Source organism: Prunus avium, chromosome 1, assembly GCF_965620075.1.
Source record: "Prunus avium chromosome 1, drPruAviu1.hap1.1, whole genome shotgun sequence".
Taxonomy (NCBI): Eukaryota; Viridiplantae; Streptophyta; class Magnoliopsida; order Rosales; family Rosaceae; genus Prunus; species Prunus avium.
Window position 1 is genome coordinate 18,604,568 of NC_142284.1, and position 72,089 is coordinate 18,676,656.

General features: G+C 35.5%; 4 protein-coding genes, 1 long non-coding RNA gene and 1 pseudogene across 8 annotated transcripts in view; 3 read left to right on the forward strand and 3 right to left on the reverse strand.

Annotated features, from left to right (window-relative positions):
- The first annotated feature begins 6,135 nt into the window (after positions 1-6,135).
- Positions 6,136-7,466, forward strand: LOC110760065 (mitogen-activated protein kinase kinase 9 pseudogene; annotated as a pseudogene).
- Positions 7,467-7,521: 55 nt separating this feature from the next.
- Positions 7,522-22,939, reverse strand: LOC110760052 (ARM repeat superfamily protein). 4 transcript variants are annotated; one of them, XM_088255901.1, is made up of 21 exons: positions 22,801-22,939; positions 22,609-22,666; positions 22,110-22,275; positions 21,586-21,660; positions 21,121-21,236; positions 20,567-20,681; positions 20,033-20,161; positions 18,738-18,785; positions 18,336-18,538; positions 18,045-18,241; positions 17,672-17,961; positions 14,948-15,097; positions 14,517-14,858; positions 14,255-14,404; positions 12,972-13,047; positions 12,012-12,139; positions 11,686-11,889; positions 10,873-11,013; positions 10,672-10,800; positions 8,675-8,881; positions 7,522-8,059 (listed from the first exon to the last, which is right to left on the reverse strand). In XM_088255901.1, exons 3-21 carry the CDS (start codon positions 22,242-22,244, stop codon positions 7,901-7,903), a joined length of 2,994 nt encoding a protein of 997 aa, XP_088112027.1. In that variant the 5' UTR covers positions 22,245-22,275; positions 22,609-22,666; positions 22,801-22,939; the 3' UTR covers positions 7,522-7,900. The 4 variants fall into 4 exon arrangements, with proteins under 4 accessions (XP_088112027.1, XP_088112030.1, XP_088112032.1 ...); XM_088255904.1 differs by lacking the exon at positions 22,609-22,666 and having other exon boundaries at positions 22,801-22,937; XM_088255906.1 differs by lacking the exons at positions 22,609-22,666; positions 22,801-22,939 and adding an exon at positions 22,387-22,587.
- A 3,958-nt stretch (positions 22,940-26,897) lies between these two features.
- Positions 26,898-29,637, reverse strand: LOC110760042 (protein STRICTOSIDINE SYNTHASE-LIKE 13-like). Its single transcript, XM_088247233.1, has 4 exons — positions 29,082-29,637; positions 28,226-28,529; positions 27,877-28,044; positions 26,898-27,443 (listed from the first exon to the last, which is right to left on the reverse strand). Exons 1-4 carry the CDS (start codon positions 29,635-29,637, stop codon positions 27,044-27,046), a joined length of 1,428 nt encoding a protein of 475 aa, XP_088103359.1. The 3' UTR covers positions 26,898-27,043.
- A 23,290-nt stretch (positions 29,638-52,927) lies between these two features.
- On the forward strand, positions 52,928-55,679 carry LOC148297484 (uncharacterized). The gene is made up of 3 exons (XR_015833098.1): positions 52,928-53,567; positions 54,622-54,683; positions 55,493-55,679. It is a non-coding gene; the product is annotated as an uncharacterized LOC148297484 (long non-coding RNA).
- Positions 55,680-58,696: 3,017 nt separating this feature from the next.
- On the reverse strand, positions 58,697-59,077 carry LOC110749534 (Ribosomal L18p/L5e family protein). Its single transcript, XM_021949645.2, has one exon. The coding sequence runs from the start codon at positions 59,075-59,077 to the stop codon at positions 58,697-58,699; it is 381 nt and encodes a 126-aa protein (XP_021805337.1).
- A 6,793-nt stretch (positions 59,078-65,870) lies between these two features.
- The window catches only part of LOC110749538 (glycosyltransferase family protein), a 9,102-nt gene continuing 2,883 nt past the window's right edge, over positions 65,871-72,089 (forward strand). Inside the window, exons 1-9 of the mRNA XM_021949647.2 lie at positions 65,871-66,201; positions 66,792-66,868; positions 67,034-67,109; positions 67,197-67,269; positions 67,393-67,444; positions 67,807-67,868; positions 69,599-69,662; positions 71,042-71,099; positions 71,211-71,297. Coding sequence (XP_021805339.1) covers positions 66,113-66,201; positions 66,792-66,868; positions 67,034-67,109; positions 67,197-67,269; positions 67,393-67,444; positions 67,807-67,868; positions 69,599-69,662; positions 71,042-71,099; positions 71,211-71,297 — 638 coding nt within the window. The 5' untranslated portion in view covers positions 65,871-66,112. The remainder of the gene's footprint in view (positions 66,202-66,791; positions 66,869-67,033; positions 67,110-67,196; positions 67,270-67,392; positions 67,445-67,806; positions 67,869-69,598; positions 69,663-71,041; positions 71,100-71,210; positions 71,298-72,089) is intronic.

Genomic DNA, 72,089 nt, shown 5'->3' on the forward strand with positions numbered 1-72,089 from the left:
TATAGGCCTAAGGAAGCTGAAAATCTGAATTAAGTATGGCTAATGCATACAACACTTGTTTTATAAAATCTGAAATGGTTGATGCACTTCACTAATGCATACAACACTTCCATTATAAAATCTGAAATGGTTGATGCACTTCACTAATAAATCCCACCAGCAGCCCTAGCTCATCTTCATGTCACCATGACCAAGCTTCCAACCAGAAATAATAGCTCATCCTGAGGTCAGCATGACCAGCAACTTCAAGGGCTTACGAATTGGGCTTCCCTTAAGCAAATTAAGACTTTAAGCACTCAAACTTGAAGTTCAGAATGTCTTCTTTCCAGCCATATATCATTTGGGCCAATCCAAGGTCGGAGGAGGAAGTTAAGGCCAAAACAAATTGCTAACTCATTTTGCGCGCTGATAAAATCCATCCTGAGCATGGCTCTGTGTTTGCTAGGTAACAGACTCCATAATTATCCAATGGGGCTGAAATTTGGATATGTTATATTACACACCCATTGGAACAACTTTCATGAAGAATGTGGCCTCATCCGAGCTATGTAGGTTGCTGAAACAAAGCTTGCAATATGACCTACGAAACTGGGCTGGCAGGGGACTGTAGCCAAAATTGAGTTTGTCTTTAAGCTCTTCATCCATTCATCCAAATTAGGCCCTAACATGCATGGATTGCATCATTTACTATCCAAAGCCCTCATTATTACCTAAAGCTCAATGAACTGAAAGATAAACACAAAAAGGATTAAAAGCACAAGTTTAACTTAAAAACATAACCAAATCATAAGCTAGAAGGGTACAAAATGATATGTAAATATGCACCGATCAGATAGCATCTTTTTTGAATATGAACAAAACTTTAGAACCCAAATTCACATATGACCTACTTGATGGCGTACAAAAACTTAGCTTTTTTGTAAACACTTTTGAGTTTTAACCTTCCACTTTTATTTCCTCATCATTCATGGTCTGTTTGAGGATTTTGGTTTTCCTAACAACCAACAGAAGCAGCTACACGTGGCAAACCCCTCATCCTCGTGATCCTTACCATATTAGACCAATCCACTATGTTGTTGCCAAGTTTGGTTAAACAATGTATCAGATAAGCTCATCTGACTGTAAGTCCCAAACCTATGCCGTGTTGTAGTCGTGTAGGAGGAAGGAATAAGGAGTGACGCTAGGGTAACTTTGTTTATTATATTATATTAATATATATTAATTATAAATAAATTTATTACTTAGCGGGCCGGGTTTGGGGACAGGGATAACAATACCATCCCTAACCAGGGATTTTGCAAATTCAGGGATCCCTGTATCCGACCCCGATTTCCCCCCGAAACTTCCCCTGTCAGGGTTGGGGACCCAACGGGTATTATTACCATCCCTAAGCGCTGGGCACCTGAACCAAACCACGTCATTGGCCGGAAATCGTATGTTGAACAGAGTCTTACGATGTGCCATTTTGGAACACCAACACCGAACCATAAGAAGCTTTCACCAATTGACTCGGTTCGAAGAAAAACTGCTTCGGCATGGCCGGTTTCTCTGTGAGATCCGACAAGTGGCGGCGAAAAAGAAAGAATAGAAGTCAATGAGTTGTGCAACAGCGAGACAGTTCCAAATATGGCCATGCAGTGACAAAATAAAAAGGAGTATATTGAAAAAGATGAAGAGACGAGTGAGAGAGACTAAGAAGGGGAGGGTATGGAAGAGAGGAGTTGGAGATAGAGAAGAGAGGAAGATTCAATGAAAATGAGCGAGAAGGAGATAAAGAGTCGAAGAAACTAAGAGCATCTCCAACCGATCTGTCAAATTGCCACATGGACATGAAATGGCAAAAATTAAAGGTTAAAGTTGCTCCAACCGAGTAGTCAAATCCTACATGGATTTGAAGGTTGGAAGAGATATGTCAAAAATAACATATCAAAAGGCTTGATGTCAAATATTATTTTAATATTTTGTTAGTCATAGACCCCACTATCATTTACTCTCTTTTAAAACTTTATGCATCATATGGACCCCATTTGCTTTTAAAAATTGTTCACCTGTTTTGATTTAGTCCTGTGACGACATGGTAAAATTCCCCATTGACTTGAAAACCATAAGTGGTCAACAAGTTAATTTTCTTTTGTGTATGAGCGTGCCACTGTTAGCAGTTAATAACCCTAAGAGCACTTCCAGCAGTTTGCCCCTTGCCATGGCAAGAGGGGGGCTAGGGCGGCTACTATTCACATGAATAGTGGCTGCCCTTGCCATATTAAGCTACGTGTGTTTCCAGCAGTTGCCCTTTGCCATGGCAACTACTATTCATTTTTTTGTTTTTTTCACAACTTTTTTTACTTAAATAATTATTTTTGATAATATTTTCGTGTAAGATTTTTGGGTTCCTACGTGCACTGGCGGATCCAGAAATTTTTTAGCGGAGGTGCAATATTGACTAAGTATGAAAAATGATTTTTCGGAATAATCATTTTCTCAAGATAATTTTTGGCGGCTTTTGTTCCTTACACATCAAATAAGAAAACTTGATTTTATGGGATTTTATTATGAAGTATATATTGACTTAATGAGCCATCATTTTTAGCCTAAATCGTATTTTGCATTAAAACCGATTTTTCATATTTTGATTTGGTGGGAATTTGATTTTCTAGTATTTTTATTTGAATCCAAATGGGGGGTACTTCCTTATTTACATTGTAAACTTAAGTAAATGGAGTAATATAAAAATAAATAAAAGTAAAAGGACAAAGACATTTACTTAAATGTTGAAAATGAAAATAAGGTAATATGTACACCTTAATAGGTCCGCCCCTGCCTACGTGTATGAGGATTTGGTGTTGAAAATGAAGAGTATTGGTAGTTATTTATAGAAAAAAATTCCAGTATTTTTTGGTATTTTTTAGAATTTTTTTTGGATTTTTTTTCATATTTTTATTGCCAAAATATTGTCTGCCGTTGGATTGGAGGGAAAATACGATCAGAGCACCCAGGTTTTGACACATGGCACATTACAGTTGGCGCGCGCTGACGTCAGCCTTGCCCTCGTTTTGGACCTGGGGCTAGCCTTGCCCGAGGGCCAGCCCAGTTCGGTAGGCCCCACTGCTTGCCCGGGCCAAAGTTTGTTGCTGGAAACACGATTTTGGGCTTGCCCCCCTCCCCCTCCCCCCCCCCCCCTAGCCCTCCCCTTGGCTGCACTACTGGAAATGCTCTATCAGACTTCTAAAAAATAGATAACTTGCGTGCCAAGTTACTAACTTTTAAACAAATGATTGTGAATTTGGGTGAGGAATATCTCTCAAGTAAGTTCTTTTCTTGCCTCAAACTAGTGAGGACTTCACAATTTTTCACAGTAAACATTTGTAGTTATGGCCATAATGAATATTAGAAAGAAATCAAACTCTTTAAGAAGAACTGCCTATTAGACAACTTTTTTTTAATTTTATAAAAACAATAAAAAAAAACCGCCACGTCCGAAAGGACTACAGAGCGTTGGGCTTCAATTTTTGCTTGGGTGGTTGCCTTTAACTTCAGGCTGGATTGGATGTATCTATGCTAGATTCGAACGTCAGCACCTTCAACTGCTGATTTTCAGCTGGAAATCGATACCAATGCTTGAGATTGGTAGAGCTTTAATCTGTTTAAGCCATAAAGAGGCTTGTTGGATAGGCATAATTGAGACTTCTTCAATCTGGACGGGGCCGGAAGTGGCTGGATTGATGATTGATGACTTGGAGCTACACTACAGTACATATTCTGCTTGATTATGAATCATCCAAGAGCTATTCTGGCAATTCTGAGAGATCAAGGCATCTCTGTAAATTTGTTGAGGTTTTCATATTATGAAAAACCAGAGTTTTGCTTGATTTGGCTTATGCTGAACCAAATTTGTAACGAGAGAAGTCTCGTTTCCTTTGTGAATTGCTTCCCTGAACTGAACTGGAGTCAGAAGTTGGAGTTCTACCTGTTTTGTTTAGGTGCTGGGTGAATTTTCGACCCAAATGACTTGATTGCTTAAGAGTCTAAAGGCTTTTGAGATCGAATGATCTTGTTTTGAGTTTGTCAATACAACTTGAGAGTTTTGTTTTTGATTGATTTTTTGGATGTCCTTAACCCTATTCACCTCCTCTCATATTTATAGAGACTCTGAATGAGGGTTTATTTTTTTAATATCTGGGGGCAGATCTTTTAAAATGATTTTCCTTTTCCAATGCCATAAAAAGGGAGAGTTATTATTCTGGCAAAAAGAACCATCAACAGTCAGTCTCTATGATGGTCTGTTTACTTTTTCTGGCGAACAACTCTCATGTCTCTTGTTTATTTCTTAAAAAACACATCATGCTCTGATGTAGAGCCTTTTATGAGTATAGAAAGGAAACTTGGCCGCCCTTCTTTTCTGGCATTTTAAATGGTCATGGAGAGTGTTCTTCTAGTTAACTTGTTTTTATTAACTCCCCATTACTTCCTTTGCCTCAGTTGAAAACTTTGACTTTCAGAGTCACATGGGCTTTCTTCTGAGAAAAAGATCTTCCACAATATCTATTGATTTGAATTGAGATCAACGGTGATGATCAAATTTTTGGGCCTTTGGAGATATTTGAAACTGGGCCTTATCTTAAAATCAATTAGCAACTGACTTGTCCAAATTAAATCACCATTTAATGGTAATTAATCTTTAATATGTGATTTAAATCCTTGCAAATTGGTTTACAAGGATCTGGGCCTTCAAGCCCACCTAAGCGGGTTTTTGATTTCAACAAAATGAAGCCCACACCTCTGTTCCTGATATGGGCCAATAATCAGTTGGGCTTGCCGTGGAATTTAAGCCCAAACAAAAATATAATAAAATAATATAATATTTAGCATTTCGGGTGGAGTTAAATTTTTTCTAAGGTGTCAAATGGTCACATAAGCCATCAAATTCAAATTTAACATCTCCCTTGGAGATGCTCTAAGAGAAGAGGGAGAGGAGGCGGCGCAACAAATAATGATAAGGGATCTTTCTTTGTTGCCTTATCCGTATGAGTTAGAGTTTCACTCTTAGTTTAAAGATGAGTGATGCTAATACCCATTAAATACATTTAGTGTATGCTTTTAACACAACGAAGCTTGTTAGCATGGTGGTGTAACGTGCAAGAGTTCAAAGTTGGCAGCAGGTAAACTGGCAGTCTTGGGAAAGACAAATCGCAGACCGGATAGAAGAGACTGGTTCGGTCTGATTCACCATCGAAAATTGAAAAATAACAAATAAAAAACTGGACCAAACCAGCCGGTTTACGATTTGAAGGCTTTTCTGTTAGGAAGACTACAATGATGAATCATTCTCTTATTTTAACTATTCCATGGTTCGAATAGACATTATTAATTTCTTGAAGATGAAAACCCATATGTTACCATAGGCTCATTTCGTCGTCCAAATAACCAAGTTTTTAAAGGATTTTTCTCAAGCCATGGTGGAGGAGGGTGAAGAGGTGGGGGAGGGGCTGATGGCTAGGGTTGATGAAGGGTGGGGCTGCGGGGAGGGAGGGGATTGAGAAGAGAGTTTTTTTTTTTTTTTTTCTTTAATTTTTAAAAAATGTTATTTTATTATTATTTTACTTTAATAATTAAATGGTGTTTTAGTAATAATGGTGGATGGAAAGATATAGAAAATTGTGTTTTTACAAATTTTAATGGTGAGTGGGGAAATAGAACGGGGTAAAAATAGCAGCACTGAAGATAAATTGAGTTTTATGTTGAAATCTTTATCCTGCACTGTTTTTTTTTTCTTTTTGCGAGTGTTTTAAAGTGATAAAATATTTAATTATAAAAAGCAGATTACTCCCAAAGGTGGTCAATTTTATTGCAAAAGATACAAGATGTACGCACCAAAGCAAATGAAATTGGCAGATAACTATTAAGTGTTTATGGGTATGGATTTAACAAGATTATGAACAAATCATAGCTGCAGTAAATGCTTTGAAGTTCAAATGTAAATAATTATGTTTACATTAGTTAATAAAACAAAATTATCCTAAACCGAAAAAATTGGGCTCCATTTGGATAATGCCTGCTGCTTGGCCCGCAAGTTCTTTTCTCACTCCTACTTCAATTTGGAAAAAGGAAACCCTATAAATATACTCCACTCCACACCCACACCACCAACACATTCCCAATCAAATTAGAAACAAATGGCTCTCATTCGACAACGACGCCAGCTTAATCTCCGGCTCCCCTTGCCCGAATCCTCCGAGTGCCGCCCATGTTTCTCCGTTCCCCTCCCTCCCACCGCCACTGTTACGGCAGCCGTCACAAACAACTCTTCCTTCGGTGCTATCTCGGCCGCCGATCTTGAGAAACTCCAAGTCCTCGGCCACGGTAACAGCGGCACCGTCTACAAGGTAAATCACAAGCGGACTTCCGACATCTACGCTCTCAAACTCGTTCATGGCCACTCCAACGACCCCACTGTCCGCCGTCAGCTCTTCCGCGAGATGGAGATCCTCCGCCGCACTGACTCCCCCAACGTCGTTCGCTGCCACGCTATCTTTGAGAAGCCGTCGGGAGATATCGGGATCCTCATGGAGTACATGGACTCCGGCACCCTCGAGACCATGCTTAAAGCCCAAGGCACCTTCTCCGAGCCCAATCTTGCCCACGTCGCCCGCCAAGTTCTTAACGGCCTCAACTACCTCCACACCAACAAGATCATCCACCGCGACATCAAACCCGCCAATGTTTTGGTGAACAGCAACATGGAAGTGAAAATCGCCGACTTTGGCGTGAGCAAGATCCTGTGCCTGACCTCGGACGCCTGCAATTCCTACGTGGGTACTTGTGCTTACATGAGCCCGGAAAGATTCGACCCGGATACTTACGGCGGAGATTACAACGGCTACGCCGGTGACATATGGAGCCTAGGGCTGACCCTGATGGAGCTTTACATGGGTCACTTCCCATTGTTGCCTCCGGGTCAGAAACCCGATTGGGCCACGCTCATGTGCGCCATATGTTTCGGAGAGCCGCCGAGCTTGCCCGAGGGGGTGTCGGAGGAGTTTCGGAGTTTCATGGAGTGTTGCTTGCAGAAGGAGTCCGAAAAGCGGTGGACAGCCGCTCAGCTTTTGACCCACCCATTCGTCTCTATAGATCCGAGCATATCCATTTCCTAATGGGGTCGCCGGATTTGGCATGAATTCAAATTTTTTTTGTTTTCTGTAGAGAGTTACCGTTTCTAGAGTTCCGAGTTTTGTGTACATACTGGGCCTGATTCGGATTCGGATTCTTTAAATTCCTTTCAATCTTTTCAAGTTGATGATGTGCATCTTACTGTTTAACTTTAACTAAACTTGATTAAGAGAATGGAAATCAAATTTCCTCTGATTCTTTCAATTGAATAACCATTTTTCACATTCTGCATTTTCTTATATCAGCACTGCCACTAATTTGAACCAACTCTAATCGTGCACTTCCGAAGAAGGCATGGTAATAGAAAATACATTAATAGAATTGAAAGAAAAAAGGACGCATACCACAAAAGGAAGCAAAATACAAAGCTGTATATGCTAGATTTTCTCGTGGATAAATTTTTGAACAATATTATACAAACAATTTACAAAGAAGAATTTCCAGTACTATATATATCAAACTGGACGAAGATCTACATATATTTATATATTAACAAATACAGTCTAAAATACTCAACATAATACTCTCGTGTGGTAAGACGACGCCTTTTCCACCAACACCTCTCGTCGCTCATTTCTTACATTTGCGCATGAAATGTAGAGAGCTGAACAAACTTAAAATTAATTTAAATAATGCTAAAGAATGAAAAAATAGCCAACTTTTTACTAGGAATAGATAGAGAATAAAGGAAAATGAACTAAAGTTACATACAAACATAAGATACATCTAGTGCCATTTAGCATCCAGCAGCTTTCAAGAATTTGTCGTAAGGACTTGAAGGTGGTAATTTGAAAGAATGCTGCCCAATCTCACGTGAGCAGAGGACAAGTTGATTCTGTAGTCGAACTTGCTCCTTGTCTTTCAACTTTAGATCCACTTTTGAAAGTTCCATTGCCTGAAAGAAACACAAACATTTGAAACCGACTACACGTGGAGGCACACAATCAAAACAAAACCAGACCCCAAAAAGAAAATCAATATTATGTTCTTCACCATGTATATTGATAACAAAATCACCCAGCCTTCATTCTATTACATATTTGCATTCTCTATCATTTATAAACCACCATATCTATCAAGCTCTCCAATTTAAGCCAAATATTACTATTCCAATAAGGGTACAAGTTACAATTCAACTAGTGGTATATACTCCATGCCTTGTGACCTTGTGAAATAAATTTTTCCATAACACAACTCACAGCTCAAGTTACATAAACATTAGGATGAAGGGTACAACTACGTTTGGATAGGGGAAGAGTCATTTTGATACTGAGAGCTACTATTTTTACACATCAAAATCTCTGATGCGGAGATTATAACCTTGACATCACCACCATCATCATCACCACAATCATCAATACAATAATGAACTCTCTCTTAATCCTTACGAAATTATTTTATTTTATTTTTTCATTTTAAAGGAAAGGTGAATAAAGGGGCTTAAACCTGATATAAATTAGCTGGTTAAGAAGTCCACAAACATAGATTCCAAAATTATAAATTTACGAACCGTGGTTGGTAAAGTGGGACATGTGTTATCAAATTCACTGGAGAGGACTATCGCCTTGGCATCCACTTGATGTTTGAAACTATGAAGAACTGCCATCTTTTGCTGTTTACCCGTTACAAGGGCTTCACACTGGCTCTTCATTTGGTCATAAGGTATGGGTGTTGTGGAAACTGGGAAGCTTGCAACTTGTCGGGCTGTTTCGAGGACCTGGTGGTAAGACAAGGCCAACATTGTTATATCCAAGCTAATAAGAAAATTCTACTGAATCTACTGATACTTTACTTTAGAAGAATGCAAATCTGCATAACATGAATTAAAGAAAAAACCAAGCTCATTTACACAACGTAATCATTAGACATTAGGCAGGAGACACAAGGGTTTTTTTCTTAGAACCATCTTAGGATACTGATGCAGAATGCATTCTACATCAGATACATAGGGTACAACCTCTTGAAATGCCATTCATCTGCCTTAACAAATAAACACCAGAATGTTGGTGGTAGAGACCAGCAGTCCACAACAGATAGAACCCTCAAACTATATTAAAACAGAACACCAAGAACACGAAAGGCAATAAACACATAAAACAACACCCATCCTAACCTAACATAAAACAGAGAAAACAGCCAACCAGAATGCTCACAGAAAGGAACAGCAGCTTGGCAATCCATATTTAAAAGAAAGGACAGTCACGAAAAGTGCTCGAAACCAAAATCTAAAACAAAGCCCAAAATCTAGCCATATCCCATAAACAGTCCCACTATAACGCTTCATGTCCTTGAAACTCTTGTCTTCTCTCCACCTCCAAAACACACAAAAACTTCATACAAATAAAAAGTTGTAAGAGGAAAGCAGCACCTAACTAAACCTTGCAGCCTGTATCAGCGAACACTAAACTATTTTACTTCACAACCCACTATTCTCACAACAGAGAAGAAGCAGCCTTGTTTTGAAAAATCACAGCAATACCAAACTGACCCTTAGATAACTATAACCATCTTCCTCAATTAAAAACTTAAAATTCCAAATCTGTCCCACACCCTTTATGCCCAAAAATACCTTCAAAAGCTTTTAAAAAAATTCCTTTTTATTTTGGTATAAAAAGTCCCACAAATCAACCTTAAACAATTGAAATAACGTGCTGCCAAAATTTCCAGCAAGCACCTTTCCAAGGTTCCTTTTAATTTCAGCCATCGAGTAACAATCTTTTGATCATGATCCTTAACTTTGTCTCAATCACATAGGATTGACCACACGGATTCTCATAATTTGTTCTTTTCTATTATATGCAGTAGTTTCTATTATATCTTATTTTTATAGATCTTTATGTTTTAATCTAGCCCATGTTAGTCTTGGGCAGCCTGTTGGTGTTCTGCATTTTATTTTAACTAATGCGCATCTGATAATCAGCTTGCAAACACTTCAAGTTCTTATTCAACAACCCAACCCTTTAAACCTCAAATTTACAACAACCGCATAAGTTAATAACCATATGCAGGCGAAATTTCCTAAGCTAATAGACCACAAAGAATCCTAATTGATCTACCTGCCAAATTATGTGAAGAGGATCTACTTGTCACATTGGATCTCCTCCTCTGAGATGGTTACAGTTATGTACCTAAATGTATCCCTCCTTAAGTGTTTATAAAGGCCATACTGTTAATTCTACCTAACTTTCAAAACTTTAGCATGTCCTACACTCAAGAAGATTTTGGAAAGAGATCACTTTTTGTTACTCTTGTCCCCAGAACTTTTCAATTAATAGACAATAGCACACAAAATGCACCTTGTATCCATCTTCCCAAACTCTTTACTTTCATATGCTTATCAAGGGCCACAACTGAAATATAAAATTGATGTACCAGCAGGTAAAATGGAATTACTGGTCCACCAACTTAATGTCAATGCTGTTCCTCTATGCCACTAAGCATGCAGCATAGGGCATCCTGAAAGTAATTCAGAATAAGTTGAAGATTATAAAAGAGAGCTTGTCTTACTGAATCCAGGAGCTGATTAACACTTAAAATGTCAAGTGTATTGATGGAGAGTGATGTTTTGCGGTCTGACTGGCTTCCACTTGGTTCAGGGAAGGCTTCTTCGTCTGTCAAGGAACCTGGAGGCATCACCTGAGAGAAAAGCCCGTCATGCAACATAGTTGAAAGCCATGAAGATAGAGACACAAATAGAAGAAATCAAACCTCATCAAAATCAGGGAAGTCTATCTGGGCAAGAGGAGAACATGGTCGTGGTGTCTCCATAAATAGTGGAGCTCCTAATGGAAATGCATCATCAGGTGAAAATCCCTGTGAGAGTTCCTTCTTGATGCTAGACAATTCATCCTTTAGAGAAGAGAACAAAAAGGAAAAAGTTAAATGCTGTGTGTGTACATGTGAGTGTAAACATCATGTGTGAATATATTACAGATAGATAGCCAAAGCTCAAATACCTCCTAGAAAGTTAGAACTTTTTCTTCAAATTATAAACAACTTAACATTTAAGGTCTAATTACAAATATCTGGTCAAGCCTTGTACACGTTATCCTACCAAATTCATGAAGATTAAACCATGCTTATTAGTTGATAAAACTAAGAAGCAGTTTCAAGCTAGGGGTGTTTATTTATATCTAATCAATGTAACTGGAATGTGGGATATAATATAACATTAAGTGGTGTCTTTGCATGTGTACGTTTGTGCACCCAATATCTTCCACCTTCCTAGGTCAACTACAGTGCAGTTTGCAGCTTTTGAACAAGGATTCTTCTTGTAAAAGGAGTCTCTTTTAGTTTTGTCTCTGTTGCCATGGACTGCTAGTCCAGAGATTGTCATTACTTCTATCATTTAAAAGAAAAACGAAAACACGATATTGATCACGTTAAAAAATTTATGTGGGCTCTGACGCAGTTATCATAATTTCTATTACTTTGTTAAACATCTGATGGATCCACCAAATCAAGGTTAGTTGCACTAAAACCATTAGCTTCAGAGATTATATCAGAGAACATGAATATCACCTCTGACAATTTTGCAAATTTAGTCATGAAGTGGGATATCACAGTTTCTTTTAATAGTTGGTCATCTAATTCAACTGCTGACAGAGAATTAAATGTAGCAACTTCATCCTCCTGCAACGATCCATATGATATCTTCTCCTTATAAGACTCAATAGAAACTGCCTGCAGCCAGGTATCGTCGACCAACTGAAGACAGGGATCAACCTGTTAATTTTGAAAATTCACAAAATTGACAAAAAGTCAAGCGCGACATATAAACATTCAAACAAAAAATTATGAAAAAAATGAAAGGGCCTTATTCTGAATGTTATGATAAGGAAATTAACCATTTTATCTTCCAAAGATGCTTTAAAAATGGGAATAAGCTCTGGGAGGTCACCAGCCCGGGCTGAAAATACAAGCATGTACGATGCCAAGGTAAAGAGAGACCTTCTACGAGATGGATGCAAACCTCCTTCAATCAGCATGTACAAAGAACATATCAGAATATTTTCACCACAAAAAAGTTTGAACGATTTGTTCAACAAGACAAAGTTCACCACAACCTAATAGCTTAGGCTTTTGGAAAAGGAGATCCCATGTTTGAATTCCAAAACCTCAGACCAGGTTCACATGTTAGGCTCAAAGATATAGTACAGGAGCCTACATGTGAAGGGGTGTATCGAAATGATTGCATTCACCATGTCCTGATAGCTTCACTTTTTAGAAAAATAAAATATTTATTGGATTTCCATTTACAAAAGCTAAGGTTTTCTCATTGATGGATATTCATTGAAATCATGAACGGATAACGTTAGGCAAACTGATAAGTGATGCACTATTTTCTTTTTTTCTTTTTTTTCGTTATACATAAGTAATGATTTGTAAATATTTTTTAAAAAAAGGACCAAGAGGGCAATAAACAAAGTTCAAGGAATACATAGAGAGGCCACCCATTACTACTTTCAAGAATACAACCTGCCTAGAATCATTATCTATCATTGTACCACTTAAGCAGATAGATTACAAGGGTAAACACTGAAATAATGCTTTATACTGAATGATCCTTACCCTCATTTGTTCTTATAATAAAACAAGAAATTAAAGCTAATAAATAACAAAAGGAAGGCTGCCCTCCAGCACAAAATCAATCAGGCTAGTCAGGACCAGGAAAAGGACATAGAATTATTCAAGTATCTGCACGTTAAACCTACTTGCATTTTATAGTGCTACCATTCTGATCCATTTTCTGCACCTGATAAGTAGTTACCTATCAAAAGTATCATATGATGATATATCCGACTTACCATCTAGATCCAACGAAATAGCCCTAATGGAGAATGCCAGCTGGAAACATCTTGCTAAAGCCATGTGACTGGAGGCCTGTCAAGAGTCAAGAGCAATAGAAACATTAGCGAGTTCAAAAAGGCCACTGAGCACAACAAATGTATAATTTTCACACCGCAAGAAAGCCATCAAATTAAAATGAGCTGAAAACCCAATTTTATCCCCTTTCTATGACAACTGCACTCTAGAACTCTCTTCAAAATCCAATTCATGGTACTTTCTAACTGTAAAGTTCATTGCTAACTGCAGCTTAAATCATAGGTAACCACAGCCTAACATAAAAATCCACTTTACCAGCTGAAAGGAATGCCCAGTTTTTGTTGTTAGTATCACCCAGCTGCAATAGGGTTAACCCAAGTCACCAATTTGCACCCCCAAGTGTTGCTCTGCCACTTGGGGAAATGAATTTCTATTTCAGCACAGCTTTCAAAATTTTATCCTTTAAACCTCATAAAGCCCTCTCTAGTCATCTGACACCACAAATCTTCTAAAGTTGTTTTTATTTATTTTTATTTTAGCTCTTCATTCTGATATCTAGGTTTGCAGATAAGAAGAAAGATGATGGCAATCAAGGTAGTTAGGCGACACGACAATGGCAGATCTGGAGGAGCCATGTCCTTTATACGGTATAGAGGAGCAGATGAGACTGAAGTGCGATGGTACTTTTTTTTTTTTTTTTTTGGTCAAGGAAGTGTAGTGGTGCTATGTCCTCCAGTTTTGGGTCCTTTCTATGCATATGTTCAGATCGGTCCATTTCCATGGAGCCTTTGTACATGACCAAAGAAAATGGACTTTCAACCTTATAAAATCTTCTTTTGAAGGTCTTTACTTGATGTAGGTTATACCAAGAACCTCTTATGATAGTTTGAACTTGGAAAATGAACAAAATTATACAGAATGTCATTAAGCGGATTCTAACGCTGCAGATTCCATAGAGAAACTGATAGCCATTGACAAGTGAGCCCAAATGTACATAGGCATGCACACATATATCATCACTACATCTGACAATTACACTTATTTTCATAAGTGATCATTTGTTCATTCAAAGAAGCCAGGATAAACCCGGGAAGCAGATTACAAATACAACGCAATATGAACTATTAGAGACTTTATTTTCACTAAGAATTTTTTGACAAAAATACAAGGAAGCAAGGTTAGGAGTATCCAAAAGTGCACCATTTAAAAGATAAGAAACGGTGTTAGGAAATAATCATAAAATATAATATACCCAAGATCTGACCTTTGATCGTGTGAACAGTAAAGCAACATTATAAGTGTGGGCCATTGCCTCAAAATTTTCAGGAGTATTCGTTGCAGATGTTGCCTGAATCCAAATCGATGAAAGCAGAAGACTCACTTGGTGACTACTTAACCGAAGGGAAGTTAGTTCCTGGAGGTTTTCAGATAAGATATTTAATTAGATTTGAATTAAATACTTACCCTTAACAAAAACAGAGAATTTGGACTTATTAAATTGATAGACTGAGTTTAAGATCACATACTGTTCTTCCACAAGTCAAAGCACTCTTGAAGCTGTAAGATTGACCAAATCGTTTCTCATAGACATCTGATAATTCACATCCCTCTTTCTCCAGTTCTCCATTCAACGATGCTCCCGTGTCTTTCCCTTCATCCTGAATAGAGAAACTTCCATCCTTTACCTTCTGCAATGTAGAAACAGATGCTGAAACAGCTTGCAAAGGGTTCATTTTCTGCTTTAACCAAGGAGCAACCACAGACGGCATAAGCACCATAGAGAAAATGCAGTGTGCTCCAACTCGTGTTTCATGGTCTGGGTGGCCCATTGCAAGGAGTAATTGGTGAAATAGAGCATCAGGAAAAGCCTGAACAGGTTATGAGTACAAAACACTTAGACGGTTTAACATGATTAGAAAATGAAGTAGTATAGTGCAACAAAAGAAAGTGGCCTTGCCTTCTTGTGATATGATACATTAGGAACAGAAGATATCATCTTTGCAGTTAGATAAACAGCAGAGATTGTCGCCCTAGCTACAACTGTATTTGTTGGAATATTTTCTAGCACCACAGCCATCTTATCAAGTATGGGTCCCACATCTCCAACCTGTGAATCAGAAACAGTATTACTGAGCGTACCAACACAGAAAAAGTGGTTCATTCCTACCCAAAAGCAAAACAAATACAATAATAAATGCAACACATAAAAATCGATAACGTGCTTGTTCATGACCAGTATCCACTGAAGTCTGTTTGATTTCCAAGTTCATTTTGTATTTTGTATTTTCAATGCAAAATTGACCTTTGGGCCAAAACTTTCTGAAACTAAAACAAGAAAAAAAAAAACAGTGAAAGCAAACCAACGAAAAAAAATTACAAGGCAACAGTATTCCAATCCAAATAAATAGCATGAAAAGACCAGTCCCTAAACTCCGGAAACCAAAGCCCACAAGATGACCAAAAAAAACAAACTCTGTCCAACTAAAGGTCCACATCTCCCCCTCTCTCCTCTTACACTTTCAAAAAAATCTTCTATCTGCATCCAAACCACGCAATAAATTGCAAATATAGCACATATATCACTAAACCCCTCTCCTCCCTTCAACAACCAAAAAAAAACCTTAAACTTCTCACACAAATTATCACAAGATCCTGGAATTGTCCAACTCAAACTGGTCTTTCTCATTAATCTCATCCACAAGGACTGTGCAACTGGGCAGTGGAGCAACAAATGGTTCAAACTTTCTGCATCATTTTTGCACATCACATACTAATAAGGAGACAGACACAGATTGGGTCCCCTCCTTTCACCATGTCTCAGGTACTCACCTTTCCATGAGCAATAATCCAAGCTAAAACCCGTGCCTTAGGCCCTTAGGTGGCACTTTAGCTTTCCAACTGCTTGAGAGGGCTCGGAAAGAAAGAGAACAAGATTTGCGAGAGAAAACTCATGAAGAACCCACCCTCCATATTTTTTTTCATGCCTAAATGGACCAGCCGCATTTTCTTAGACAGATAACTCCCCTACTTTTTTATCATTCAAGTTTCGCCATCTGAAAATAAAGGAATAGTAGAAGAAGATGGACTCAAGCATAAACTAGGAATGGAATTGTGACGTGATGTTACTCATTTTGGGACAAAACTAGTTAAACATCTTTTACACAAGGCCTGCCTTGTGAAAACTTCGTATTTTTTGTTCCTGGTTAAGAGCAACTACCTTTGATAGCAAAGGAGATGGCAAAGGATATTCAGGTGCAGGTCATTATCATGCAACCAAGGATGACTAAGATTATGAATACAGAGAACGGCAGGACGAGTAAATACGCAGAAACTTTTGAAGGGGAAAAATAAGTTGATAGAATAACTAAGAATCTGAGTACACTACAAGGAGTAGAAATGAATGGGAAACTTGACCCTAGCAATAGAATGACTAAACACATGGGAAAATGGGAGACAGAGACCAATTAAATAAATTGAGAACGAAAAAACAGGGTCAAAATATAAACAAATATGAGATACGAACAAAACTCATGCACATATCTGAATGTGACCACGTATGTGTCCAATCAGATTAGAGTAGACGAACTCAAGTGACACCATACCTCTGATGATCATTTGATCAAGGCCAATCATCCCCTTTAGAAATGAAGAGATCAACATCCCTAAAATTCGGGATGCACGAATTTGCGTGTAGGCATGCATGACCAAATTATCGGGAATGTGATCCACGAGCTTAGAAATGGGATCACAGTGGCGTGGAGGCCAAGACCTATCTTCAAGCCTACGCATAGGGATTGATTGCAGAAATCCAGGTATGCAACATAGAACCTTAGAATCACTCAAATCCCACTTGACACTGACATGAGCATTGGAGTGTCATGTGTTGGTGCCCATCCTCTTTCAAATAAAAGCTACAAAAGTTGAACGTCTGCAAAGACCATCGATTCCACAAAAAGTTTGATAAATCCAACTCTTTAGTTAACTTTTTCTGAACCAACACTAGATTTGATAATTCCACTTCCTTACCAAAAAAGTTAAACCTGCAAAGATGAATCATGAACCTTTGGTTTTAACCCTCCTTGAAACTAGTGGTCCTCCTGAGATTCAAGAAGATTGACTGTGTTCCTAAATCCCTCAGCTTGTGTGTGTGTGGGCGGGGGTCAGATTCCAAAACCTAAAAGATTGCTCATCTCATGAACCTTTCCAAACCAAACAATGAAAGGGAAGGATTATCACATCCCTTCCTTCCAAATCACCTAAACTAAAGAAAGTGCAGGTTAAACAACAAATAACTAACACTCATAGGACCAAAAGACGCTTCATGAAAATGAGATGCTTAGTCCAGGGCTTCTTCACCAAAGGACAATTCTTCTCTAGCCAAGTTTTGGCTATTGCATCATATAGTCAAAATAACAAGTGCTTATACAATTCTAGAACGGGCTCACTAATTGAACCGACAAAAACACCAGGGTATTTTAGGGTGCAGAAGCTACGCCCTCATTGTGTAATCTATATCGCCAATTGATTACCAAGAGAGAGAGAGAGTAAAACAACATACTTGAACAAACAAAAATACCCCATGAAATTTCCCCTAAACTTTCATTTCTGCATCCACGAAGATTCTTACAAAATATTCACAGAATTCTTAAGTTCTTTTACCCTATATTTGAAAGTGACAAACCTTATTCGATAGCTGTGAGGTACATCTTTCTAGTGCTGACAGAAGATCTGGGTTCCATTTATCTGTACTCCCAGGGCTCGAGACCTCAGCTTGATTTTGCAGGCATTTTCGTAAATGTTTAATCAGGTCAGATATTGCACCAGTAATCGCAACTGATGCCTGCTGCTTAGCACCTTGTGCTATTTGTGTGGTGACATTAACAATATCAGCTTGTAGGCGAGGTTGTTTGACAACATTCTTGTGATCCAAATGCTTGACCAATATATGTAATAACAAATGGGAATTATCTCCTGATGTTCAAGTAAACCGCATATATCAATTATATCCACACATAATGTTTAAAAGATAAAAAAAGAAAGCACAAAATCCAAACCTGATTCCTCCAAAAGTGACTGCAGATACATCAAAACATGATAGGCAAGTGGTTTATCTGGGGACCAATGGTTCTCAGCATCAAAACTTTGAAAAAGCGGTTCAAGCACTCGACGCACTGTTGTAGCTTCCTTTGCCAATCTGGCTATATTACGCAAGCAAACCCTAGACCAGTAAGAGGGACTCTTGTTGGCATCGCTGAGAAAATGGCACAAGAATCAAATAATGTTATGGCAACAGAAACTGTTTCCTAGTGACACATGAAAGAGATTATAGGAAAAGCAGAACTAACATTGTGGGATCCAATTCAGGGTTTTTCAGGTTTGGAAGTGAAGGAACCTTCTGACTAATAACTGGAAAAGATGAATCATGAACTTCTGCTTTAAGCACTCCTTGAACCCATTGGTCCTGAGACTCAGAATATTGTCTGTCTTCCATTGCACTCCCAGGTTTAGTATGGATATCCGCGTAGTTATCCAAAGTCACTGATATGATCTATTCCAGAACAGAGAAAAAGTTTCAAATTGATAGCAAAGTCAACTGCACTCATTTGGCCATGTTTCAAAGACTGAACTATACTTCGTAGAACACATCCAAAAGAGAATATTACTTTTCATGATAGCCAAACTATCACATTCCTTGCTTAAATCAAAATTGGAAATAACAGGTGCGACATGTGGTTCAGATTACTCACAGTGTCAAAGTCCATTGAAATATGAGAGTGCTCACCCATGAACCACACCTAAAAAGAAATAGTGAAGTACAAAGAAAAGGAGAAATCATAATGTGCGAGATAACATAATCAGATTTTCTAAGTCAACTGACCAAAGATGACAGTAAAACGAAGAAAAAGAAAACATGGTCTATGAAAGGATGATGATAACTAGCAAATCAAAATATCAAATAATAAGTCAGAAAAGTGCACAATAAATATACATCTCTGTACAGAAGCAATTAGTAAAACAAATGAAAACTCTGTAAGCAGTCAACTCTCATCAAAGTCAGAGTTAACAGTATTGCATGTAAACACCGTTATCGACATTCTCAGTTTCTTAGTTCATCAGTTTATTATGCCAGCATTAATGATGCATAGGGAAGAGTTTTATCATTAAATGAAGGGCCATAAAGTCAGTCATTCAAAACCAAACAGTCATCACTCAATCCACCAATTTGGGTCGCAATCCAGATCGGGGTTCAGATGAGGAACCTGCGACCCCGGTAACTCTGGGTAAGACGGAGAGTGGGAAGAGAATTTTGCTGGTGGGTGGTGCGGATAGAGGGAGAGAGAGTAAGCGAAGGAAGGTGAAAGGTTGAGTAACTAGCTGCTAACATTAATTGCCGTGGCATTTACACATCAGTTGGTACCAAAACGGTGGTCTCCCTCAGTTGAAGTCATGTAAACCATGCCACATATAATTTCATTATTTCTTCCCTTTAGTAATGATTTTAAATTTTCCAATCTTAAATGTTTTCCTAAGACTGGTGGAGAGAGAGAGAGAGAGAGAGAGAGAGAGAGAGAGAGAGAGGGAGAATAAGCCAACTCTAAAAGGTTTTTAATATAGTACAACTCTAATTATAATAGGAAACTTAATAACAACCAAATCACTTAATTTAAGAAACCAAATTACTTAACATAAAGAAACCAAATCAGCCACCTACCAAAAAAAGGAAACCAAACATTCTAACTATGTTAAAATCCTAATTATAACATACTTTAACAATAACAACTGTTAAGTATGGGAATAGTGAACATCACAAGAGATTAATGTACTTCTTAAAACAAAAATAATCTAAAGAGAGAATGCAAAAATAATTACTAATGACATGAAACATAGATATATGATACATGTACATATGGTTATGACCATTAATACATATGTTTGGGTACTTTTACAAAGATCGAGTCTGAACGTAAACATAAAAGCCAGAGATTGCATGTATCCCCAAATCCATATGAGAATAAAGCTAAGCTAGAAAAAGGGAATGTACCATAAAAGCCAGAGATTGCAGTCCGGCTGAACGAAGACGTAGAGCTCTTTCATTATCTCCCACTTCTTGAGCCATTTGACAAAGTTTAGGAATGAGGCCCTCTAGGCTGAACATATGTGTACTATCAATCTACACATTTATTTGAAAGTGTCAGTTTCAATCAACAAATGGAAAAAGTAAAGCATAGGATCTATGACATCATGACATGACATATATACAGTAAACCTAGAGACAATACAACTCGTCACACAATGGTCTAAAGTAATCCAAGCAATATGCAACAGGTCCTTGTACATCATATACAATTTCAGAATTGAGTAATCTGATGTGTAGACATTCCCTTCAACCACTCACATTTCTTTCATTGTCAACATTGAGAACATCATCTAGACTGCTATCTCCTTTCAATAACTACAAACTCCATTCATGAGATGGTGAATTTTCTATGGGACCCATTTTAAAGCCCTTACATGCAAACCTACCAAGTATAATATACCCCAAAGTCTAAACTTCTCCTCTGTATTTATCATTTACCTGGCTATTTATAAAGTCAACGAGAGTATTACAACCTAGAATCCGCATTTCATCATGTCGACTTTGTTCCAAAAGAATCCGAACAATTCCTAGTAAACTACTGGCAAATAGTGGCCTGCAACCATTGAAGAGCACAAATGAATTAACAAAACAACATAGTGAACTAAGCATATTAGAGCACCTAATGTTAAGATATGAACTTTTTATATGGGATAAACATATAAATATCAGAACAAGCCTAAGAAGGGTTGGTTATGAACTTATGAACTGTCTCAGTCTCACCCTTTTCGCATGAATGATGCTTTCCTCCTTGATGCATAAGTTAAATCATAAACATGATCAAAATACTGAAGCGAATGTAGACTTTTGGAAAATTAATAATAGTTTAATTTTTGGGGCAAGTGTTTCTGGGTGTCTGCACATGATCCAATGGTATCCATGTTGTAGTCAACTAGATAATACACTTTCCCTGGTATAAGGTTATCTTTTATGACTTTGAAGCTTCGCTTACTGAAATCCCAATCCATTATAAGATTAAGCTACTTCAGACTTACATTTGCTCCTTACATGATGATAGCAACTTCCTATAAATGCATAGCACCACTTTAACAGACCCGAAGTGCTCATTTCGCAAATCCTTGTAACATCTTTGCTCTAGGTTATCAGTGATCTGTGGGGAGAAAGATTGAAAGACATAAGATGGAATAGAAGATGCTTCTTCTTATAAGTAGGCACTTAAACCAAAAGTTTACAATCAGGCATGAATCATGATTTTTGCATCATTCAACAGAATTTGAAAACCAACAAATTTTCTTGATATCTGAGTCTAGTGCCATTTCAAACAGTTTACAAACCAAAATTGGAACTTGTTTCAAATACAACTAGCCATAGAAAATCAAATAGAATCTTTGTGAAATGGATGGAATGAAGTATTGAATTAGAAAACATTATGTGGTAGTTTTGAACTTCAAACTCTACACCAGAACTCGTCAAAGAGACTACAAGAAATCCAAAAGCACCTTGGGAATTCGCAGTGGGTTCTTCAAAGCATACTCACAAAGTTTCCCAATTTTCCTGTCATTTGGTTCAGCATCCTGCCAGGTATATATTTCAGAATAAGCAATAAATCAGGTGTGAAAACCATCAAAACGGCATGGATTTAAAGAAGCATGAAGCTAACATCTCTCAACAAAGCTTCAACTTATTTTTCAGTCTCAACTAAGACCTACAAAATAACTTATCAAAGAAGTCGCCGTTGCAGTAGTAGCAACAGAAATGAAGCTTACAGTGATTATCGTTTGCATGGTTTGACAACACACTCTCCATTCCTATTAAATTTATATACAAGACTAGAGATCTAACTCATAAGCACCAAAGTATCACCTTGTCAAAAATCATAGAACCAACACTGAGCAACTAAGTAGTCACTTCATACATAAGTTGTTCTAAAACTGCTAATTCAACCCAAACTTCTTCTGCAAGAGAAAGTATCCATCTTTTTGTAGCGTAAAATGAGATTGCATAACATAAGCTGAGAATTAACCTGATTACGAGGGAAGATATCAGTGAGCAACTTCTTGTAGCGTTTCACGGGCTGTCTTGACCTTGCACGCATTGAAGGACAGAAGAAGCAGAGGTTCCCGCAGGCGGGCACAATCCGCCTCGACATAACCCCCATTGTTTAACGAAAATAAATTCAAACCCCCTCTCTACACCAAAAAAAATCAAACTCAAAATCAAAACTTCATATATACAATTTTGCGGAAAACTCAACAACCCGTATGATCAAATACATCTAAAATTCATCAGAACTTTCAAACCAATGTGTTCTCATAGTCTTGTCAATAAAGTCCAAAGCAAAAGCTCAAAACCCAGTTAAGCTTAGCAGCATTGGAGACGTTTGTAAGTTCCCAAATGCGTTTTGAACGTCTTAAGAATTAAAACGACCGACAAATTGAAGGCTCGAGATAGTTCAGAATTCAGAAAAAAATAGTAACTCCAACAAATTGAAGCCAAATTCCCAAAGACAAACCGATACATACCAATTCTAAACGCAGATAATTCCACTTTTTGGCACAATTAATGGCTTGCGATCGCGATCTAGAGTACCGAGGACGCCAAAAGTTGACAAAAACAACGTTTCAAATTTAATTGTAATATCAATTTATTTCCAGAACATTGACGTGAAAAATAATTGGAATTATTAATTGGAAAAAACAAATTGGTGAATTTACCTTAGAATATAGCCAAGGGGGAGGCAGAGGCGTCAAATCCCCCCAGGCTTTGTCTTTTCTCTTTCTCGGGCATTAATATGGAAAAAATGTCTGTTAAATTGGATTTTGGTTCCTTGTGCAATAATTACAAAATAAATCAAACAAATTATTATAAAACTGCTATTTCTTATTCTTTATTGACAAACTTTTTTATATTTCTCTTTTAATGTTTTTTTTTATACAAGCGATATTGGGTATGGAAAAATCAAACCTAAGATCTCAGTGCTAAGGGTAAATGCTATTAAGCTACAAGTCCCTTGTGTTTCTATATGATATCAAAACTTGAAATCCTATTTAGTAAATTTGTGTATTATATATGGGTGTAATTTCAAATAAATTATAATTTTTCATATATTCTTTAGTAGTACAATAAAAAGAAAATTAAAGGAATTTGACAGAAATTGAAAAGTATCTGTATATTTCTTAATTGAAAACTACAATAATAAAATTTATAAAATTAAAACTACAGGAACTAAAGTGATAAAATCAACAAGGACCAAAGTTACTTTTGGTCTTCACATTTCGATCATTCACATCGTGCACTCGGATGATTTTAAAACTTAAAAAGTACTATAATTTAATAATAATGCCCAACTTTTCCGTTCTTTTTTTCCCCAAAAATTTTTTTTGAAAAAAAGAAGGATATATAAATACCCAAATACACACATATAAAGTATTACTGACTGTCATACCTAATAGTCGTTTTGGCAACCTAACTGTCTACCTACATATTTTTGCAAAGTATTTATAGTCTCCATACACTTTTTTTTTTGGGTTACAATTGAATCTCTATAAAAATATTTTTGGTTAGAATACGGGAATGAGTAAGGATTCTATCCGTTCTAATGTAACAAAAATACAATTAAACTATGTGGAATTTTTTTAATTTATCCACTAGTGAAAACAGTTGATGCACAAAAAAAAATAAATAAGCAAATAAAAGGCAAAAGTCCCGAGAATTAAGGGTGTACTTTCTCTGATTGCATGATGGAAACGTCCCTCAAATATTTCTTTTTGACTTTCTTGCCACTTTGTTTTGTACAAGACTTTAAATTAAAGCTTTTAGTCATATTTTGACAACTATAGAGCAAAAGCATCCTCTAATGCGACGGCTCCATTAGTGGCTTTTGCTTTTGGTCACAATTTGGACCGTTTTTTAATAATAAAAAGCATAAAGTGACTATGTTTTTCACTTCTAATGGTAAATGATATTTACAACGTGAGTTAGGCTAGTTGTTCATATCACTTATGTTTGATTTTTCCTTCGTGTAATATAAATTAATTTAGAGTAGTTTCAACTATCACTTGTATAAAATATAAAATAAAAAAGTAAGTATTATTATGTATTTATGGCAAAGTTATTTTTCAACCCAAATTTAAATCGTACTTCAGGTGATGGTGATAGGGTTCATCTAGGCTCATGAGTTGTGAGCTTTGTTTGAGCTTATGGTTAATTGTGGTAATGTGGACTAGTAGTTTTATTGAAGCTTTTGTCCGTGTTAGTTTTGCCTGTAGCATGTTAGTTTGTTGCCCTTTTAGGATTGGTATTTTAGATGTCTTGTTAATGTCTTTGATTGTATCGTTGAAATTTATCTAATGAAGTTTCTATTTAATCATAAAAAAAGAAGAAAAAAAACAGAAAAAGAAAAAGAGAGCTACTCTTGTATCTCACTGGGACTTGGGATGCCAATTGACGGTATCTCAAATCAATCACATATCAATATGCGATTAGTTTGGTATCCCTGATATAAGTAAGTTTTTCTCATCAACCTGACATCCAGCCACACATGGAAGTTTTTGTCCTTGACAAGCGGCACTTACATGTGAATCCCACCTACTGTCAGGAGTTGCCGCATATCGCAGGCGGACCCCCATACAAGAACTTCTCCCCTTGGAGTTGTTCCAAGTGACGTGAGTTGTTTCTTCTATTGTTTTCTTGTGTTTCTTTTTTTTTTTTCTCTAGATTTTTGAAAGTTACGCATAGATGCTAAATTCCTTTCTTATGAGCATAATAATCTGACAAACAAAATTTTTATTTAAAACAAAAAAGTGTATATGCTAGTATTTTTTTATTTTTTGGTCTGAATTTAACTTTAGTTTCTGTTGTTCGAGATCTTCTATGGCAGGCTTTGTCTTGTTCAAAGAAAGCAAAAGGCAATCAGATCAGTCTTGTTAATATATAATTTTTTTTTTCTCTTACTTTTTTTATTGTGAAAATGATTGGTAAAGGCTTTTCGGTGCCTTAAAGAAGCTGACATGCTGGCCTACATTAACAAAGCAAAATTGGTTGGTTCATCCACTTTCGCAATAACTATTACACGGAGATGGAGGTTGTTTAACAAAAGCATATCCTAATCCCATGACCTGGCTTCTAGGTTCTAACTACACATTATATAATTGTGTGAGTTCCCTTGGAGAAAATACCCTTTTGCTAGCTTTTAAGGAAATCCAAACAAATTTAATCGAAATATCCTTACCAACTTTTAAAATTTTGTTATCTGCCCATGTATTTTGTTAATAGGAATGCTTCTGCATGCGGTCCTGCGGAATCTCACAATTAGGTCTAGGCTCAGTTTGATTTAGTTTGGTTTTGGCTCTAAAATATCGTACGCCGAACCATATTCTAAGGTTTGGATATGCTGTACCGAACCATACTCAATCTAGATTAAGTTGCATGACTAAGGGCTAGGATATGTTGTGCAAAGGTGTACATAACATTAAAACAAACCAATAGAAATAAGCCACGTATAAATTAATTATTAAATTAAATATGATTTAATGTATCCAGTTCGGTAAAATTAACTGGAGGTTTTTAAAATCAGGAATTGAGCGCTAAACCATGAACACCAGTTTGGTCCGATTCATGCACTGTGCACAAAAAAAAAAACCAAGCCAAATCGGACCAACTAGTTCGATTCAACCTATTTGGCAAGTTTTTGGTCCAACCGGTTTGGCCGATTTTTAGTCCTCTATGCCCAGCTCTACTCACAATGCATCGATGGATGTGAGTCACTTGCAAAGGTAAACACATATATGAAAATATTTATTTTTCAGTGTTTAGTGTATAGTGAAAGCCAAAAAAATAAATGATTTTTCTATTTAAACTCTGCACTTCTCTTTATTCACCAATTATTCTAAGTTCATCCCAACTTCTAAATCAAATTTTCACAATTTTTAAGAAAAACCCACTATCTTCCCAAACTACCTCTAAATACACACCCAACAAAAAAATAAAAAATAAAAAAACTCATCAACCTCATACCCCACACCGAACACCCAATCACGACTCCAATTAAGCAATACATCTCAACAATTCAATATATATATATTAGTCAATGATTGAATATAATATTATGACATATGCATCTCATCAACTATTCATAAAAACATATTACGATCAAACAATATAATATTAGTCAATGATGTCATATGCAATGTTTTGCCTTTTTTTTTTTTTTTTTAAAGAGAAACATGTATTGATAACAAACAGAATTACAATAAGTCTTTGATCACAACATCTTCAATAATTATGGGAGGAATTCCAAACCAAGAAATAATCTCATATTATATACCTCAATTGATGACCTACAAGCCATTATTTGCATACAGTATTTAGGGTTTGTGAAGAGAAGATGAGAGTGTAGTAGGTTTCTTGGATTGAAAAAGAAGAATAATCTAGCAATAGGGTGTAAAGGAGTTTGTGTTTTTCTAAAACTTAATATGAAGAGTGGTCGGGTGTGTGGGGTGTGTGTATAGATGTAGTAGGGTTAAGTATTAAGTTGGATGACCTTTTTTGTCTTTTTACACAATAATAAAACTTAAGAGCTTAATGATTTAAGTATTGGGATAAACAAAGAAAAGTGTGAGGTTTAAATAGAAAAACTAAATAAATAAAAAGCTCCAAATATGAATGCAATCCTATCCAATACTCCAATGTCTCTTTCCATGTATATTTTGATTATTGAGTTATAATCTAATTTGTACCCTTTATATCATGATTTCCAATCACACGACATAATTAGTTATAATCTAATTTGTACCCTTTATAACATTAAATATAATAATAATAAAAAGCCACAAACCTCAAATCATCTAATTATCAATACTGTTACACAAATCATAAATCAAGCCACCCATTTAAGATACTGTTGCTAAAAGGCTTGTATGAACAACAAAGATATTCATCTACAGACCCAAATGATTCTTAAGGGTAAGGAATGGTGGCAATGTGGTTATGAGCCACAGTTCCAATCCACAGCTTGCCCTTTGCTTCCCTAACTTCACTCACAAGTTTCATAACGGCACCCTTTTGATCCTCGAGAACTTCCAAAATTTCCCCCTTCTCATTGAAGAGGGAGATCAATGTGTACATCTTCATCCCCATAAATCGCGCTAAGTAGGTCATTCGGATCGGCAAGCGAAAGTAGACACTTCGTATCCATGGATTGTGAGAGAGGACTTCTTGTGCTGGGGTCCTGCAACAATCTATGGCAACCCAGAATTGGCCTTTCTCATTTATTCTTATGTTGTCTGGAAAACCTGGAAGGTCAGCAACAAGTTCGACTGTCCCATTTTTAGGACCCTCTAGCCAATATTTCATTAGCCTGCAAAAATTCAATCAACCAGTAGAAATATTGGTTGGAATTAAATTGTACCCAAGGTACTAGCTCAAATTGGAATATATACTCAAGCTGATTTTCATAAATGGGGCATCTTACACACACACATATATATATATATATATATAATTATTATTCACTACAAGAAAAAAGCCCTTTTCGACTATTAAAAAAAAAGTGTGTTGTTAAAAGATATATATTGAGTTGAAACCGATATGGTGGTCAAAGACATTTTGTCACAAGGTATTTTTCTTGTAAGGATTTTGCTTTGAGTTTGGCAGGAATTCCTTAACTTTTACAACACTAGTTGAATATAGAAATTAAACTTGGGACATGTTCAAGCTGATTTTGATAACTTAAGATTCCTAGCTTTGTCCTCCACGAAAAAATCCAAGGCCTCAGGTTTTATTATTATTACCTGCAGTTGGTGGTCTCAGTAAAGAGAAGGAAGGTTTGGTCCTTAGAAAGCTGCAACCCATTTGGAAAAGCCAAACCTTCCAAGACAATATGAGTTGTTTGGGTGGGAGGATCATATCTCAGAAGCCTGCCAGTGGATTCTCCTTCCAATAGTATAAAGAAATGGTTCCTGCAATTTGATTAATTTCCACTAATTAATTAGGATCAGTAAATCAAATATATATGTATTTTTTAATACAAGTCTATTGGGAGGGGAATTCAAAATTGGGTGTAAAGGACGGGTTTACTATCCTAACCAACCGGCCTACCCACGTCTGCCCCAAATATATGTAGTTTTTATATATACTTACACTCTGTTGTATCTCTTGCTGGTATCAGTGAAGAAGATTGAGCCATTCTTGTGGATATCAAGGTCATATGCAAAAAGAATAGGCTTCCCTTCCACTTGGGTTGACAGAGGAGTGGCAAGGCCTCCTTGAGGGCCAACAACCAAAAGACCATAATAGGCATCAGCAATGTAAAAATCTCCACTCTCTTTGTCAAATCTCAGGCCAAGTGGACGGCCACACTTCTTCTCATGCTTCCATTGCTTGTGTGTGGTTGAGTCAATGCCTTTAGCACAAACCTGCTTTGACCTTTTAAAGCCCGCATCCACTATAATTAATTAGCATTTTATTATATTATAATTAAGAGAAATAAACACAATGACAATATGACACATAAATGAAATAAACCACACACACCAATTTGTTGTTACAAGCGCGAACGTTTCCCAGCCCAAATCGTTGCTCATCCATCTAACAATGCGTCCTCAAATCATATCTTCAAATTCAAACACAAACCGTACATGAATTTGCACTCATGAGCAATTTAGTAGTGGTATGGAGAGAAAAAACAACAATAGACGAGTTCATTAACTACATGAATTTGCTTCTTTACAAGACACAAACCAGTACACCTTCATGGTTAATCAACTCCATGGGAACTTAACTTTGACAACAAAATTAAGAGCCAATAATCAATCAGAGTAGCTACAAGATAGATCAAAATAAATCATCATATTAATTTAGAAAAATCCATAAACAGAGTGCCTCAAATTAACTAACTCCAAAAACATGAACAACTGAACAATTAATTAATTAGGTGTTTAACGTCAACATCTACACGGAGTTTGTGAAGGGAAACTTTCGCATTCCCCTCCTTGACCTGTGCCGTTATAATGTGGGGGGAAAAGGCTGCAGAGTTTTCGCGTAGTTCTGACAGGTTGTTGGCTCCAAAGATCTCTACTAAAACTGCCTTGCGGCGGCACCATAAACATAAGCTCACCAAATAGCTTCACCCCTAATCTCGCCGCCCCATAACAACCGCCGTTGCCGCCTCCCATTAGTAATTCATTTGCCATGTCCTCGCCCACATATGACCTCACCATTGCCAGGCTGAAGTTGATGGTGGTCTGGCTCATCTTGGTTAAAGGTGGAAGAGGCAATGGCGTCATTGCGAGAATGAGTTTGTCCTTCTTCTCCTCGTCCCCGTACAAGAGTCCCGCCCGGAAGTTGTTGTAAGACACACCCAATATGTGGTTAGGGTTAATAAACACCAGGCTCAGGTCCCATGTGGCGGTTAAGTACCAGTTGTTGTTGGAGGAGCCACCAGCAGCAGTAGCAACAGCAAGACTCGGGGTGAGTGGGCACGGGGACACAACTACCGAGTCAAGCCGGAACTCCGGGGACCTAACGTCTAGCAAGCGGTGCTGCAACGCCATTAAGTAGAAAAGTATCGACATACACGAGAAAACGCTCACCAGTAAGAGGATGGGGCAGACGTTGCGAAGTCTACAACATTCGGGAAACTCCTCTCTCTTTTTGGAGAGGAGGCGCTTAGCAGCTTCTTCCATTTGATTATTAATATCAATAGGAAGAAATATTTGAGAGATTTGAGAATCAGTTTCTCATTGAACTCCTATTTATAGAGAATCAGTTTCTCTAATCTCCTAGTTGTACATGGAATAGGAATCTTGGAGAGATTATCTAAGATTTTTTTTTTTGGGCCAAAACAATAATGGTTTCTTTACTTTCTATTTTTTATTCCACAGGTTTCTGATTCCAAAGGTCGCATAGAGAAGGGGGATTTGCAGGCTAGGTACAATGTGACTGGGAGTCGCTATCAAATATGTATAATATATAAGATTAATAAGAGGTATACTGTTCATAGAAAAAAAATAATAATAAGTACGCACATAATAGGTACATTGAAATAATTAATAGGTATATTATCATTTATAAAAGAAAAGGAAAATAACTAAATTTTATATTTAAATCAGTCACATAATAGGTACATTATTATTTAAAAAAAATTTAAAAAGTATACCTATTATTTTATTATTTTATACATAAAATTAATAGTTATATGGTTCATTAAAAATAATAGGTATATTCTTTTACACATAAGATAATAAGTAATTTTTTTATTCATAAAAATTTAAATATTAGGTATATTATATTTTCAAGATAACAAGATATGCTCAAACAATCAAAGAAGCACATGAGGTTGCTGCGTAAGTGTACGGGAGTTGCAGACATCGAAGGCATCCTCTTTGATATTCAGGTCTTGGCTCCTCAATTTCAGCGGGTAGACTTTAGATATGCTCCACGAATATGCAACAAAGCAACACGCGTATTTTTCTAGAGTTGGGGGTACATGTAGTTGGGATTCTTTCTGCCCAGTATGGCTCTCCAATGTTTTAGCAAGAGATATAAACTTTGATTCCTCAATTCAATAAATTCCGCATTTTTGAACACAAAAAAAAAAAAAAAAATCAAAGAATACCATGGTATTATTCATAAAAGGTTAGTAGGGCACTTTGGAATATGAAATTTAATGTTGAAATTGAAAACCTTTCCAAATTAATACCTACTTCAGTTACAACCAGATTTCATGGAGAGAAATGTACATAATCTTTCTAAATTCAACGTAATTAGGGGTGGTTTTGGAATCCAAAAGGTGCAATAAATCAAAATTTGAGTTTAATTAGGTAAGTTAATGAGTTGTATTCTAGTTACGGGCTTTTAACTAAAAAAATTAGGTTTTATTTATAGAAAAATAAGGTGGGACTGGATGTACGAAAAAATTAATTTAAAAAAGAGAAGTTATGCTCAGTTATATTTGAGCTTAATTAGGAGAATTTACAGGGTTTGCAATTTTCTTTTTCTTTTTCTTTTTCTTTTTCTTTTTTAATATTTTTAATTGAATAATTTTTTATTATTTATTTTGTCCACATGGAGTCCACGTCATTAAAAAACTGGGGTTCATGTATTGATTTTTAACGAATTTATAAATCTCACTCAAATGTTTTATTTTTAATTTTATATTTAATTTAGATTTCAAATATTTAAATAGTTGGAATTACTAAAATATTTATGCCAAATCAGCCAATTAATTGTGTTAATGATTGAATTGATGGAATGGGCAACGTGACTCAATTGATGGAATGGGCAACGTGACTCAATTGCAAAGTCATGGAGTAAACAGAGATTTTCGATAAAGCTCATAAACAAATCAATAAATAAGTCATTTTAATAATCTGCAATTTCTCTTATTTTTTAAAGCAAGATTTTTTCAACCATGATTTCTTTTCAAAGCAGTTGTCGGTGACAGTAGAGAAGGGAATGGTGGGAACGACTAGGTTAGACTGAAATTATTGTTATTTCCCGTCGATTTTCATATAGGGGAATTGCGTGATTGATGTGAATTTGGAGACGTAGATGATGGAATAGGAATCTTGGAGAGATTATCTAAGGTTTTTTATTGGGGTCAAAACAATAATGGTTTCTTTACTTTCTATTTTTTATTCCACAAGTTTCCGATTTTTAAAGGTCGCATAGAGAAGGGGTGTTGGCGAGTCCTTACTTAGTTAGGATTTTGATTCCTTATTTCATTAGATTTTTGGTTACTTACCAATTATTATTTAGTCCTATTGTAATAGAGATTTACTTCTTATTGTAATTTAGATATATTTCCTATTTTATTTAGGATTAACACATCTTTGTACTTATATAAATACCTTTATATTGGAGAAGAATAATAATATGAGCGTATCTTAGCATAACTGAATATTTACCATAATTTGTTTGACAAGGGGGATTTACAAAACGAAGATTGGTGTGTATTGGTAGTTCTAGTCTATGCAGTGAGATCATTTGTTGTTGATAAAGTTTCTCCATGTCCGTTGAGGTGGCACTTGATGAATGGACATGTGTCATACTCACTTTGTGGTTTCATATAAAATCTCAATGGCAAAATTAAATTTCAGGTCCACAAGATTTAATATTAGAACTCAAGAACGAAGTACAAATCGGGTTATAATTTAAGGACTATTGCTATTTTGATGCTTCATAATATGTTTTGAGATTAAAGTTTAGTTTTAATAATTATGCATGTGTTACTTTCGTGAACCACGTCTATAACACATATAAACCCCCCTCCCCCCCTCTTATGTGCTTTTCATAGTATAAATGGTTCAATTTTTGATAAGGTTGCGCCTGGCGATTGACATACTTCGGACTTGCTTTGACATATCATTTACAATCTCAGCTGTATCAATTAGTGGTAGGCTTGATTTTCTTTTTTTTTTTTTTTTTTTTTGGTTACAAGGCAGGCCGAAGCCAGAAAAGAAAAAAGCTAACAAGGCACAGCCCTACTTTGGGCTCTTCCTAGATCATCATCCAGCAACAAGCTTGAGAGGGAGACAGGAGCAGACTCATAGATATGAAGGCCCAAGGGTAACTCGTACCCCAAGTTAGCAAGGTGATCAGCTGCTCTGTTTTGCTCCCTGTAGATATGAGAGACATTGCATCTCCAATCACGGTTAAGTAACAACTTGCAGTCTTCAATCAGACAAAAAAGAGGATGAGAATGGTTACAAGCCTTAGCAATCAGAGAGACAACAGACAAAGAATCACATTCAATATCAAGGGACCTAATGCCCTTGGCCCAAGCCATTTGCAGACCTCTAAAGAGACTCCATAGCTCAGCCTCAATAATATTTCCAATCCCAATATTTGCAGAGAACCCACAGATCCATGCTCCATTAGAGTCCCTTAGCAAACCACCAGCACAAATCTTCCAAGAACCTGTTTTACAGCTGCCATCCACATTCAATTTGAAGTTGCCAAGACTAGGAAGACTCCAATGGACTTGGATGACCTCTCTAGTAGGCTTAGCATTCACCACAATATTGGCATCAAGCCATTCACTAGAGAAATGCAGAATAGTGTGATGGGGGTTGGGAGGAGGCTCATATCCAGAGTTAAAAATAGAGTTACATCTCCATTTCCAACAATGCCAAATAGAAGCAGTAAAAACAAGAGTCCAAGGAAGGTTTCCGTAGAACATAATCTTGCTCTTAAGGTTGATTCTTAGCCAATCAAAAAAGGGTAAGGAGAAAGAGTGAAGAACATCAAAAGGAACCTTTATGTAATTCCATACCTTAAGAGCAACTCTACAACCTCTGAAAACGTGATCCATAGTCTCAGGAAGGGAGAGGCATTGGTGGCAGTTAGGATCAGTTGTCATCAATCTCTTCTCCCTTTGAACATTGGTAAGGATTTTGCCATGCCCAATTAGCCAAACAAAGTTTTTTAACTTTGGAGGCAAGCATAGCTTCCAAATGAAATCCCAAGGCCAAGGCATAATATCTGCATCATCAAAGAAAGAAAGGTATGCAGATTTAACAGAAAAGGAGCCATTATTTGATAAACCCCATATGCATTTATCATTTCTTTGAGACTCAAATCCAGTATGGATAGCACAAATCCTTTGCACAATTTCATTAGGTAAGACCTGCTCAAGCGCATCAAGATTCCATCCATGGACAGACATAAAATCTCGCACTTTCCACAACAACATATCTTCAGAAAGGGGAATAGCGGAAAAATCCTCAAGCAAGCCACAACCTGCCCAGTTATCCTTCCAAAACAAGATGTCATCACCATTGCCAACCCTCCACTGTAAACCTTTAGGAAGAATCTGAGCACCAAATAAAATTCCTCTCCAAGTATTAGAATAATTAATATGAGCAGACTTATTAAAGTTCAAAATACTTTGATTCTTGAGGTATTTTCGATTCAGAATATGACTCCAGAGGCCTTGGTCTCTTTGCAAAAGCTTCCATCCAGATTTAGCGAGCAACGCTTGGTTCATCAAGTGGGTTTGTTTAAGACCAAGACCACCCATGAACTTGGGTTTACAAACAGAACCCCATTTGACAAGATGAACCTTAGTTGATGTCTCATTGTGACCCCAAAGAAAGTCTCTATTCATCTTGTCCAGCTTATCACAAATGCTAATAGGAAATTTGACCGTTTGCATAGAATATATAGGGATGGCAGAGGAAATGGCTTGTAAATACACTAACCTGCCAGCCATAGATAGCGTATGACTTTTCCAGGAGGCAAGGCGCTGTTGGACTTTCAATTGTTGATACTTAGGACGGATCGTATTAGAATCAGTGATACAGACGGATTAGATCAGAATTAGGAAATTCCAACTACAATCCAAAAAAATTCAGAATTAACAAACTTGATATCAAGATGAAATTATGGTAAGAAGGGAATTTGGCAACGGATGATTATGAGTTTTTCTTTGGGACTCATAAGGAGAAAGCGGCTAGAGTTTCTCACGACATATGACAACTCCTTAACCCTTCTTCATCCCTCTTTCTTTGCATGTATTCCCTCTATATCTAACAAAAATGAAAATAAAAACTAAAAACTTAAACCAGGTTGAAATCTAGATGAAAAAGATAGCTAGCTAGGCAGCATTCTATATAAGGAAAATTTGAAATAAACAACAACAAAGAATCTAAAGATAGATACAACAAAGACAAATCAAAAGTTACTGCTAATTACTTTGATCTCATAAACAGAACATCATGGACTCAACTTAAAACGCCAGGCTTTTATATATGTCATGCATATGTGATTAATAATTAAACTTTTTGTTGAAAACAGGGTGGTTCCAATGTACACCCTTACAATTACTATATTCTAGACACATACCCACTACTTTTAAATCTTTATTTAAAACCCAAATTTAAAATAGGTTGTCATGTAAGATAAATTTGTCCTAGTATTATTAACTAAATTACAATACATACCTTCATATTTATTTTCAACCATGTAATTAACTGCCTTAATTATAATATACCAGTACATTCTTTATAGAAAATATAGGTACATCATTTACCCAAAAAAAAAAAGGTCAGTTACTTTCGTACTTGAAATTTATGTACATTTTTCATAAATTAAAATTAAGTACATAATCTTTCCAAATTCAACGTAAATTGTAAGTAGGGGTACTTTTGGAATCTGAACAGTACAATAAATCAAATTTTGAGCTTAATTAGGTTACATGATTTAGGTTCTAGTCATGAATTTTTTAACTATAAAAATTGGATTTTATTTATTGAAAAATAAGATGATGGATTCGATGGAAAATTTAAATATTAGGTATTTTATACTTTCAAGATAACAAGATATGCTCAAACAATCAAAGAACACCATGGACACTTGAAATATGAAATTTAACTAAAAAATGGTTAGTAGATTATTCCTTAATTCACGTATAATTCTTAAAAGGAAAATAACAAATATATTGTTTTCATTAAATCCACCTATAGACACTTGACCTATGAAATTTAATGTTGAAATTGAAAACCTTTCCAAATTAATACCTACTTCAGTTACAACCTGTACATAATTTTTCTAAATTCAACGTAATTAGGGGTGCTTTTGGAATCCCAAAGGTGTAATAAATCAAAATTTGAGTTTAATTAGGTAAGTTAATGAGTTGTATTCTAGTTACGGGCTTTTAACTAAAAAAATTGGGTTTTATTTATAGAAAAATAAGGTGGGACTGGATGTACGAAAAAATTAATTTAAAAAAGAGAAGTTATGCTCAGTTATATTTGAGCTTAATTAGGAGAATTTACAGGGTTTGCTATTTTCTTTTTCTTTTTCTTTTTCTTTTTAAATATTTTTAATTGAATAATTTTTTATTATTTATTTTGTCCACATGGAGTCCACGTCATTAAAAAACTGGGGTCCATGTATTGATTTTCAACTAATTTATAAAACTCACTCAAATGTTTTATTTTTTATTTTTATAATTAATTTAGATTTCAAATATTTAAATAATTGGAATTACTAAAACATCTATGCCACATCAGCCAGTTAATTGTGTTAATGATTGAATTGATGGAATGGGCAACGTGACTCAATTGCAAAGTCATGGAGTAAACTGAGATTTTCGATAAAGCTCATAGACAAATCAATAAATAAGTCATTTTAATAATCTGCAATTTCTCTTTTTTTTTTAAGCAAGACTTTTTCAACCATGATTTTTTTTTTCAAAACAGTTGTTGGTGACAGTAGAGAAGGGAATGGTGGGAACAACTAGGTTAGACTGAAATTGTTGTTATTTCCCGTCGATTTTCATACAGAGGAATTGCGTGACTGATGTGAATTTGGAGACGAAGATGATGGATCGAGGAAGAAGATTAGGATAAATATTTTTTTCTTTGGTCAAAAAGATTTGGCGCTACTGATTTAGCTAGAATGTTTGCGCTGTGTGCTTAGTGCGCATATTCAATCAAAAGCAAAGAAATCATCTAATACAAGTTGATCAGCATGAACACAATCATCCACTTTCCTTGAAAATATCAATTAGTTTTGAGCATCTTTGGTGAGTCTGTTTTTCTCTAATCATCAACAGAACAATATTAACCCAACTCTCAAAGCAAAACTACGACAAATTCAAATTCATGAAATAGGTCATGGATCACAATAAATAACTTTGACAACAAAATTAAGAGCCAATACTCAGTCAGAGTAGGTACATGATAGATCACAATAAATAATCAAGATAGATCAAAATAAATAATCAGATTAATTTAGAAAAATCCACAAACAGAGTACCTCAAATTAACTAACTCCAAAAACATGAACAACTAATTAATTAAGTGTTTAACGTCAACATCTACATGGAGTTTGTAAAGGGAAACCTTCGCATTCCCCTCCCTGACATGTGCCGTTATAATGTGGGGGGAAAAGGCCGCAGAAGATTCGTGTAGTTGTGACAGGTTGTTGGCTCCAAAGATCTCTAAAACTGCCTTGCGACGGCACCATAAACGTAAGCTCACCAAACAGCTTCACCCCCAATCTCGCCGCCCCATAACAACAGCCGCTGCCACCTCCCATTAGTAATTCATTTGCCATGTCCTCGCCCACATATGACCTCACCATTGCCAGGCTGAAGTTGATGGTGGTCTGGCTCATCTTGTTTAAAGGTGGAAGAGGCAATGGCGTCATTGCGAGAATGAGTTTGTCCTTCTTCTCCTTGTCCCCGTACAAGAGTCCCGCCCGGAAATTGTTGTAAGAGACGCCCAGTATGTGGTTGGGGTTAATAAACACCAGGCTCAGGTCCCATGTGGCGGTTAAGTACCAGTTGCTGTTGTTGGAGGAGCCACCAGCAGAAGCAGCAACAACAAGACTCGGGGTGAGTGGGCACGGGGACACAACTACCGAGTCAAGCCGGAACTCGGGGAACCTGACGTCTAGCCATCGGTCCTGCAACACCATAAAGTACCATTGTATACACATACACGCCAAAATGCCCACCATTAAGAGGATGGGCCAGATGTTGCGAAGTCTACAACATTCGGGGAACTCGTCTATCTTTTTGGAGAGGAGGCGCTTAGCAGCTTCTGCCATTTGATTATTAATATCACTAGGAAGAAATATTTGAGAGATTTGAGAGTGTATTTTTTCCCATCTCATTAACTCCTATTTATAGAGAATCTATATCTCTAATCTCCTAGTCGTACATGGAATAGGAATCTTGTAAAGATTATCTAAGGTTTTTTATTGGGGTCAAAACAATAATGGTTTCTTTACTTTCTATTTTTCATACCACAGGGATCTAAGGTTTTTTATTGGGGTCAAAACAATAATGGTTTCTTTACTTTCTATTTTTTTTTCATACCACAGGTTTCCGATTCCGAAGGTGGCATAGAGAAGGGGGATTTGCAGGCTAGGTACAATGTGACAGGGAGTCGCCATTTTAATAATCTGCAATTTCTCCCCTTGTATTTTTAATCCTTTTTTGAAGCAAGATTTTTTCAACCATGGTTTTTATTTATTTATTTATTTAATTTGTATAATAATTATTTTTTAAAATTTAAAGCAGTTGGTGGTGACAGTAGAGAAGGGAATGGTGACCCTTGAAATATGAAATTTAATGTTGAAATTGAAAACCTTTCCAAATTAATACCTACATCAGTTACAACCAGATTTCATGGAGAGAAATGTACATAATCTTTCTAAATTCAACGTAATTAGAGGTGTTTTTGGAATCCAAAAAGTGCAATAAATCAAAATTTGAGCTTAGGTAAGTTGATGAGTTGTATTCTAGTTATGGGTTTTTAACTAAAACTGCGACAAATTCAAATTCATGAAATAGGATGAAACATACTAAGACCTCTCTCATCCGTCACTGTTAATGCTTGGACTTTCATCTCTTCTATGCTTCATAAGCCGGGCTTGACCAGGAACAATTCATTTTGATTTGCAACGAGTAATAAACAAGAGTTCATCAACTCCATGAATTTGCTCCTTTACAAGACACAAACCAGTACACACCTTCATGTAACATAGTTTACTGTCTTAAACTCACATAAAGTGGTCTTCTAATCATTATCGGATTGCAAGACCTCCAGATTAATCAAGGACTTAAAACAGTCTCATCCAGCAGACTTTGTATCAGTGTTTTATTTGGGTTACAAGGCTAAAGGTGTTTCTAGTTATGTTAGATTGGGATTCGCAGTTCTATTGCTAAAGGCTAAACGGGTTGCAATATTGATAAAATTTTATTATTTTATAGATAAAATTAATAGGTATATGGTACGTTATTCGCAAAAACATCCTAGGTAAATAATAGGTATATTCTTTTATACAAATTAAAGGCCAATAATCAACTCCATGGGAACTTAACTTTGACAACAAATTAAAGGCCAATAATCAACTTGTCAATAAATCATCAAGATCAAAATAAATATCAGATTAATTTAGAAAAATCCAGAGTGCCTCAAATTAACTAACTCGAAAAACATATATATTTTTTTTTTCCAATCATCAGTATAACATTGTTAGCAATGACACATATGTAGGAGAAATGGAATCATAAGTACTTCAAAATAAGACTTAATAAGCAAAATTAGAAAAGAATGGTATTATACTTGTGTGGTCTCAAGTCTCAAACTATTCCCAAACGTCTTGCAAGTCTAAAACTTAAGTAGTAAGTACACTTAGCATATATGATTGTCGACAACCATATCCAAAAACTAGCAAAAATTACTGCATCCTCCGACATAATGACAATGTCCCCGTACCCAAGCGTTGTTACGGTAATCACAGACAGATACAAACAATCCAAATAGTTAAATTCTGTAAGTCTATGAAACTCCAACATGCCTACAACTACACATAAAATAGGTGCAAATAGTGGCATAAGCAATTCTAACAAGCCAACATAACTGTTAAACCTATGCTCACTAATGCACCAATGAACTAACCTAAGTTCCAAATATTTGATAAAACAATCACATAAAGTCATAAAAAATAAATCCCCCACGTAGCTCAACACTCCACTAAGAAAAAAACTCAACAATGACGTTAGAACTTTACCCCAAACACTATTGGGTACAATGTCCCCGTATCCCACAGTTGACGTCATTTGTGCTGTGAGGGAAAGTGAAAAGGCAAATCGTGATAACCTTCTTTGATCATATATGTCTATGAAACTATGTTGGAAATAACTTAATAAACAAAAAATCATACCCAGCATCAATGGCCACATGCTAATCCTAATAACCACTTGAAGACGAGTTGGAGGTGCAGGCCCTGGAATATCTTGTGGAAGTGTTAGGAAATTAGGGAATTAGGAAATTAGGGAATTAGGAACACAAGGTTATGACCAAACACCATGGCTTAATCATACTTTAGCTAGAATCAATCCGTTAATCTAATTGAACTTGGGAACTTGGGAACTTAATCATACTCAAGCAAATAAGTTCCCAAGTTCAATTAGATTAACGGATTGATTCTAGCTAAAGTATGATTAAGCCATGGTGTTTGGTCATAACCTTGTGTTCCTAATTCCCTAATTTGATCATTTGTTGTCTAACCTAAAACTAAGCATTAGGAACCCATTAAGCATAGAAGAACAATTTAAACAACCAAGCATGTATCTAATCCCTGTTGTCGAATGTCCATACATACTCTTCTTATTCATAGTTCAATTCGAATTAAAGCATGGTGTCTACTCTTAATTCAAACCAAGATAGCTAACATGCAAGCCTAAATGGTGATCAATCATTCAAACTAGCCTATTAACTTATAAGCATAATGAATAAGAACAAAAACCATAATTGAAACTTGGAAACTAATTAAACTTGAATACTTAAGAAAGAATGTACATTACAAATAAAAGTAAAGTGAAACTAAGAAAAACTTGAAGGAAAATTAAGTAAACTCATTTTACTACAACAATTGACAACTTGAAAGGAAACTAAGAGAATTTGAGGGAGAGAAGGGAAGGGAGCTCTAGAGAAGTGTTTGAGAGCTCCCCCCCTTGGGGTGTGTTTTGAAGCTTGAAGGCTTCTCTATTTATAGGGCTAAGAGAGAGGAACATCATGATGGATTCCCACACCATCCTTCATCCTTTGCTGCTGCACCTCAAGCATCTTCACATGGGTTCAAAGGTGATCAGATGTGGCTGCCTTTGCTGCCAACCCATGTGGTTGCCTTTTGGTTGCCAACCCATGTGGTTGCCTTTTGGTTGCTGAAAAACGAGTTTTCTGAACCAGGCTTGGTGTAGGAAGGCCAGAGGTTTCAAAACGTATCCAATGGGGCTCAAATTTGGATATGTTATACTAGACACCCATTGGAACAACTTCTATGAAGAAAGTATTCCCATCGGAGCAGTAGAAGTGTGCGTTTTGGCCCTTGCAAGTTGGCAGCCGAACAGAGACTGGAATTGACTTTATTTCATCTTTTCTTTCCTTTTTGCTTCCCATGCATGCACATGCTTTCTCTATAATAACTCCAGCATGTACCAACTTGCTCCTTTAGAATTTCATAGCTGGAATGCCTCCCCACTTCACTCATTATGTTGGATCCAAAGTCAGTTGCAGCATGGGTGAGGCACATGGCTTAAAGGAGGAGACAAGGCTCAAAGCTGGCAGCTGCAAATCCTCCTGAGCATGGTTCAGTGTTGGACGGGCTGAGCACTCCACAAATGTCCAATTGGGCTGAATTTTGGATATGTTGTAGTAGACACCCATTGGAACAAGTTTCATGAAGATCTTCACCTCATCCGAGCCCCAGAGAATGCTGATCCAAGGCCAAGAAGTTGACCTACGAAACTGGGCTGGAAATGGGCTGTAGCCAAAATTAGTTTGTCTTTAAGCTCATATTCCTCATATGCCAATCAGCCCATAACATGCATGGATTGCATCATTTCCTATCCAAAGTCATCATTGTTACCTAAATGTCAATTAACTGAAAGATAAACACAAAAAGGATTAAAAGCACAAGTTTAACTCAAAAACATAACCAAATCATAAGCTAGAAGGGTACAAAATGATATACAATTATGAACCGATCAGGCAGCCTTATCTTTTTTGGTTCCACCCCAAAAGGCTAGGGCAAGGGCAAGAAAAAAAAAAGATTATGCAACAAAATATAAATAATTTAGAAAGTGAATAAAATTGTTATGTACTTATAGGGAAAACATCCATAATTTTTTGGTTTTTTTTGAATTTTTTTGCTCGCTGACTCCAACATGACATCAGCGCCTTCGGGCTTGAGCCCAGGCAGGATTTGCCCGTGGGCTTGCCCAGGCTGGTGGGTCCCATGGCTGGGCTTGAGGCTGCGCGCTGGAGGCCTGTTTGGCTGGCCTGGGGGGCCTTTTGCCCAGTTTTGAAGCAATGGTGGACTTGCTCTAACTGAGAACCATCAGACATCTCCTCTTTTTCCTCCATTTTCCCTCTTCGTCCCCACCCGCACTACACATCTCGTCTTCAACTTGTCTATCTCTATCTTCTTTTTCGACATGTCTATCTCCATCTTCTTCTTCCTTTCTCTCTCCAACCATTTTCTCTGTACCAACTACAAATTAACCTTTTTGTTTTATCAGATGACAATAAAAAAACCCAACTGGTGATAGGTCAGAAAAATATTCAAGATCTTCAAAATTTGGCATACCCTTTTCTTGATTTCATCCTCTTCAACCCTCAGATTTAACGAATAGTATGTATATTATCTCCAAAATCTTATATATATATATATATATATATATATATATATATATATATATATATATATATATATTTGTATATATAAATCGCTACACTGTACATATTTCTATTAATTGTTATTTGAAAGTATAGTATAGTGACTAACGGCATATCTAGAGATTATTCTCAAAAATTGAAGATTATGCATGACCGGAATGATTTATTAACCTGAGATTGACCTGATTAATAAACTAATTAAATATTTAAGGGCATGTCTATATTTAATACTTATACTCCGCAGTTGAAAATGATGAATTATGGACACTAGTTCTCAACAGTATGTAGTGTAAATCACCGGTAGTTGAGAACTGATTCCTAGAAAGTTGAGAAAGGAATTTAAGTATAATTTGTGAAATCAAAAGGAATTTCAAGATAAGTTTTCATAATATGGTTTTCAAACCCACCTTAGGAGTACCCCCCAGTAGCCTTGAAACAATTTGGTTATTTCTGATAATGCCCCACGAGTTTCGGGAACGCCTAAACCGTGTGGTGCGAGGAATGTGGCTTAGGTTGACTAATGGTCCCTTGAGGCTTGCAATGAATGAGGCTTGGGTTGACTTGGTGTCTCCGGGGCCTGCGAGGAATGCGGCTCGGTTAACTTTGTGTTTCCGAGGCCTGCGAAGATGGAATTGTCGGGATATTTGGAAATGACAGAATAATAATGGAATTGATGGATTAGGATTGGGAGTACGCCTAGGTGGAGAGAACTTAAGTTTTTAGATGTTTTAAAATTACAATTAAGGACTTTATGATGGTATTTTATGAGAGCATCCACAGTGGGAGGGTGTATATGGGGGTGTATGTTAAATATACACCCCGAGTCACCGGAATCGTCTCCAATGGTGAGATGTAAATGGATGTAAATATACATCACCACCATGGGGATGTAAAATAAAATGTATATTTACATCCATTTTTACATTCCTTGCAGGCGGGACCCACCCGAGAAAAGAGAAGAAAAATGAAGAAAAGTCAACATAAACGGCTGGGACCCACGGCTACACCCCCGAATTTACACCCCCCCACTGGAGCAAAAAACATATTTACACCCCCCGGAGGTGTAAAGGGGATGTAAAAGTGGCTTTACACCCCCGAATTTACACCCCCCCACTGTGGATGCTCTGAGCAAATGTTTTAACATTTATTATCTTGATACTATAAGACAGGGAATGAATGGTTACAAGTTTTAAGGGTTTAATAAAGTTTATTACTATTTTCTTAAGCGATGAGGTTATTTTACCAGTAAAAGAGAGAGACATATATATATTTCAATTAAGTTATTAAGACATATGCAATTATATTTTCATTTTATTTTTTGGTTATCTTTACTTTTATTCCTATTTCTATTATTATTATTATTATATATATATATATATATATATATATATATCTATATATATAAAGCAAAAGGCAGAGAATGGTGAAACATTCAAAATACCAGAAAATGCCATTGGTTAATGCAAACATTAAAAATTGAAATTATTAATTAAATGAGGATACTATGGTAAATTCACACTTTTCTTATTAAAAAAATTTAAAATTAAAAGAAAAATCAAATAATCGATCCTCTTTTTATGGAACACAACCACCCATTATCTTTTTTAATTCTAAAATAAATAATTTTTTTTTTTAAAAAAAGCCTCTTGCAGGCGCGAAAGCGCGTGCGAAGAGGCTAGTATATATAAAGCAAAAGGCAGAGAATGGTGAAACATTCAAAATACCAGAAAATACCCTTGGTTAATGCAAACATTAAGAATTGAAATTATTAATTAAATAAGGATAATATGGTAAATTCACACTTTTTCATATTAAAAAATTTTAAAATTAAAAGAAAAATCAGATAATGGATCCTCTTTTTATGGAACACAACTATCCATTATCTTTTTTAATTCTAAAATAAATTTAATTTTTTCTTTTAAAAAGCCTCTCGCAGGCGCGGAAGCGCATGTAGAGAGGCTAGTATATATATAAAGCAAAAGGCAGAGAGTGGTGAAACATTCAAAATACCAAAAAATGCCCTTGGTTAATGCAAACATTAAGAATTGAAATTATTAATTAAATGAGGATAATATGGTAAATTCACACTTTTTCATATTTAAAAAAATTAAAATTAAAAGAAAAATCAGATAATGGATCCTATTTTTACAGAACACAACAACCCATTATCTTTTTTAATTCTAAAATAAATTTAAATTTATATATATAAAATAAAAAAGCCTCTTGCAGGCGCAGAAGTGCATGCAGAGAGGCTAGTATATATAAAGCAAAAGGCAGAGAATGGTGAAACATTCAAAATACCAGAAAATGCCCTTGGTTAAAGCAAACATTAAGAATTAAAATTATTAATTAAATGAGGATAATATGGTAAATTCACACATTTTTATATTTTTAAAAAAAATTAAAAGAAAATCAGATAATGGATCCTATTTTTATGGAACACAACTAACCATTATCTTTTTTAATTTTAAAATAAATTTAATTTTTTTTAAAAAGAGCCTCTCGCAGGCATTGAAGCGCGTGCAGAGAGGCTAGTATATATATATAATCTAAACCAGTAATATATTAAGTGATTTATGAATTAGAAGGAGTTTAGAGAGTTGACTTTTGTTTATAAATGATTTTATGCAATTAAGTTTACATTATTTGATCTTGGATAAGTATTAATGTCTATTGCTTTCCAAGCATAAGTATTTTAATTCAAATATTTCGAGTTATATTCTATTATATTTAAAATTGAGAATAACTTGGAAAGTAAGAAGGATAATGGCAACATGATTTAAAATGGATAAGAAATAGTTTCTTTTTTGAGAACCGCAGATCAAGACGACTAAAAGTCCCCTCAGTCATGCGAGAAATTGCGGCTTGGGTCGACTATGTGTTACCGAGACCTGCAAGGACGTGTCACAGACTGGGACATGAGAAATTGTCGAATAGTGATAGGCACACTTAGGTGGAAGAGAAATCTTTATTTTGAAATGTTTTAACCGGTGTAAAGACTTATGCAAACATATAAATTGTCATATAAATACCAATATGCATGTTCGGTTTTTGTTCAAGTATAGCAAGTGCAACATAAAAAGAGAAAGAACTACGTGTGGCTTGATCCCTTGTAAAGGGTACGTAGGCAACCTAGAGTTACTAGGTGCAGCCACGAGACCAAGTGATTGAAAAGTGGTTCAGTTAAGTTATTTCGAAACCTAGGAACGTATTCGTGTTGTATCTTTGAATCAGTTGTTCCTGGCATAACAATCTATTTGGTTATGAGAGGCCAGAGGCTGTTTAATTTTAGTTGATTTGTCTGGATGAAAATCGAATACATGTTGGCAGTTGGGATATGTATATATGCTTATTTGGCATGTAAAATTTTTGGGAAATGAGCAAATTATAGGGGAGACTCTGCCGGATTTCCAGCAGAAGTCAAACTTGAAATGAGTTTGGATTTTAGCTAGAAGGGCAATTTGGTCATTGTGCCCAGCACCCGCCAGGTGTCATGTAAGATTCCACATCGACCAATGGAGAGGGGGGTGATGTGCCTTATATGTACATGCCCGCATCCATCTAGCATGAGGCCTTTTGGGAACTTACTGGCTTCGGAGTCATGGGAACTCCGAAGTTAAGCGAGTTGGGGCTAGAGCAATCCCATGATGGGTGACCCATTGGGAAGTTGCTCGTGAGTTCCCAGAAACAAAACTGTGAGGGCGGAGAGGGGGGCCCAAAGCGGACACCATCGTGCTACGACAGAGCCGATCCCGGGATGTGACATGTTAGACACACACAGGGTTCAGCTCGAATTACAAAGTGGAATTTGGGTTGGGTCCTGTCACAAGGAGTGTCAAAAGATCATCCCGTGACAAAAGTTAAGTTACGAAGAAGTCGGTAAACATTATCTAGAATGTGTTTAGGATAAGAGCCAACTTGGTATTATTGTGCTGTGAAAATAATTGCTGTCAGATTTGCTATGAGAGAAAGCAATTTGGCGTTTGGTAAACTTTTTGTTAAAAGTATTGTTGGTATTGATTTCAGCACAATCAGAAAATGATTGCCGCATAATCATTAAACTCAGCACCTCTTCGAAACTGATTCCTGCATAATCAGAAAATAAAAGCACCTCATTAGCTGGTTTCCCTTATAGCTTTCTCTCACAATATTTTTTTTAACAATAAGTGATTTTCTCATAATTTACCAAACGGGTTGGGCTTCCCAATTTTTTTTTAAAATCACTTATCACCCCAAATAAGCAATGCCAAACGGATACTAAGTGTGTGAGTATTTCTTGTAATCATCATTTTATAGTGGATTTGTTTTGGACTAAGGAGTCCCGTGAATTTTCCCTAGAGGTGGGGTTTTACCACGTAAAATAATTCTTTGCTTGTTCCTTTATTTTATGCTTCGTACATTTCCAGGATTGATTAGCCATATCAATCCTGCTACTGAAGTTTATTTTTATTTATTGATTATATTTTTAAATTGGCCTATGCACCCTCTCTAGGCATTCTTAGTCATCTTACAGGTATTTTAAATTGGCATCAGAGCCGGTCGCTAGACACACTTAGTGAGATTCGGAATATTGTAGGATGGATCATGCTACATTGAGACAATTCAAGAGTTTCCTTAAGAATTCAAATTCTAAGGATCAAGACTCACGAAACAACTCAGGTCTGAATATTAAGAAAATTAGAAATATTTATTATACTGATGTTATTTCTAAATCTTGCAGGTCAAATGACAAGAAAAATTCAAAAGGAAAAGTCAAATGTTTTATGGTCACATATCTTCTGAATATGCTAACACTTTGAAGAAGCAAAAAGATGGGAAGAACAAAGCATCGAATACAACTTGGAGTGGTAGTGAATCGGAATCCGAGAATGATGAAAAGACAGTTGCACTCATAACCACAGTTAGCTTGGATGAATCACATGAGGATGATGATTGTGAAGATATGAAAATTGAGTTTATCATGAAGAAATACGATGACTTGCTCGCAACCTCACAAAAACTCAATAAACAAAAGGTCAAGCTCATCAAATCTGTTGCTGAGTTGAAGTTGGAAAATAGCAGGATTGCAAACGAGGTTCAATCCGAAAAGGTAATTACATGTATGAACGAAAAATTAATGTTTTTGTAGAAAAAGTTGACTGATCAGAATAAATTAATTGCATCTCTAACTTATGACAACCAAGTCCTTGAACTTGAACTTAAAACTTCAAAGGAAATGATTGTTTCTTTGACCATTGGTGCAGAAAAATTGACAAGATGATTAGCATGGGAAGAAGAGATGGTGACAAACGAGGCTTGGGATTTGAACCAAGTAATAAGTCTTCCGCTGTGTCTACAAAGTTTGTCAAATCCTCTTCACCACTTGAACCTTCTGCCACCCATGAAGTCAAGAAATTCATTCCAATTTGTCACTTTTGTGGAACTCGTGGCTGTTAGAAATGTGCCCTAAGAGCCAATACATTTGATGTGATCTCCTTAGAATACATTTCATATATGATATATAAAGGGCAAACTTAATTTGTTATCTTTTACATCGTGTAAAGAAACAAATGTCCAGGGTATGCTAAATAAGAGATAAAGTAATCTAAAAAAGATTAGATTCGGGAGACCTTTAATCTCTAACTGTAGCATCCCAAAATGTTCCTAATCATAGGTTATCAAATGGGCATTGATAAACCGTCAAGATTAGCGCATATTATGTATGCTCAATTGGGAGGATGGTTAGTCTCAAACCATTTGTGTAGTTGACACTAATACAAGAATGTGGGTGCTCATTAGTGAATGAGTACACTGAACGCGATCAACTGTAGTTCTCATATGGAGTATTTGTCTACATGTCAAATGAGAACTCATAGTTGCAATAATGCAAATTAGTCCTTAGACCTGAGGCATCATGGTTGTCCTGTGATGCATTATTGATCTTTGATAGCTCTTAAAGGCAAGCCGTAAAAGATTTGTCTTAAGTGTTGTTGGGATCTCTTAATTCATCATAGGGGCATGTGAATGTACAATAAGGAATCTCTACTTTCGATAAAGAAGGAGAATGTTTCAAGATGTGATTCAGTAAATCTTTGGCCAAAGTATTTTGAGCTTGATTTAGAAAGTTGTTCTTAATCACGTTCTTTTGAATCACATGAGGTTATAAATCATATTAGGGGTTTGACATAATCAATCCGTACCCTAATAATATGATTTGAAACATTGTATAAGAGAAGGACCGTATTGCATTGCAATTCCAACTGAATAGGTTCTTCATCTATTCTGGTTAGCTTGGGTAGCCTTGATATATTGCTTGATGTCACTCTTGGCTTGTGGAAGTCCTAGGATTGATAGTGATCGATCCAAATAAAGGAAGAATTAAAAAGGGGTTTTAATTCCAGTTGGTTAGAAAGAGTTCTAATATTTTCCCACTGCCTTGCTAATTAGAACCTAATGGATCGCACACCTTAAATGGTTAACTTTGAGTAATACAAATGAGAATGAGGAAATCAATTTGATTGATTTGATGTGGATGATTTACTACGTGTAAAAACGTATTTGGGCCTCGGTAATAGTGTTGCGTAGATTCAGCTGCACCAAAATGGATTCAGCTGCATCCTCAACTTGTGATACTCGCAAGTGCACGAACCGTTGGTAGTTTAGCATATGTAAGTGCGAGGTCGATTCCACAGGGATTGGTGATTGAATGATCCAATTTAGTTTTCCTACACAAAACAAAAATGAAAACAAAAGAAACAAAACAAGAAGAAAGAATGTACATTACAATGAAAAATAAATTACAACTAAAAGAACATTAAAGAAATTAAGAGAATTTGAGGAAGAAAGCAAAGTGTTTGAGAGCTTGGAGGAGGGAGAGGAAAGTGTTTGACAACTTTAGAGAATTTTGGAAGAACATGTGTTTGAGAGTTTTGAGGATTTTGGAAGGGAAGAAAGTGGTGTTTGAGAGATTTGGAGGAAGAGAAGGGAGAAGTGTTTGAGAGATTTGGAGACTTTTGGAAGAGTAAGGAAAATGGTGTTTGGGAACTTTGTGGATTTTTGGAAGAGAGTGTTTGAGAACATGTGACATTTGGAGAAGAAAGTAGAGAGGTGTTTTGAGAGCTTTGTGGATTTTGGAAGAGAGCGGTTGAGAACTTGGAGGATGTTTGTGAACTTGGAGAATTTGAGAACTTAGGGAAGGAAGAGAAAGGTGTTTGTGAAGTGTTTGGAGAATTTATAAGAAAGAAAATTTAGTAGAATGATCTTATTACAACAATTGAGAACTACAAAGGGAAACTAAGAGAATTTGAGGGAGAGAAGGGAAGGGAGCTCTAGAGAAGTGCTTGAGAGCTCCCCCCCTTGGGGTGTGTTTACAAGCTTAGAGAACCTCCCTATTTATAGGCCTAAGGAAGTGAAAAATCTGAATTCAATATGGCTAATGCATACAACACTTGTTTTATAAAATCTGAAATGGTTGATGCACTTGTATTAGAAAATTTGAATTGGTTGAAGCACTTCACCAATAAATCCCACCAGCAACCCTAGCTCATCTTCATGTCACCATGACCAAGCTTCCAACCAGCTCAATAGCTCATGCCTAGCTCACCATGACCAAGCTTCCAACCAGAAACAATAGCTCATCTTGAGGTCAGCATGACCAGCAACTTCAAGGGCTTACGAATTGGGCTTCGCTTAAGTAAATTAAGACTTTAAGCACTCAAACTTGAAGTTCAGAATGTCTTCTTTCCAGCCATATATCATTTGGGCCAATCCAAGGTCGGAGGAGGAAGTTAAGGCCAAAACAAATTGCTAACTCATTTTGCGCGCTGATAAAATCCATCCTGAGCATAGCTCTTTGTTTGCTAGGTAACAGACTCCATATTTATCCAATGGGGCTGAATTTTGGATATGTTATAGTACACACCCATTGGAACAACTTTAATGAAGAATGCTGCCTCATCCGAGCTGTGTAGGTTGCTAAAACAAAGCTTGCAATATGACCTACGGAACTGGACTGGCAGGGGGCTGTAGCCAAAATGAGTTTGTCTTTTAAGCTCTTCATCCATTCATCCAAATTAGGCCTTAACATGCTTGAATTGCATGAATTATGCTCTCTTGCTCTATTTGCCTACAAAACACATAAAGGGAGGCAAATAACTTAGAAATCTAAGAAACTAAGCAAAAGAAGTAAGTAAATAGGGCATGTATATGTATGAAATTATGAGCTTAACAAATAGTTAAGAAAAGTCCAAATGGTTGGGTATCAAGCCCAAGGGCTTAAGACACCTAAATATTATGGTTTAAGTGTCATAAGGCCCAAGTTTGGAAGCCCAATGGGGTTTGGCCGAAAATGCTTAAGTGAATGTGTATGAGAATTGTTTCCATAAGCTCATTAACACACAAACACAATCCAACATCAACCAAATGGGTTTGGGAGATCAAAGAGAGAAAAAGAGAGTTTTCAAGAGTGAAACACTTTCATCTTTCAAAGTGGTTTAGATTGAAACCAATCTTGAGAATCTTGTACTAGCATCCAAGTATTCTCAAGATACTTCTTCTCATTTCAAGGTTCCATTGGTGTGGAGACTTAGAGGCCATATACTTTTGTGGCTCACATGGAGGAGAAAGATCAAGGAGCAAAGATCAAAGATCAAAGAGGAGATCAACAAAGAGGAAATCATCAAGAGAAGACCAAACACAAATTGGTTCATATAATTGCTTCAAGGGTAATTATATCTTATCCTTTCTCTTGAATTTTCATTTATGAAAAACATATCAATGTTCATGGCTTAAGATACTTGGAAGAAGTTTTGTTTTTGAATTTAAACAACCACCTTAGACTTCCGCTGCGATTAATTTGATTAAATGCATGTTTAATATTCAAATGAACTTTGGAAAAATGTTTTGAATTTCCTACAGTGGCCACATTAGACCAAGATGCAATAAGCTTCGAAACGAATTTGTTAGTTCAAATTCTCATGTCATGGGTGAAAAAGTAAGTATCCAACATACAAATCTTATGAAAGAGGTAAAACGCTTATCCATACTATCTTCTTTTTATTCATTGCCATCAACTAAGACAAAGTTAGTTTGGAGGAAAAAGGAAAACCATAATTGTATGTTTGGCTCCACTAATATTGTGCATGAACCTGCTGCTTTAGAAAATTTGGATCTTAAACGTCTTGTTGCAAAACCTTTAGATAATCTTCGATTTGACACTCTTAGAAAGTCGTTAGGTATTTGTTCTTTCGAATAATTGTTTGTGTTTTGATGCATGCCAAAACACTCCAGCTGTTCTTTTCTCTGTTTTTGTAACATAAATTGGATTAAACTCTAAGTACTTTATTCAGCACGTGCAAGGATTAATGAGAGATATCAATCCTACTGACGCCTAGAAGCTTTTGCTGATCTTAGATTGGATTTTTGGTTTTGTATCACTTTGGGCATATCAGTATTGGGTTTATGTGAATGGTTCTTGATTGACGATCCGTCAAATCCTATCTATTTTGGAGTAACCGAGAGAGAAAAAAATAGATAGGGTTCATCTTCAAAATAGGGCCTTTCAACTCAAACGAGAATATCAAAGGGTGTTCATCTTCTCTGGCAGAGAGAGAAAAAATCTAATGGGAAAAATCTATGAATATCAAAGGGCCTTTGAACTCAAATGCAAGTCAGTTCATCTTCTGTAGTAGTGAGAAAGAGAGAACAAATCTCATGTGAAAAATATGCTGAGTTAGGGTGGGATTTGAGATAGGGTTTGGTATTTATATTTTTCACCAAAAAAATCCCACATAATTTCACATTTAAAAGAATTCTTCAAAATTTTCAAGTTTTTGAACACCATGAAACTTTTTGTTACTTGTTTAAAGTCTTGATTGAATACCACTAGATTTGGCCACTCTCTTTTAAAAATCCTAATAGTCTTAACAGAATATCAGAAGACTTGTTTAGATCATTTGAAAGTCTTAATTGAATACCACATGACTTATTTATCCCAAAATAATATAATCTCAATTGAATATACCCCATTAGTTGAGGGAATCTTCAACTGAAAGACACAAATTTGCATATATGGGTCGGGATCGGGAATTTCTGGGATATATAAATAATGGTGCGGTGGGGAAAGGATTGGGATGGAGATGATTTGGGAGTTTTTCAGCCCGCACCATCAATCTTTGATTTTCAAAATTCAAACGCAAGATTGGTTGCTAGCAGCCAACGCCATCAATATTCGATCTGGATTTTGATAACTTCTGGGAGAGAGAATGTAATACCCCGAAAAATTTAAGGTGGATTTTCATATTTTAGTGAAAAATGTTATAATGGTGGAGAAGATTATGGGTATTTTATCAAGAGATTTTGGATTGAGATTATTAAATTAAGTATGTTTAATTTGACGTTGGACAAAAATGACCAAAACACCCCTATGTGTGATAGATTACCAAAGTACCCTTGTAGAAAAAAGGGAAGGAGGCAACGTGTAAGCCAAGCAATTCTTCTCTCCTTCATTCTTCCCCCCTTCCCACTTACATTCTCTTCAAAATCTGATTTTGATCTCAATTTGGATGAGTTGTAGACCTAGAATGGATGAGTCACCTAGTCTAGTCTAAGATTCTTCTCAATCTCTTCTTCCCATTCATTGTATTAGCACCCTCTTCTAAATGGATGACTCACCTAGTCTAATTAAGGCTTTTCAATCATAAATTTACTCTTATCTTCATCATTCATTGTATCATCCCTTTCTTCCTCATTCACTTATCTTCATCCTCATTTTTCTTTTGTTCCTCTTCAAAATCCAAAATTCTTCACTTTCTTGAAGCTGCTGAGAACTCATATTTCGGAAGCTCAAATGAGAAAACTTCCTTCATAAAAGTTGTTCATTTCCATGATTCCTATAGCATACTCAAATTTCAGCTCAATCCGACTAGTATAGGCTCTGAAACGTTGGTATGATCACAATAAGATTACCATTTCCTGATTTCACAGCAGTATGCTCGGTTTCAGTTTGTCTCTGTGATTTCCTGTACTCAAATGACTTTGGTTCCTTCATCAAAGTTGTTTGAAATGCTGTCTATTATAACATATCAAAATTTCAGATTGATCGGACTTCTATAGCCACCTTGGGAATGTTTAGAGTGGAACTTGTTTATAGTTTTCAACCTTAGTTCCTTCCCTCGTTTTCAGTCCAAAACACTCATTTCAAAAGCTCAAAACACTATGGTTTCCTCATGATAGTTACTCCAAATTCTCCCCTTTATAACATATCCAAAGATCATCCAAACGTAACCATTATAACTCTCTAAAAATTGGTATGAACAAAACTTGTTATTATGTTGAATTTCTTGTTATAGATGTGTACTTTCTCTCAAATGGCTTGTTCCTTATCATTCAATTGCTTAAATTAGCCACTATCATCTCAAGTAAATGATTCTTTGAAGGCTTGAAGCTCATCTTGTTATTGTCTCTTTGAACCAAGTTTTGGTTAGAATGCCTCAAGGATATATATATCTTTCAAAGTGTGTTTTTGTGAAGTTCTAGATTATTTCGATGTGATTTTTGTTCCAATTTCATTTTGGGGTTTTGTTACATCAAAATGAATATCTCAAGGGTTATTTCAAAGTTGGTTTTGTGCCATTTGAATTTAAATTGATTTTTTGTGAAATTTCAAAGTAGAGACTATCCTGCTGGAATTGTTTTGATTCTGCTGCATACCCTGTTTTGAAGTAAGTGTTTGAAGACTTCCTAAACTTGAATTTTCATGAAATTTTAGTATGTTTTACTTTCTCGTATTTTCTTCAGATCTGGAAAGTTTTATCCAGTTTGGTTGTAAATTGTAATTTTGGTGATTTTTCAAAATAAAGTGTACAAACCTGAAAAAAAAAACATTATGCAGCCTAGTCTGTTTTGGTTTCTATTTTGACATGCTTCCTTAACCCTAATTTTTATCAAATTTTGACATCTTTAATGTTTCTATGTCTAGTTGTGATCTGGAAAGTTTTACATTATTTTGATTTAAACTCAATATTTAGTGAATTTTCAAAGTTAACGTGTTCCAACCCAAATGTTTAGCAAAACTGAAATTTTAGTTTTAAATTGATGTTTTAAATTTTCTTTATGAGTCTAAAGCCGAACCACCTGATTTTAAACATCCCAAAGAGTAAAACTATTATAGGAGGGGAATAGATTAATTTTTCCTTAACGCTTGGTTCTATGCTTGCTTGGATGTGAGGTTAAGGGAGTAACAATCAGGTCAAACAACTTGTCAAGTGTTTTGTGGGGTTTTAGGTTTGCGTGAGCTACTAGGACACTCAAACTTGTTTCCTTATTTCTAGTGGATTTTAATCAATAAATTATCTTAACTAGGTGTTCTACTCTGCGTACTTTCGAGGACGAAACCGCACAAGGTTAAGCTAGCTGGACTTGAGGTAGGGTTTCCTGATTTCCCGATGATTGGGCTATGTCACTTTTAATCTTGGTGCTTATATATAGTACTATAAATATGAATATTATTGTTGCGTTGCTCGATGATTATTATTTGATGTTATGTGAATATTATTATTGATGTTTTTCCATGAATATTATTTGATGTTGTGTGAATATTATTATTGATGTTTTTTCGTGGATATTATTTGATATTGGGTGAATATTATTATTCATGTGATTAAGCCTGATATATTATTGTTATTATCTGTGGCATTATTCAGCAGAAATAAATGATGTTTGTGCTGCACTACATATGCATCAAAAATACAGTGGTGTTTTGGAGTGTGTGTGTGTGTGTCGTTTGAGATATATCTAAGGGGTGGGAGAAGGCTTTAGATATATCTGAATAAAATGTGGAATATATTCAGGTGACGGGAGCAGAGCTTGAATATATTAAGGTGATGGGAGCAGGGCCTCTAATGATAAGTGAAAGTTGAGAAATTCGTAAGCAAAAGAAAATTGGGTTAAGGGACGGATGGGCGCTAGTTCATATTTTAGGGTATTCGGAGCCACAGTGGTAAAACGCATGGTATGGGACATGTAGGCTTGTTGCCCTAGGATATGAATTAGTGGGATTAGAAGGGAGTGAGTTCATGGCATCACCGCATATGCAAATTTATTTATCTGGTATGATTGCATAATTTGTATATCTTGTGTTGTTTGATGCATGACACTTTGATTAACTGTGATAACTGACTTTGAGGGGTTTGACGGTACTCTACTGGGCATTAGAATGCTCATACCCTAATAGATTGTGCAGGATTCAAAGGATTCAAGACGAAGTTTGAGGAAGCGGGTTTCAACTAAGCTGCTAGGTTTTTGGTTGTTGATTTGTGTAATTCATATTTGTAAGCAGTCAACCGTTTGTTAAAGAGCTTAGTGTGTGGTTAATTACGAGCTACTGCGACTCTGATTTTGTAATGTTAAGTAAATTTGTAGTAATTGTGGCTCTTTTTCTCATCATATCATTGTTGTAGGATTTTACTCTTATGACTATGGTATGACTCACACCATGATTTAGGAATATTCTTTATTTTCGAATCGGGTCGTGACAGAGAAAGAGATAGAGACAAAGAGAGAAACGAAGTGAGGAAGATGGGGGACTTGGTATGGCTTGAGGTTGCGATGGTGGGACTGAAGGAAACATGCATCTTATGTCTTGAAAATGAATTCAGCCACAACTGATAACACAATAACATTCATATGACAGATTAATTTTGCTTATTCTAGGTGAGCTAAGCCTTTCTCATTTTAACCTAAGTATCTTATGATTTAGTCTCTTTGAGCACAAAAATAAAAGGGAGAATGGTATGAGATTTTACCCTGGATGACTATATCTTGGAGAATAAAGAATGATCACTTTGTTGGAAAGGTATTCAATCTCCTCTTAGAATGTAGATTCTTCAACCGAGAGGCTCCAAAGTAGAAGCCCTCTAGTTCACCACACCAAAATGGACAAGAGATGGAGATAATATCAACCAAGAGGCCTTAGTTGCTAGACTACCTCTTGATTAGTCCAATTTTTGGTTAACAAGATGAGAGGGAGGATGTCTCACCTACACATCAACACTTCATGGTTTGGAAGCCAAAAACACTAACTTGAAATGTCAAAGTGTGGCTTATAAAGCCAACAAAAAGATGAGGAGAAATTCCCAATAGGGAGTTTTGGCCATGGTGTTTCTTGGGCTCATTTAACTTGTGTTGTCATACAACATATGTTCCTAGGCCCAATGGGTCCTTGGGCTATTTTGCCCTTTGGCTCAAAATGCCTTAAAAGCTAAAATCAAGTCCAACCATTAAATGAACTTCACAATTAACATTTTAATTATGATTTGTGACTTAACCATTAAGTCATATCCTTAGTCCGAATAGTTTGACTTGGTCAACCATTTTGGTCAAACATGTTGACTTTCACTTTGACCATTGACTTTCAACGTCTTATCCTCTTCATTTGTTTCTCAAGTTTCTTCTTCTCTTCATTTGTTCCTCTAATCACATTTCTCGGTGTGCGATCCGTAGGTTCCTTTTAGCAAGGTTGGGTTGACTCAATTTCTCTGAGTTGACTTGCGAATTAAATCTCACCATTTAATTCTTCCTATTGGTGAATGTCAACTATGATTGAACCTTTCAGAACTTTCCCAAACCATTGTTGATGCCTAGCAACATGTCATGATTATCCGAGCTAAATAGGATATAGAAGAACCTATTCAAATTGGAATGACCGTACAATTGAATTCTTCTCTTGTACAATACTCCTTATTCACATTATTAGATAATGAAATCTAATGTCAAATATCCTAATGTGAATTATTCATTTATATAATTATCCTGACAAGATTTAAAGACTTCTTCATTCAAATCTTGTCCACTACTCTACTTAGAGATTTGATCAGTCATATCCTTGGAGCATTCTTTCTCTTTACTGGTAATAGAGATTCCCTGTTTTACATTCATTTGCCTCAATGACTTTATTGAGAGTCCTAATAAACACATTTTTGTTTATGTCTTCAACAATACAATTATATAGTGTCCTTAAAGACAAACAACATAGCCACAAGACATCTATGATGTCTCAAGTTTAAGGATTTAGTTTGCACCATTGCAATCTATGAGTTCTAGTTTGACATGTGAATAAATACTTCCATTTTAGAACTCATGTATTTGATCGCATTCAGTGTACTTATTCCCCTACAAGCACCTACATACATATCTTGGTGTCACCACATTTAATGACTTAAGACCTCATCATTCTTTACATTTAGAGAAGTAGAGAAGATATTGTGTGTATTGGTCTTGGCTGAAGATCAGGAACATTTTAGGATCGGGACCATGATAAGTCTCAATGTATGCAATCTCATTACATAGTTCTCATGTTTACTTTCATATTCATAAGACTATAATAGTTTTACATTTCTTTATGTAGAATAATCATGATTTGAAAACAACTTGTCTTGCCCATGAATAACTTAATAAGTTATTATAAAAGATGCCCTTAACATTAATTATCATGTAATTAGTTGGCTTTAAGGGTATACTACTAACAGGGACTTGGTGTGACTTGTTCGCTTAGGTTTTGGGGCAGTGAGGATGGGTGCGTGGCTAGGGTGGTCGAGGATTGTATTTTTAGTCCTTTTTTTTTTTCTTACTGTTAACTTTTCTGTTTATTTAGTCTGTTTGGTCATTTTGATATTATAGTAAATTAGTATTTCAATAAATAGTTTGATGATAGAGTGTACTTAGTTAATTTTAGAGTTCATTTAACAATACCTTAAAAATATTATTAAAACATGTGATGGTGGGGCTACCTCTATAATGATGATCTCGTCTTGAAAATGTAGTTTTGATTTGTATTAGTTTTTTTTTCAATAGTCTAGATTTTTAATTAATTAATATTGAATTGATATAAATGTTGTGCTCGTAGTGTTTTTTTTTTTTTTTTTTTGGGTTTCCCAGGGGTATCCCCCGCGCGACTATGGAGACTAAATCCCTCGAGGTACGATCAGGCCCAAAACGAGGACCTCTCCCAATATAGTCTGCTCTATTCGCAAGCGCCTGAGATCGAACCCAGGACCTCTTGTTTAAAGGATCCAAGCCCCTTCCACTTGGACCAACTCTTGTTGGTTTGTAGTGTTTTTTTTATCGTTCAACAAAGTAGTTTTGTATTCATAATGAGGAAGGCGGGGATGGGAAATACCCAATTTGGACATGCGAGGATGGGGAAAAATACTTAACACCATTGTCATCCCTACGATAAATACACTCGTAAGGGTACAAAATTCTGATTTCAATATTACATCCAGAAAATTTGTTTCTTTTACAAAGCAAAATTTTAATTTCATTTCTATAAGCCGTACAAGAATCAAAACTGTATCACTGTTCCCGTGTATCTCACTCACACCGAAACCAACTACACTTGTGTATCTTCACCGTTTATTCGGATCGATCAAATCGAACCCTAGCTAGGCGGACCGATCCCAAGCTCGTCGGCGCCATTGACGACGACGCCGGCTCGTTTAATGGAATCGAAGAGCGGCAAGACCCTGATGCGGTGGTGGACTGGCCTCGAGAGCTCTTCGCCGACGTCGATCTCCACGCCGGTGAGGCCGATCTCCCTGAGACGGAGGCCGAGCTTCTCGCCGACGCGAGAGGCGACCTTGGCGTCCCAGAAGGTCTGGGAGCGAGGGAAGCGGTTGAACTTGGCCCGGTACTGGGCGACGAACTCTTGCTCGGAGGAGGAGGCCATGGCTATGATTGAGGAGCTGCTGGGGCTCGTCACCTGCGCTGTGATTTTGCGGCAGGAGAGGACGAGGCGGAGGACATGGTGGTTCGTCGACATTGTAGAGAGAGAGATGAGCGCGCTTCCATAAGGCCTATATTTAATATAAAAAAAAGTGTTTTTTAAATTTTGTTTTTGAGGAGATTTTAGATTTTATTAGAAAATAAAAATTAAAAGAGAAAAGGGAAATATTTACAAATCAGACAATGAATTTTTTTTTTTTTGGTTCAAACAAATCAGACAACGAATGACCAAGGTTTGTTTAAGACGAATCATGTTGTCTTGGCAATTACTTGACTGTGATTCACAAGTTCTTTACTAAAATTATTAAACATCATCTGAAGCCTAACTACAGTCTCTGGACTGGTTTTGGATATATAAGAAGTTTGCTGCAAAAATTTAACATTCATTTCATGAGGAATATCTTCAGTGAAGGCAATGTATTAGCAAATGATCTACGCAAGTAATAGACATTGACTCCCAAATATATTTGTGCTTGGTTCAATCACTACTAATCGAAATACTCACAATCGTTGATATATGTAGAACTCATAGTAATATTTCGATAAATGAAATTATTTTTGCAAACTGAGCTAAACATCAGAATTAAAACAATTTCTTAAGATATATCACGTTGTTTTGCTAAAGCCTTATTGTAAGTCTGTACTAAGCTTTTAAACTATAATACTAACCTAGTTCAGCCATGGTAGCAGTAGAGTATCACGATTTCTTGTAGAGAGTCTTCTTCCCTTTTGCAACACTTTAGTTTCTCTTTCTCTTAGATAGGGTGAGATCTGATTTGAGAGTGATTTGCTGCAAGGGAAGGGACCTCTATTTATATATGCATCACATCGATACCTTGCCTATCAAGAAGTAATCGTGTGTCCTTGTTGCATTTAGATTAGGTTTGGTTCAATCCATAATATACTAGGAATCCTCTTTACACTTGTTTTCTTTAATAAACTCTGTATAAGTGTTTAGATAGAAGACTAGGTTTTGTTTCCTGATCAACTAAGAAAACCGAATCCTCTTAGGATTAGAAGATCACCTTCCGTGGACTAAGACAAGATTTTGTCTTACATTCTCCCACTTGATCGACTAATCCCTAAGTTTCTATGTTGATCACTTAAGGCCTTTGTGAAACATAACTCTAGTTGATTCCTTCAAGCAATTGTCAGTTTTAAGGAATGTGAAAGAACCATCAAGACCTTACTGAATATCTAATACTCCAGGGTCTTTATAATCACATTTAACATCCTTTAAAACCACATAAGCTTCCATCAAGATTAAACAGAAAACAAACATGTTCTACTGTAGAGTTTTATGAACACATTCATTCATTGTCCCTTTATTCGACTGCCAAGGTCTAATCACTTGTTACAGTGACAATTCTGTCATGAATGAAATTTGCACAGATATCTTTAGCTAGCTTTTCTGTTTCATTTCATTCAAGCATTAAAACGCATACTCATCCATTAAACATATAATTGCTTAATGAAAAGATAAATTCCTTTATTTGAATCTCAAAACCAGATCATCCTCCATTGAAACCAAAACTAACTGTGAACTTAAAAAAAAAACAATAACAAAACCGAAATTACTTAAACTTAACAATGCTCCCACTGTTTTAAGCATCTTAATTATTCTTCAGTCCCATGCTGCGAACATGCCTGTGAAAAACTGCATTCCTTAATCCCATGCTCATAACATGCCTATGGAACACTGTATTTGGGACTCCTTTAAGAGACTTTCGTCAAGACTAGAATGCAGAATGATCATGATCAAACTTAATTTGTGTTTACAAAGGTCACTTTCATTCATACGCCCTCCCTTTAGAGATTACCAAGATCTCTCCTTAATGACTCTGGTATGAATTCATGTCTTTATGCAGTGACTATAGCTATCTATACTGCATGATGACATGTAACTGGATTCATTTGTCAAGAATAATAAACATAAAACTGAAGTCACATAATTCATTAAAAGATTGAACCAAACAGTAGCAAACAAAATAACTGAACTGTCTCTAAGAAAATAACGAAATTAAGTGGAATAAAACTCGGCTCCCACTGATTTTGCATATAGAAAATGAATGGCATAACCAAAATCGAATCAAATTTCCCATTAAAACTTTTGGGAATAACCTCATACAGTAAATCAATCAACCAATGCAATTTCCTTTCATTTACCTTCTACCTTACAAGCTTGAAACAAAAAACCTTAATGCTTATTAGTAATCATAAATTCAATGAAAGGTAAGAGTCATTGATTAACCACTGTTAACTGAAAATATGAATTAACAATAACAATTAACACATCCAAACAAACTTTGTTCGTATTAGCCTTAAAACCCTTAATGAAGAACTGGAACATAAAGTGATTAATCATAAACAGTCAAAACTAAATGTATGCAACAAAGAAGATCATTGAACGCTCCCACTGTTTTAAAACATATATTTTGCATGTTACAAAATGGATCAATACCATATAAAATGAATTAATACATTATAAAACTTTATCGCAGTCCAATCCTTAGAGTTAGAGCTCAAATTTAATTTATTCAATTCTTTCTCAAACAACACTTTACATGTAAGTTGCACGTAGATGAGCAAAAAAAAAAAAAAAAAAAAAACTGTAATGGAAGCATTCAACTTTATTCCAGTTGTATCTTAAACACCGATTCAATTTTCTTTAAGCAATACAAGTAGAAAACAATAAGCATGGTAAGAACTTTAGTAGCCAAAACGAAACAGTCAGTCATCCAAACAGTTCCAAGTATGCTTATTAGTACTCAGAAAACTTCAATGTGTCAAAACCAGAAAAGAATTCCAAGTATGCTCCAAAACCTATATGAGCTTTATCAAATACAAGATAATAAGGTATTGAGTGTGAAGCCCAAAACTTTACATAACTTCTCCCACTTGGGCAAACACTCACTACTTTGCTACTTCAATATATAGTGCACCAATAACCTTATGATTAGAAACACTGTGACAAAAAAGGTGTAAAAGAACTTTCAAGGCGTGCTCCTAATGTACTTCACAATATAAGCCTAAATGCACAAAACTGTCAAGAAAATTCCAGCAATGATATGTGATTACTTGAGAATTTACCATAATTAATTTATAAATCGGATTAGCATCAAATTTAATGCAAACAAACTAGAGCCATTAATCTTCAAACAGAAAAATTAATGAGTCGTTTTATAGCAAATTAAAAAGTCTGAAATTGACCTACAAGGTTACTCAGAAAATCTGTCAGCACATACTTTTCCTGAACGCAGATCACTAATAAAATTCTCACAAATAATCTATACATCCAATAATCACGAAACTTTATAGCATTCAAGAAGACACATATATTCTCAACATACCAAAATTTCAGGTAATTTGAAGATCTTTAGGTGAGTCATTCAACAATCTTTATACATAATGCAGAAACTGTCAGGAAAATTCCTGTGCATCTGTTTCAACTTTATAATTTCACCAAAAATTCAATTCTCAATATATTTTCATGAATTCAGCGTCTAAAGAAAGCTTAGAAAATGATCCTTATCTCCTAATTTTATCACAAATTAATTCGTACTACAACATTATGTAAATAGACATCAAAGCAGCATAGTTCAAAACTGAAAAATTAGTTAACTATAGAATTATGAATGCTATCAATATGCTCCTCAAAATTTAATTATCCTTATGTGCATTCTGAACATCATAAAACCGTAAGTTCCATGTAGGTGCAAACGAAACAATTAATACCATATCACAAAGGTAGAATATAAATATCACTTTATCAAGTTTAAAACACTTCGAGCAATCAAAAGATCATTCGTATCTTGAGTATCTTATATGTTGCAATATGCCACTTTTGATTTAAACCAAAAATTAATGAACCTCAATCAAAAGTGCAATTTTATCCATACAACTCATTCAATCAAGAAATAATAGTAATACAATATTCTTAAACATGATAAGCTTCATATTGCATGACATCTTCTTTGAAATTATAACAAAATTTGCCATGCAAAAAGTCCAAGTTTTCTTTCAGTGATTATTCAAGAGTTATCCTTCCTTGGGTATCTTTCTCAATAATATGCATGAATTCTATATAACATGATAAATAATTAGACGTTGATAAAACTGAGAATTGAGAACGTTGATACAATATTCATGTCAATAGAATTCAGATATTCCTGAAATGCAAGCGATGCATCTGCAAATTAATACTTGTAAAGCATGTAAACTTACATTCACAAGACAACTTTCTCTTTATGCTTGAAATTCAAAACTGAAGGTGTTTAAACATTACACTAATCATGCCATAAAACACATGCTGCAAAAACCAATTATCATTATAAACTTTAAATTGAATTAACTTATTAATTCAGATAGGCATGTCCGTCATTAGACTTTAATTCAACTGAAATGGTGCTTTCTGGACTTAACCAGTTAACCAAACAATTATATTGAATCAGCCTTAATTAAGTTTATAAACCAACCAGCATAACAAAGCTTACAAAACCAGCCAATCTTATATTGCTTTAACTTGATGTTAAAACACAATCTTATCTGTCAATACGACTTTATGTGATCCAACCCAATCAAGTATGTATCAATCCCTTTACACCTATGGATCAATCCAACTGTATGTATGTCAAGAAATAGTCGCTTAATTTCATATGAAAACAACCAAACATCAACCATATTCATACATAAGCAAAACATATAGCCAAGCAAGAGAGTTCCATAATAGCTCACGTTTCCCTTTATGTGATCAACCAAAATGTCTTTCCTTGAGTCATGAAAACAACTTTTATGACTATTTAATATCACTATTAATAAATTATCATCAGCAACTCATACACGCGAGATTTATCAAAACCGATAAATAGAACACGTATCATGTGACAATCCATATAACAAAACAAAACCGTATATGCGCCTAATAGAGTTAAGGTTCATTGTGACATTCCGAAAAGTTTTTAAAACACAAACATATATGTACATTATTGATTCACACCTGTGGGTAGAGAATCAAACATGTTTTTAGTGATTTATCAAGAGAGTTCATATATGAATTCCTTTCATAGGTTAAATCCTCACATCTGTGGATAGAGGGAAATTCCTATTAATTCACATATGTTGTCTTTTGCATCACTCCACCATGAATATACATGGATAAACTGTCCTCAAAATCTTTACTTAAATACGTTAATTTATACCTGTGGGTGTAAATTACCATATTCCAAAATCCCAGACAATGAACTACATAAACTTCCTGTGCAAGAAAACTCACATCTGTGGATGTAGAGAAGACTTGATAGTTTATGCGGTCTACCATCCAGATTGTTCCATCATATTATTATCAATCTGTACAATTCCCATCTGTGGATGGAGAATAATACAGAAGGCTACTAATATAGATGCAATTATTGACCAAACTATAGAGTTTAAAACCTTCTCATACAAACTGAGCAGCTGTGGCTCACTCAATTTGCATAGCAGATTCCAAATCATTGATCAAAAGTCTTTTACAGCATGATCGAGCAGTAATAACCTTATGCCCTTGATCATACCTTATCAAATAAGATATGCAATTTGTTTAACACTACATGCTTCCATGACTAATGATCAATTACATGCGAGCAAGATATTATGAAACAAGTAGCCTTATAAGCCAATTATTGAACACGCAATCATTCTAGTTTCAATATATATTGTGTTGCGACATTTAAACTATAATACTACTTTATGAGCAGAGATAACCTTATGCTCTTTAACAGTTAAGATTTGCAAACAAAAGAAAAACTGCATACTTTATAGCTTACGATCAATTAGTCAGATTAAAGAACAAAAGCCTAGAGCTCTGATACCACATGTAAGTCTGTACTAAGCTTTTAAACTATAATACTAACCTAGTTCAGCCATGGTAGCAGTAGAGTATCACGATTTCTTGTAGAGAGTCTTCTTCCCTTTTGCAGCACTTTAGTTTCTCTTTCTCTTAGATAGGGTGAGATCTGATTTGAGAGTGATTTGCTGCAAGGGAAGGGACCTCTATTTATATATGCATCACATCGATACCTTGCCTATCAAGAAGTAATCGTGTGTCCTTGTTGCATTTAGATTAGGTTTGGTTCAATCCATAATATACTAGGAATCCTCTTTACACTTGTTTTCTTTAATAAACTCTGTATAAGTGTTTAGATAGAAGACTAGGTTTTGTTTCCTGATCAACTAAGAAAACCGAATCCTCTTAGGATTAGAAGATCACCTTACGTGGACTAAGACAAGATTTTGTCTTACACTTATGAGAAAAACTTAGAAGCACAAAACTTTGGTTTAAAAAAATGAAGATTAAGAGATATATGGTTTATTTTATTAATGTGTCTTTACTTTGAAGTTAACATCGATCATAATTTTTGACCAAAAAAAAAACATCGATCATAATTTTCTTTTTTGTTGCGAAAAAACACAAATAAGAAATTGAATTAGTTTTTTTATTTTAAAAATTGGACAAACGTACATAATTTCATTTTAATTGGCTTGTACTTTTAATATTTTGAAGTCTTTTCTTAGTATAATAAAATAGTATCATTTTGGGTGAGCGATTGTAATCAAAAGATCAATTTGAAATGTAATAATGAAATAAAGTAATGAAGTAGCAAATTAAGTTCAGGTCTAATATTCAGCAAATTATTGACAAATATTCATATTCGATTTGTAGCAGCTATAGAAGGTCTTTTTCAAAAAAAAAAAAAAAAATTGTCATTTTAAAAAATATTTATAAATAAAGCTATTTTGTTGTTATTTTTTTAAATTAGAGTAAAATTGAAAACCTAAAAAATTGGGTACACGGTTTAAAAAAGTATCCATTTCTAACATTAACCTTGAGAAGGTTGGGTTTTTATATACATTGCCTCTCCAAATTATCAGAAAAAAAGAGGAAGATGCAATCGATTTGAATGTGCTTTTTATATAGAAAGAAGTTTTCTTTCTTCTCCCTGATGATCTTCGATTCAACCCACCCCCAATTTTCAATAGCATCCCTTAGAACCAGAAGAGCCCAAAAAATCAACTTCCATATTCCTTGCCCCAGATGAAAATGTCCTTTTCCAGATTAAACTTATTCTTGCTATTCTTTCACCTATTAATCCTTCAATTCTCACCAAGAATCTCAGCCATCAGGTACATTTTTTATTTTTCTATTTTCTATTTTCAATATAATTTTGGTTCGTCTCTTTGGTTGCTGAGAAAACAGAGGAAATGGGGGCAAAAGGTTGAATCTTGTGGTAATGCTGCTTGGGTTCTTGTTTATGTTCTTCTGAATGTTGAATCTTGATGGCTTTCCCGTACTGGGCAGGTGTTTTATTTATTTGTTTATTTATTTAATAGTATTAATACAGTATCTACCAATAACTAACAGAGAAGACGAAAACATAATATTTGACCCTGGCATTCCAGGTGGTTTAACTACAATTTTGCTCGTAAAACTGAATTTGAAAAGAATATGGATGCATTACTATTGGAAATTTCTTTTGTTTTTTTTGGGTCATATAGTGACAGACTGCTATTCTATGTGCTATTTGTTACTGTGGGTTATTGTATTTCTCTTTATTCTTTGGTTTATCTGACAACACAATTGCTCCTTTGGATTACTTGTGTCTCAGTGGTTTGGTGCTATATTTTGTACATTTTTGTTATGGCTCTTCCTTAGTTGATGATATGCTCATACTGTTACAATTTACAACATGTTCGTTTTCCCTTCAAATTTACAGGAAGGATGTTGGATTTCAAGGGAGGCGCATTTGCAAAAACACGGTCCTAGGAAGATACTTACTATCTGATGATAATGGTCAGCTTGCCCCTCTCTAAGTTTCTTCTTGTGCCATTAGTTTTCATGTTTTTCCTTTTTTTTTGCTTATAACTTATCAAAAATCTTCTGATAACTTATCATGTTTTGTTTACTTCATTGTCAGTTTTAATCCCCTTATTTATATAAACTATATTTGCATTGTAGGCCATGTCTGTGACGCTCTGTCTTTAAATCCGCAGTCTCGCTGCTGCCCTGAAAAAGGAGAAAAATTCTCTTGTCAGTGAGTTTTTCACTAAGTAGAACTCTGAAATTCTTTTTCAGAACATTGAGCAAATTAACAACATTCCTGCCTCCCTTTTGTCTACAGTGGTTGCAATGTAGTTTCAGAGTGTTGTGATTCTTATGAATATTGTGTTTCATGCTGTTTAAATCCCTCAAGGGTAATTTCTTGAATTCTTCAAATTTTGTACTACCATTTTCCATTGTCTATATTATTTCCTTTGTGTTTTTCTGTTCTCTTTTTAATATTGTATGTTTCAGTATTAGTGGGTTTTATTGTGCAGATAAAAGAGGAACAAGTAATGAATGTGAAGGTTGCCAAACCAGCTACTGCAGGTACAATTTTAAATAGTAGAAGGTTTTGAATCTTTTCTCGGAGACTAATCTTGAGCTTTCGCTGCTCTGATGCTGCATTAGATCTCATTTCAGAGATCGTTGAGTTTAAAAATCCACAAAATGACCTTTGCATGAAGAGTCTGACAGCTTTAGGGCGCATTGATAAATGTTCAACTGCTATTTCTACTAGTTTTTGGAAGATTAGAAGTCCCGATTTGACTATTTATCTCCTTTATCCATTGCATGGAATGAGTCTTGTGAAACCTCTTTTTTGACCCTTGCAGAGGCAATCAAGAAATATATTTACCCCTGAACATAATTTTTTCTTGGGATAATGTGTGCTCACAGTTTTCTCTTGGCAGGGAAATATTCAAATGTTTTTGATTTCTGTGCTGGGAGGTGTCGTCATAATTCTGAGAGTGTGGTAAGCAATCCATATATGATGTAATCGTTGTTCTTCTTGGAGGTGGTTTTTGGTCTTTGGGTTTGGTCAACTCATGGAGGATAGATAGTGTTTCCCTCATTATGCGAACAATTTCACAAACTTATTTATCGAATGCTAACTAATATGTTGGTACACACATAGATAATGGATTAGACTATGCATGAAGCGTTGATAATAGGAATAATGTCAGAAAAAAATTACCAATGATACCTATGTGCTACTCTGATGCATTGAACCATAGATGAACAAATTCTGGTTCTCTTTGTGTTTTCATTTAAGGTTATAAAGCTCATCACAAAGATTTTGTCAAGAAATATATAGCCATCTGATGTAGTACAGCCTGTAGGTGTTAGATTAAGCACTTAAACAACAGAACAGAGAAGAATATAAGAGACCGAGGAGAAGAAATAGAGATCGAAAAGACGAGATAAAGGACAGAAACAGTAGAACAAAGAAGAATATTGGAGATCGAGGAGAAGAAATATAGATCGAAGGGACGAAATCAGAGAGTTCTAGGAAAAGGTTTACTCAACATTCATATCTGAATTTTAAAGAACTACATGAGGGTATTTATATAGCAAACTAAAACCTAGACATAATAGGATAAAAATCCCTTTCTTAAACAGAAATACCCAAATAAAATAGGAAACTTAAAACTAGAAATCTGGAAATCTGGAAATCTGGAAAAGTAGAAATCCTACTAGAACTTGGAAAACTAGAGAATCTAGGAAACTAACAAATACATTAGGAAACTAATAAATTTGAGTCCTCCGCGTCCTGCATCACCATCATTTTACCTTTTTACTGGCATGCTGTTACTGTCTCCTCAATACTTCATTCAGACATTGGTGATCAAACTTGATATGAGAATTCATTTCAGAGAGGTGACTGAGTTTTAAAATCCACATACTTGTTCTGATCGTTGAGTTAAAAATCCACTTACTTTTATTAGATTGGGATCCTTTTTGAAACTTCAGAAGTTTTGTCATTTATTAGTTTATGTTCTCATATTCACAAAAACTAGAAGGATCCGCATTGTTTCTCAGACGGTATAAGGGAAAAGATTAGAAATGTGTAATACTTTACTTTAAAGCAGTTTTGTACTTATTGAATATTTATTTTTAATTAAAATGATTTCTTTCCCCAATAATCCTCCAAGATATGAAAGGAGTGAGTGATCTCGTGAGTCTGTATTATGTTATAGGTTTCTCTGGTGGCTACTTCGGGATATGTGTTTGATTACAGTCGAAGTACTCATAGTATAGATAGGATTATTGAGAAATTGTGGATCCCAAAAGATTACGCTTATAGGAACACTCATTTGTTATTAAAGCCTCCCCAAAAATTTGAATCAACTACTGGCCTTTCACATGCAAAACTGAAAAACTGACTTGAAGTTGAGTCGCCTGTATTTGGATACAGGATGAAATAGTCAACCAGAGCTCTCATAACATGAAAAACTTAACTTTGTATAAAACGGGTGCAAAAAGTATATCAAGCCAAACATAAATCACACTAATAATCATTTCAGTATCGAAACATGATAAACAAGAGCAACTATAATAACACTGGACTTCCCCAGATGTCTTATTTAGTTTGACTCATTTGTTTTCATTAAACTACCTTACACAACAGTAAAAAATTTGGCATTTATTTTATATGATTGCAATATGCCTGTCATACTGTCTGAGTAAGTTCGAACGTTTCAGGTCCACGAAAATGCTTACCTTAGTGATTTCCATCACTGTTTTTCTCTGCCATCAAATTCGTCAGGTTAGGTCCAGCTTTGGCAATTATATTATGATGTACTCTTCTTTAACAATGTTTATAATTTCCATAGTGGGTAATCATATTTTAATGAGGACAATGTTTGAAGGTTTATGACCTTTTTTGCTTTTATTGTTCGGGGGATTTCTTTGATTTATTTTGGGTAGTGGGAAGAGGGGAGAACATAAACTTTCAATGTCTCATATGCTTCCATGTCTATTATTTGTTTCTGTTGATTTTCTATCTTCTTCTTGTTCTCTTTCTTTTTTTTTTTTTTTTTCTTTTTTGTGTGGCAAGGGCTGTGGCTGGATTTCTAGTCCTTTCAGTTGTGTAATCCCCCCTTAATATTTTCCTTATCTGTGTTACCTTGACTCCAACACTAGCATAACCTTTGTTTCCTTTATCTGCTTATGTGTTAAGTGATAACTAGCTCATGGCCCAAATTATGATCTTGTTGATGCAGTTTCCATCTAATTTTTATAGTTGTTTTTGGATTTAAAAATGCACTGTTTCGTTCATTGAAAGCATGAATTTTTGTTTTAAAATTGGCAACGGATGTTTAGATATTTGTAATGTCTCTGCTGTTAGTTTTAGGATGATCTGAAAAATTACTCAAGAGTGAATATAATCTTACTAAGCTACGGTGATACACAGATAAAGAAATTAGAATGGGTAGCCTGGGATCTAGACCCCTAGACTAACCTCGAGAAACCTAGCACCATACTAGGGAAAAAGGCTTTCACATGGTGGCAAGCAGCTGCATAACCTTTTTGATTTTGGATCAGACCAAGTAAGGAATTTCCATGCACCTCATACATTCAAAATCAAGCTACTAACGGTTTCTGAAAAAGGCTGTTCCTTCTTGCTATCTTAGAGGAGCTAACTAATACCACAAATTACTTATATAAACAAAGTGAACTAGAATCTAGTAAGTATTATCCTTCATAGGTTTCTGATTTCCCATGATTGCCCACGGATATTAGACACATTCTTATTAGAAGCCTCATTATTAAATTTGGTTTTCTTTCCACACTATTAGAAGGTTCATTATACTGTTTTTGCTATGAGATAAATTAAATTAAATGTAACAGTGAATATAGTATAGTAATGCCAGTGCCATATCAAATGTTAAGCACATTAGCATGATAGGTTGATAAAACTTTGTTAGGTAGAAGGTTCTTTGTGATATACTTGCATTAATTTCGAACTGGACTATTGGAGTATGGTTGTTCTATATCGAATGTTTTTTTCTTACCTCTTTCGCTAGACTTTCTTATATGGTATAATGATTTATTGATTAAATCAATACCTATCTTTTTGACTGGGTGCAGTTTACAGTTAGTTATAAGGATTAATTTTTTTTTTTTAAAAATATATGTCAACAGCTGCAAATTATACATTTTTAGAAGCCAGACTGAATGGCATTAATGTTCTTGTTGGAAGGTGAGGTTTCACAACAATTATTTTGATCTATATGTACTTATATATGTATATATTTATAGAAAATCTCAACCGTAGCTGATTCACAAGAACTTGCTATGGTGTGGATGGCAGGCGAGGTCAATCATGCGATTCAGTTTGCAAGTCAAAGGGACAATCATGTGTTCCAAATAAGCTTTTGGTACTTAATCAGTGTGACATGTAAGTTGAGCATCAGGTAGTTTAATTTTGTAAAATTTATTATTCTTGTATTTTTTTAAATTGAAACTTTGCCATCACACATGCAGGGGTGGTCCTGAGGTTTATGGGGCTCCATACAAAAACTAAAAACATGGCCCTTTTATAGTGAAAATAAAAGGCATGCATATTCAAATTGTGGTTGGTTCTTTGCCTGTATCACCATGATATTGAAAAAACATTTGTGCTGAATCTCTCTGTAAATAGAGAAGTGTGGAACTATTAATTTGAAAAAAGAAAAAAAAAACATAAATATGTTTGTAGTAAAGAGGTTTAACTTTTTCTTTTTTTCCTTCTAAATTTGGTTTCGATAGATACATAATTATTCCATCTAGTATACCCAAAGAGTTTATTTTTAAATACTTAAGTTTAATTAGTATGCTCCTTAGAAAAAAAACAAGTTTAATTAGGATGCTCCTTATAAAAAAAGTTTAATTAGTATGCTCCTTATAATAAAAAAGTTTAATTAGTATGCTTTTTACTTTGTTTTCTTAATAGCCACACAGCCCAAGTGACTGAAGATTTGGCAAAAAATTTAATTTCAAGAAGACTAATTTTTTGTGGTAAAAATGCCCAAATTATTATTGAGCCTAAATCCATATTTCAGAAATTCGTCCAAAGTCCAATTACTAGGGTGTGGGACCCATTATTTCAAGCTCATATTTAGGTGCTGTACTGATTGGACGAATATGTACTTCCTACTTCATGCGTTGGAGTTTTACCATGGAGTAGACTTGTTTGTTCCTGTTGACTTGT

Coding starts and splice junctions, on each gene's coding strand:
- LOC110760052 (XM_088255901.1), bottom strand. CDS start 22,244: ATGGGGGTTATGTCGAGGCGGATTGTGCCCGCCTGCGGGAACCTCTGC. Junction 21,237..21,585: donor ACCCACTGCGAATTCCCAAG/GTGCTTTTGGAT, acceptor TTCTCCCCACAG/ATCACTGATAACCTAGAGCA. Junction 13,048..14,254: donor TACTGTTCACACGATCAAAG/GTCAGATCTTGG, acceptor GACTCTTGACAG/GCCTCCAGTCACATGGCTTT.
- LOC110760042 (XM_088247233.1), bottom strand. CDS start 29,637: ATGGCGTTGCAGCACCGCTTGCTAGACGTTAGGTCCCCGGAGTTCCGG. Junction 28,530..29,081: donor CCCACATTATAACGGCACAG/GTCAAGGAGGGG, acceptor AATTAATTATAG/TGGATGCGGGCTTTAAAAGG. Junction 28,045..28,225: donor AGCAAGAGATACAACAGAGT/GTAAGTATATAT, acceptor ATCAAATTGCAG/GAACCATTTCTTTATACTAT.
- LOC110749534 (XM_021949645.2), bottom strand. CDS start 59,077: ATGTCGACGAACCACCATGTCCTCCGCCTCGTCCTCTCCTGCCGCAAA.